Source organism: Salvelinus namaycush, chromosome 41, assembly GCF_016432855.1.
Source record: "Salvelinus namaycush isolate Seneca chromosome 41, SaNama_1.0, whole genome shotgun sequence".
NCBI lineage: Eukaryota > Metazoa > Chordata > Actinopteri > Salmoniformes > Salmonidae > Salvelinus > Salvelinus namaycush.
The window spans coordinates 16,910,925-16,978,860 of NC_052347.1; the positions used below are offsets into that span (position 1 = coordinate 16,910,925).

At 41.9% G+C, this 67,936-nt stretch overlaps 2 protein-coding genes across 3 annotated transcripts; one reads left to right on the top strand and one right to left on the bottom strand.

The window, feature by feature from the left end:
• Nucleotides 1-15,278: 15,278 nt before the first annotated feature.
• On the top strand, nucleotides 15,279-22,303 carry LOC120034539 (transcription factor 20-like). Of its 2 annotated transcripts, none has more exons than XM_038981136.1 (6): nucleotides 15,279-15,650; nucleotides 16,278-18,320; nucleotides 18,662-18,755; nucleotides 18,848-18,897; nucleotides 19,177-19,248; nucleotides 20,977-22,303. In XM_038981136.1, exons 2-5 carry the CDS (start codon nucleotides 16,281-16,283, stop codon nucleotides 19,216-19,218), a joined length of 2,226 nt encoding a protein of 741 aa, XP_038837064.1. In that variant the 5' UTR covers nucleotides 15,279-15,650; nucleotides 16,278-16,280; the 3' UTR covers nucleotides 19,219-19,248; nucleotides 20,977-22,303. The 2 variants fall into 2 exon arrangements, with proteins under 2 accessions (XP_038837064.1, XP_038837063.1); XM_038981135.1 differs by having other exon boundaries at nucleotides 15,279-15,372.
• An 8,736-nt stretch (nucleotides 22,304-31,039) lies between these two features.
• Nucleotides 31,040-42,146, bottom strand: LOC120034338 (serine/threonine-protein kinase SBK1-like). Its single transcript, XM_038980858.1, has 4 exons — nucleotides 41,943-42,146; nucleotides 36,586-36,824; nucleotides 32,530-32,732; nucleotides 31,040-32,105 (listed from the first exon to the last, which is right to left on the bottom strand). The coding sequence occupies exons 2-4, from the start codon at nucleotides 36,770-36,772 to the stop codon at nucleotides 31,320-31,322; spliced, it is 1,176 nt and encodes a 391-aa protein (XP_038836786.1). The 5' UTR covers nucleotides 36,773-36,824; nucleotides 41,943-42,146; the 3' UTR covers nucleotides 31,040-31,319.
• Nucleotides 42,147-67,936: the final 25,790 nt, after the last annotated feature.

Genomic DNA, 67,936 nt, shown 5'->3' on the forward strand with positions numbered 1-67,936 from the left:
TGGCTAATTGTTTTTAATCCTTATACTGAAGGCAACTAATGGTTTCATCCTTATATTGGAGGCAACTAATGGTTTTCATCCTTATATTGGAGCCAACTAATGGTTTTAATCCTTATACTGGAGGCAACTAATGGTTTTAATCCTTATACTGGAGGCAACTAATGGTTTTCATCCTTATACTGAAGGCAACTAATGGTTTTCATCCTTATATTGGAGGCAACTAATGGTTTTAATCCTTATACTGGAGGCAACTAATGGTTTTAATCCTTATACTGGAGGCTACTAATGGTTTTCATCCTTATACTGGAGGCAACTAATGGTTTTCATCCTTATACTGAAGGAAACTAATGGTTTTAATCCTTATACTGGAGGCAACTAATGGTTTTAATCCTTATACTGGAGGCAACTAATGGTTTTAATCCTTATACTGGAGGCAACTAATGGTTTTCATCCTTATACTGGAGGCAACTAATGGTTTTAATCCTTATACTGGAGGCAACTAATGGTTTTCATCCTTATATTGGAGGCAACTAATGGTTTTCATCCTTATATTGGAGGCAACTAATGGTTTTAATCCTTATACTGGAGGCAACTAATGGTTTTAATCCTTATACTGGAGGCAACTAATGGTTTTAATCCTTATACTGGAGGCAACTAATGGTTTTCATCCTTATACTGAAGGCAACTAATGGTTTTAATCCTTATATTGGAGCCAACTAATGGTTTTAATCCTTATTTTGGAGCCAACTAATGGTTTTAATCCTTATATTGGAGCCAACTAATGGTTTTAATCCTTATATTGGAGCCAACTAATGGTTTTAATCCTTATACTGGAGGCAACTAGTGGTTTTCATCCTTATATTGGAGGCAACTAATGGTTTTAATCCTTATACTGGAGGCAACTAGTTGGTTTTAATCCTTATACTGGAGGCAACTAGTTGGTTTTAATCCTTATACTGGAGGCAACTAATGGTTTTCATCCTAATATTGGAGGCAACTAATGGTTTTAATCCTTATACTGGAGGCAACTAGTTGGTTTTAATCCTTATACTGGAGGCAACTAGTTGGTTTTAATCCTTATACTGGAGGCACCTAATGGTTTTCATCCTTATACTGGAGGCAACTAATGGCTTTCATCCTTATACTGGAGGCAACTAATGGTTTTAATCCTTATACTGGAGGCAACTAGTGGTTTTCATCCTTATACTGGAGGCAACTAATGGTTTTAATCCTTATACTGGAGGCAACTAATGGTTTTAATCCTTATACTGAAGGCAACTAATGGTTTTCATCCTTATATTGGAGGCAACTAATGGTTTTCATCCTTATACTGGAGGCAACTAATGGTTTTCATCCTTATACTGGAGGCAACTCATGGTTTTAATCCTTATACTGAAGGCAACTAATGGTTTTCATCCTTATACTGAAGGCAACGAATGGTTTTAATCCTTATATTGGAGGCAACTAATGGTTTTAATCCTTATATTGTAGGCAACTAATGGTTTTAATCCTTATACTGGAGGCAACTAATGGTTTTAATCCTTATACTGAAGGCAACTAATGGTTTTCATCCTTATACTGGAGGCAACTAATGGTTTTAATCCTTATATTGGAGGCAACTAATGGTTTTCATCCTTATATTGGAGCCAACTAAAGGTTTTAATCCTTATACTGGAGGCAACTAATGGTTTTAATCCTTATACTGGAGGCAACTAATGGTTTTCATCCTTATACTGAAGGCAACTAATGGTTTTCATCCTTATATTGGAGGCAACTAATGGTTTTCATCCTTATACTGGAGACAACTAATGGTTTTAATCCTTATACTGGAGGCAACTAATGGTTTTCATCCTTATACTGAAGGCAACTAATGGTTTTCATCCTTATATTGGAGGCAACTAATGGTTTTAATCCTTATACTGGAGGCAACGAATGGTTTTAATCCTTATACTGGAGGCAACTAATGGTTTTAATCCTTATACTGCAGGCAACTAATGGTTTTCATCCTAATACTGAAGGCAACTAATGGTTTTAATCCTTATACTGGAGGCAACTAATGGTTTTAATCCTTATACTGGAGGCAACTAATGGTTTTAATCCTTATACTGGAGGCTACTAATGGTTTTCATCCTTATACTGGAGGCAACTAATGGTTTTAATCCTTATACTGGAGGCAACTAATGGTTTTCATCCTTATATTGGAGGCAACTAATGGTTTTAATCCTTATACTGGAGGCAACTAATGGTTTTAATCCTTATACTGGAGGCAACTAATGGTTTTAATCCTTATACTGGAGGCAACTAATGGTTTTCCTCCTTATACTGAAGGCAACTAATGGTTTTAATCCTTATATTGGAGCCAACTAATGGTTTTAATCCTTATATTGGAGCCAACTAATGGTTTTAATCCTTATATTGGAGCCAACTAATGGTTTTAATCCTTATATTGGAGCCAACTAATGGTTTTAATCCTTATACTGAAGGCAACTAATGGTTTTCATCCTTATACTGGAGGCAACTAATGGTTTTCATCCTTATACTGGAGGCAACTAATGGTTTTCATCCTTATATTGGAGGCAACTAATGGTTTTAATCCTTATACTGGAGGCAACTAGTTGGTTTTAATCCTTATACTGGAGGCAACTAGTTGGTTTTAATCCTTATACTGGAGGCAACTAATGGTTTTCATCCTTATACTGGAGGCAACTAATGGTTTTCATCCTTATACTGGAGGCAACTAATGGTTTTAATCCTTATACTGGAGGCAACTAGTGGTTTTCATCCTTATATTGGAGGCAACTAATGGTTTTCATCCTTATATTGGAGCCAACTAATGGTTTTAATCCTTATACTGGAGCCAACTAATGGTTTTCATCCTTATACTGGAGGCAACTAATGGTTTTCATCCTTATACTGGAGGGACCTAATGGTTTTAATCCTTATACTGAAGGCAACTAATGGTTTTCATCCTTATACTGAAGGCAACTAATGGTTTTAATCCTTATATTGGAGGCAACTAATGGTTTTAATCCTTATATTGGAGGCAACTAATGGTTTTAATCCTTATACTGGAGGCAACTAATGGTTTTAATCCTTATACTGAAGGCAACTAATGGTTTTCATCCTTATACTGGAGGCAACTAATGGTTTTAATCCTTATATTGGAGGCAACTAATGGTTTTCATCCTTATATTGGAGCCAACTAATGGTTTTAATCCTTATACTGGAGGCAACTAATGGTTTTAATCCTTATACTGGAGGCAACTAATGGTTTTCATCCTTATACTGAAGGCAACTAATGGTTTTCATCCTTATATTGGAGGCAACTAATGGTTTTCATCCTTATATTGGAGCCAACTAATGGTTTTAATCCTTATACTGGAGGCAACTAATGGTTTTAATCCTTATACTGGAGGCAACTAATGGTTTTCATCCTTATACTGAAGGCAACTAATGGTTTTCATCCTTATATTGGAGGCAACTAATGGTTTTCATCCTTATATTGGAGCCAACTAATGGTTTTAATCCTTATACTGGAGGCAACTAATGGTTTTCATCCTTATACTGGAGGCAACTAATGGTTTTAATCCTTATACTGGAGGCAACTAATGGTTTTAATCCTTATACCGGAGGCAACTAATGGTTTTAATCCTTATACTGGAGGCTACTAATGGTTTTCATCCTTATACTGGAGGCAACTAATGGTTTTCATCCTTATACTGAAGGAAACTAATGGTTTTAATCCTTATACTGGAGGCAACTAATGGTTTTAATCCTTATACTGGAGGCAACTAATGGTTTTAATCCTTATACTGGAGGCAACTAATGGTTTTCATCCTTATACTGGAGGCAACTAATGGTTTTAATCCTTATACTGGAGGCAACTAATGGTTTTCATCCTTATATTGGAGGCAACTAATGGTTTTAATCCTTATACTGGAGGCAACTAATGGTTTTAATCCTTATACTGGAGGCAACTAATGGTTTTAATCCTTATACTGGAGGCAACTAATGGTTTTCATCCTTATACTGAAGGCAACTAATGGTTTTAATCCTTATATTGGAGCCAACTAATGGTTTTAATCCTTATTTTGGAGCCAACTAATGGTTTTAATCCTTATATTGGAGCCAACTAATGGTTTTAATCCTTATATTGGAGCCAACTAATGGTTTTAATCCTTATACTGAAGGCAACTAATGGTTTTCATCCTTATACTGGAGGCAACTAATGGTTTTCATCCTTATACTGGAGGCAACTAATGGTTTTCATCCTTATATTGGAGGCAACTAATGGTTTTAATCCTTATACTGGAGGCAACTAGTGGTTTTCATCCTTATATTGGAGGCAACTAATGGTTTTAATCCTTATACTGGAGGCAACTAGTTGGTTTTAATCCTTATACTGGAGGCAACTAGTTGGTTTTAATCCTTATACTGGAGGCAACTAATGGTTTTCATCCTAATATTGGAGGCAACTAATGGTTTTAATCCTTATACTGGAGGCAACTAGTTGGTTTTAATCCTTATACTGGAGGCAACTAGTTGGTTTTAATCCTTATACTGGAGGCACCTAATGGTTTTCATCCTTATACTGGAGGCAACTAATGGCTTTCATCCTTATACTGGAGGCAACTAATGGTTTTAATCCTTATACTGGAGGCAACTAGTGGTTTTCATCCTTATATTGGAGGCAACTAATGGTTTTCATCCTTATATTGGAGCCAACTAATGGTTTTAATCCTTATACTGGAGGCAACTAATGGTTTTAATCCTTATACTGGAGGCAACTAATGGTTTTAATCCTTATACTGAAGGCAACTAATGGTTTTCATCCTTATATTGGAGGCAACTAATGGTTTTCATCCTTATACTGGAGGCAACTAATGGTTTTCATCCTTATACTGGAGGCAACTCATGGTTTTAATCCTTATACTGAAGGCAACTAATGGTTTTCATCCTTATACTGAAGGCAACGAATGGTTTTAATCCTTATATTGGAGGCAACTAATGGTTTTAATCCTTATATTGTAGGCAACTAATGGTTTTAATCCTTATACTGGAGGCAACTAATGGTTTTAATCCTTATACTGAAGGCAACTAATGGTTTTCATCCTTATACTGGAGGCAACTAATGGTTTTAATCCTTATATTGGAGGCAACTAATGGTTTTCATCCTTATATTGGAGCCAACTAAAGGTTTTAATCCTTATACTGGAGGCAACTAATGGTTTTAATCCTTATACTGGAGGCAACTAATGGTTTTCATCCTTATACTGAAGGCAACTAATGGTTTTCATCCTTATATTGGAGGCAACTAATGGTTTTCATCCTTATACTGGAGGCAACTAATGGTTTTAATCCTTATACTGGAGGCAACTAATGGTTTTCATCCTTATACTGAAGGCAACTAATGGTTTTCATCCTTATATTGGAGGCAACTAATGGTTTTAATCCTTATACTGGAGGCAACTAATGGTTTTAATCCTTATACTGGAGGCAACTAATGGTTTTAATCCTTATACTGGAGGCAACTAATGGTTTTCATCCTAATACTGAAGGCAACTAATGGTTTTAATCCTTATACTGGAGGCAACTAATGGTTTTAATCCTTATACTGGAGGCAACTAATGGTTTTAATCCTTATACTGGAGGCTACTAATGGTTTTCATCCTTATACTGGAGGCAACTAATGGTTTTAATCCTTATACTGGAGGCAACTAATGGTTTTCATCCTTATATTGGAGGCAACTAATGGTTTTAATCCTTATACTGGAGGCAACTAATGGTTTTAATCCTTATACTGGAGGCAACTAATGGTTTTAATCCTTATACTGGAGGCAACTAATGGTTTTCCTCCTTATACTGAAGGCAACTAATGGTTTTAATCCTTATATTGGAGCCAACTAATGGTTTTAATCCTTATATTGGAGCCAACTAATGGTTTTAATCCTTATATTGGAGCCAACTAATGGTTTTAATCCTTATATTGGAGCCAACTAATGGTTTTAATCCTTATACTGAAGGCAACTAATGGTTTTCATCCTTATACTGGAGGCAACTAATGGTTTTCATCCTTATACTGGAGGCAACTAATGGTTTTCATCCTTATATTGGAGGCAACTAATGGTTTTAATCCTTATACTGGAGGCAACTAGTTGGTTTTAATCCTTATACTGGAGGCAACTAGTTGGTTTTAATCCTTATACTGGAGGCAACTAATGGTTTTCATCCTTATACTGGAGGCAACTAATGGTTTTCATCCTTATACTGGAGGCAACTAATGGTTTTAATCCTTATACTGGAGGCAACTAGTGGTTTTCATCCTTATATTGGAGGCAACTAATGGTTTTCATCCTTATATTGGAGCCAACTAATGGTTTTAATCCTTATACTGGAGCCAACTAATGGTTTTCATCCTTATACTGGAGGCAACTAATGGTTTTCATCCTTATACTGGAGGGACCTAATGGTTTTAATCCTTATACTGAAGGCAACTAATGGTTTTCATCCTTATACTGAAGGCAACTAATGGTTTTAATCCTTATATTGGAGGCAACTAATGGTTTTAATCCTTATATTGGAGGCAACTAATGGTTTTAATCCTTATACTGGAGGCAACTAATGGTTTTAATCCTTATACTGAAGGCAACTAATGGTTTTCATCCTTATACTGGAGGCAACTAATGGTTTTAATCCTTATATTGGAGGCAACTAATGGTTTTCATCCTTATATTGGAGCCAACTAATGGTTTTAATCCTTATACTGGAGGCAACTAATGGTTTTAATCCTTATACTGGAGGCAACTAATGGTTTTCATCCTTATACTGAAGGCAACTAATGGTTTTCATCCTTATATTGGAGGCAACTAATGGTTTTCATCCTTATATTGGAGCCAACTAATGGTTTTAATCCTTATACTGGAGGCAACTAATGGTTTTCATCCTTATACTGGAGGCAACTAATGGTTTTAATCCTTATACTGGAGGCAACTAATGGTTTTAATCCTTATACTGAAGGCAACTAATGGTTTTCATCCTTATACTGAAGGCAACGAATGGTTTTAATCCTTATATTGGAGGCAACTAATGGTTTTAATCCTTATATTGTAGGCAACTAATGGTTTTAATCCTTATACTGGAGGCAACTAATGGTTTTAATCCTTATACTGAAGGCAACTAATGGTTTTCATCCTTATACTGGAGGCAACTAATGGTTTTAATCCTTATATTGGAGGCAACTAATGGTTTTCATCCTTATATTGGAGCCAACTAATGGTTTTAATCCTTATACTGGAGGCAACTAATGGTTTTAATCCTTATACTGGAGGCAACTAATGGTTTTCATCCTTATACTGAAGGCAACTAATGGTTTTCATCCTTATATTGGAGGCAACTAATGGTTTTCATCCTTATATTGGAGCCAACTAATGGTTTTCATCCTTATATTGGAGCCAACTAATGGTTTTAATCCTTATACTGGAGGCAACTAATGGTTTTAATCCTTATACTGGAGGCAACTAATGGTTTTCATCCTTATACTGAAGGCAACTAATGGTTTTAATCCTTATATTGGAGGCAACTAATGGTTTTCATCCTTATATTGGAGCCAACTAATGGTTTTCATCCTTATATTGGAGGCAACTAATGGTTTTAATCCTTATACTGGAGGCAACTAATGGTTTTAATCCTTATACTGGAGGCAACTAATGGTTTTAATCCTTATACTGGAGGCAACTAATGGTTTTCATCCTTATACTGAAGGCAACTAATGGTTTTAATCCTTATACTGGAGGCAACTAATGGTTTTAATCCTTATACTGGAGGCAACTAATGGTTTTAATCCTTATACTGGAGGCTACTAATGGTTTTCATCCTTATACTGGAGGCAACTAATGGTTTTAATCCTTATACTGGAGGCAACTAATGGTTTTCATCCTTATATTGGAGGCAACTAATGGTTTTAATCCTTATACTGGAGGCAACTAATGGTTTTAATCCTTATACTGGAGGCAACTAATGGTTTTAATCCTTATACTGGAGGCAACTAATGGTTTTCATCCTTATACTGAAGGCAACTAATGGTTTTAATCCTTATATTGGAGCCAACTAATGGTTTTAATCCTTATATTGGAGCCAACTAATGGTTTTAATCCTTATATTGGAGCCAACTAATGGTTTTAATCCTTATATTGGAGCCAACTAATGGTTTTAATCCTTATACTGAAGGCAACTAATGGTTTTCATCCTTATACTGGAGGCAACTAATGGTTTTCATCCTTATACTGGAGGCAACTAATGGTTTTCATCCTTATATTGGAGGCAACTAATGGTTTTAATCCTTATACTGGAGGCAACTAGTTGGTTTTAATCCTTATACTGGAGGCAACTAGTTGGTTTTAATCCTTATACTGGAGGCAACTAATGGTTTTCATCCTTATACTGGAGGCAACTAATGGTTTTCATCCTTATACTGGAGGCAACTAATGGTTTTAATCCTTATACTGGAGGCAACTAGTGGTTTTCATCCTTATATTGGAGGCAACTAATGGTTTTCATCCTTATATTGGAGCCAACTAATGGTTTTAATCCTTATACTGGAGGCAACTAATGGTTTTAATCCTTATACTGGAGGCTACTAATGGTTTTCATCCTTATACTGGAGGCAACTAATGGTTTTAATCCTTATACTGGAGGCAACTAATGGTTTTCATCCTTATATTGGAGGCAACTAATGGTTTTAATCCTTATACTGGAGGCAACTAATGGTTTTAATCCTTATACTGGAGGCAACTAATGGTTTTAATCCTTATACTGGAGGCAACTAATGGTTTTCATCCTTATACTGAAGGCAACTAATGGTTTTAATCCTTATATTGGAGCCAACTAATGGTTTTAATCCTTATATTGGAGCCAACTAATGGTTTTAATCCTTATATTGGAGCCAACTAATGGTTTTAATCCTTATATTGGAGCCAACTAATGGTTTTAATCCTTATACTGAAGGCAACTAATGGTTTTCATCCTTATACTGGAGGCAACTAATGGTTTTCATCCTTATACTGGAGGCAACTAATGGTTTTCATCCTTATATTGGAGGCAACTAATGGTTTTAATCCTTATACTGGAGGCAACTAGTTGGTTTTAATCCTTATACTGGAGGCAACTAGTTGGTTTTAATCCTTATACTGGAGGCAACTAATGGTTTTCATCCTTATACTGGAGGCAACTAATGGTTTTCATCCTTATACTGGAGGCAACTAATGGTTTTAATCCTTATACTGGAGGCAACTAGTGGTTTTCATCCTTATATTGGAGGCAACTAATGGTTTTCATCCTTATATTGGAGCCAACTAATGGTTTTAATCCTTATACTGGAGGCAACTAATGGTTTTAATCCTTATACTGGAGGCAACTAATGGTTTTAATCCTTATACTGAAGGCAACTAATGGTTTTCATCCTTATATTGGAGGCAACTAATGGTTTTCATCCTTATATTGGAGCCAACTAATGGTTTTAATCCTTATACTGGAGCCAACTAATGGTTTTCATCCTTATACTGGAGGCAACTAATGGTTTTAATCCTTATACTGGAGGCAACTAATGGTTTTCATCCTTATACTGGAGGCAACTAATGGTTTTAATCCTTATACTGAAGGCAACTAATGGTTTTCATCCTTATACTGAAGGCAACTAATGGTTTTCGTCCTTATATTGGAGGCAACTAATGGTTTTCATCCTTATATTGGAGCCAACTAATGGTTTTAATCCTTATACTGGAGGCAACTAATGGTTTTCATCCTTATACTGGAGGCAACTAATGGTTTTAATCCTTATACTGGAGGCAACTAATGGTTTTCATCCTTATACTGGAGGCAACTAATGGTTTTAATCCTTATACTGAAGGCAACTAATGGTTTTCATCCTTATATTGGAGGCAACTAATGGTTTTCATCCTTATATTGGAGCCAACTAATGGTTTTAATCCTTATACTGGAGGCAACTAATGGTTTTAATCCTTATACTGGAGGCAACTAATGGTTTTCATCCTTATACTGAAGGCAACTAATGGTTTTAATCCTTATATTGGAGGCAACTAATGGTTTTCATCCTTATATTGGAGCCAACTAATGGTTTTCATCCTTATATTGGAGGCAACTAATGGTTTTCATCCTTATACTGGAGGCAACTAATGGTTTTAATCCTTATACTGGAGGCAACTAATGGTTTTCATCCTTATACTGAAGGCAACTAATGGTTTTCATCCTTATATTGGAGGCAACTAATGGTTTTAATCCTTATATTGGAGGCAACTAATGGTTTTAATCCTTATATTGGAGGCAACTAATGGTTTTAATCCTTATACTGGAGGCAACTAATGGTTTTAATCCTTATACTGAAGGCAACTAATGGTTTTCATCCTTATACTGGAGGCAACTAATGGTTTTAATCCTTATATTGGAGGCAACTAATGGTTTTCATCCTTATATTGGAGCCAACTAATGGTTTTAATCCTTATACTGGATGCAACTAATGGTTTTAATCCTTATACTGGAGGCAACTAATGGTTTTCATCCTTATACTGAAGGCAACTAATGGTTTTCATCCTTATATTGGAGGCAACTAATGGTTTTCATCCTTATATTGGAGCCAACTAATGGTTTTAATCCTTATACTGGAGGCAACTAATGGTTTTCATCCTTATACTGGAGGCAACTAATGGTTTTAATCCTTATACTGGAGGCAACTAATGGTTTTCATCCTTATACTGGAGGCAACTAATGGTTTTAATCCTTATACTGAAGGCAACTAATGGTTTTCATCCTTATATTGGAGGCAACTAATGGTTTTAATCCTTATATTGGAGCCAACTAATGGTTTTAATCCTTATACTGGAGGCAACTAATGGTTTTAATCCTTATACTGGAGGCAACTAATGGTTTTCATCCTTATACTGAAGGCAACTAATGGTTTTAATCCTTATATTGGAGGCAACTAATGGTTTTCATCCTTATATTGGAGCCAACTAATGGTTTTCATCCTTATATTGGAGGCAACTAATGGTTTTCATCCTTATACTGGAGGCAACTAATGGTTTTAATCCTTATACTGGACGCAACTAATGGTTTTCATCCTTATACTGAAGGCAACTAATGGTTTTCATCCTTATATTGGAGGCAACTAATGGTTTTAATCCTTATACTGGAGGCAACTAATGGTTTTAATCCTTATACTGGAGGCAACTAATGGTTTTAATCCTTATACTGGAGGCAACTATTGTTTTCATCCTTATACTGAAGGCAACTAATGGTTTTAATCCTTATACTGGAGGCAACTAATGGTTTTAATCCTTATACTGGAGGCAACTAATGGTTTTAATCCTTATACTGGAGGCAACTAATGGTTTTAATCCTTATACTGGAGGCAACTAATGGTTTTCATCCTTATACTGGAGGCAACTAATGGTTTTCATCCTTATACTGAAGGCAACTAATGGTTTTCATCCTTATATTGGAGCCAACTAATGGTTTTAATCCTTATATTGGAGCCAACTAATGGTTTTAATCCTTATATTGGAGCCAACTAATGGTTTTAATCCTTATATTGGAGCCAACTAATGGTTTTAATCCTTATACTGAAGGCAACTAATGGTTTTCATCCTTATACTGGAGGCAACTAATGGTTTTCATCCTTATACTGGAGGCAACTAATGGTTTTCATCCTTATATTGGAGGCAACTAATGGTTTTAATCCTTATACTGGAGGCAACTAGTTGGTTTTAAGCCTTATACTGGAGGCAACTAGTTGGTTTTAATCCTTATACTGGAGGCAACTAATGGTTTTCATCCTTATATTGGAGGCAACTAATGGTTTTAATCCTTATACTGGAGGCAACTAGTTGGTTTTAATCCTTATACTGGAGGCAACTAGTTGGTTTTAATCCTTATACTGGAGGCAACTAATGGTTTTCATCCTTATACTGGAGGCACCTAATGGTTTTCATCCTTATACTGGAGGCAACTAATGGTTTTCATCCTTATACTGGAGGCAACTAATGGTTTTAATCCTTATACTGGAGGCAACTAGTGGTTTTCATCCTTATACTGGAGGCAACTAATGGTTTTAATCCTTATACTGGAGGCAACTAGTGGTTTTCATCCTTATACTGGAGGCAACTAATGGTTTTAATCCTTATACTGGAGGCAACTAATGGTTTTCATCCTTATACTGGAGGCAACTAATGGTTTTCATCCTTATACTGGAGGCACCTAATGGTTTTCATCCTTATACTGGAGGCAACTAATGGTTTTCATCCTTATACTGGAGGCAACTAATGGTTTTAATCCTTATATTGGAGCCAACTAGTTGGTTTTAATCCTTATACTGGAGGCAACTAATGGTTTTCATCCTTATACTGGAGGCAACTAATGGTTTTAATCCTTATACTGGAGGCAACTAATGGTTTTAATCCTTATACTGGAGGCAACTAATGGTTTTAATCCTTATACTGGAGGCAACTAATGGTTTTAATCCTTATACTGGAGGCAACTATTGTTTTCATCCTTATACTGAAGGCAACTAATGGTTTTAATCCTTATACTGGAGGCAACTAATGGTTTTAATCCTTATACTGGAGGCAACTAATGGTTTTAATCCTTATACTGGAGGCAACTAATGGTTTTCATCCTTATACTGGAGGCAACTAATGGTTTTCATCCTTATACTGAAGGCAACTAATGGTTTTCATCCTTATATTGGAGCCAACTAATGGTTTTAATCCTTATATTGGAGCCAACTAATGGTTTTAATCCTTATATTGGAGCCAACTAATGGTTTTAATCCTTATATTGGAGCCAACTAATGGTTTTAATCCTTATACTGAAGGCAACTAATGGTTTTCATCCTTATACTGGAGGCAACTAATGGTTTTCATCCTTATACTGGAGGCAACTAATGGTTTTCATCCTTATATTGGAGGCAACTAATGGTTTTAATCCTTATACTGGAGGCAACTAGTGGTTTTCATCCTTATATTGGAGGCAACTAATGGTTTTAATCCTTATACTGGAGGCAACTAGGTGGTTTTAAGCCTTATACTGGAGGCAACTAGTTGGTTTTAATCCTTATACTGGAGGCAACTAATGGTTTTCATCCTTATATTGGAGGCAACTAATGGTTTTAATCCTTATACTGGAGGCAACTAGTTGGTTTTAATCCTTATACTGGAGGCAACTAGTTGGTTTTAATCCTTATACTGGAGGCAACTAATGGTTTTCATCCTTATACTGGAGGCACCTAATGGTTTTCATCCTTATACTGGAGGCAACTAATGGTTTTCATCCTTATACTGGAGGCAACTAATGGTTTTAATCCTTATACTGGAGGCAACTAGTGGTTTTCATCCTTATACTGGAGGCAACTAATGGTTTTAATCCTTATACTGGAGGCAACTAATGGTTTTCATCCTTATACTGGAGGCACCTAATGGTTTTCATCCTTATACTGGAGGCAACTAATGGTTTTCATCCTTATACTGGAGGCAACTAATGGTTTTCATCCTTATACTGGAGGCAACTAATGGTTTTCATCCTTATACTGGAGCCAACTAATGGTTTTCATCCTTATACTGGAGGCAACTAATGGTTTTCATCCTTATACTGGAGGCAACTAATGGTTTTAATCCTTATATTGGAGGCAACTAATGGTTTTCATCCTTATACTGAAGGCAACTAATGGTTTTCATCCTTATACTGGAGGCAACTAATGGTTTTCATCCTTATACTGGAGGCAACTAATGGTTTTAATCCTTATATTGGAGCCAACTAGTTGGTTTTAATCCTTATACTGGAGGCAACTAATGGTTTTCATCCTTATACTGGAGGCAACTAATGGTTTTAATCCTTATACTGGAGGCAACTAATGGTTTTAATCCTTATACTGGAGGCAACTAATGGTTTTAATCCTTATACTGGAGGCAACTAGTTGGTTTTAATCCTTATACTGGAGGCAACTAATGGTTTTAATCCTTATACTGGAGCCAACTAATGGTTTTCATCCTTATACTGGAGCCAACTAATGGTTTTAATCCTTATACTGGAGGCAACTAGTTGGTTTTAATCCTTATACTGGAGGCAACTAATGGTTTTCATCCTTCTTTCATCCATCATATACTCCCTAGTTCTGTTAGACTGAATAATAGAACAGACTGTCCTGGTAATGTAGCCAACATTTTGGGCATGCCTGCACCTTGTGAATAATCTTCTACAAATTCAGTGAATGGTGTAATGTTCTTATATTTTCTGCATGTCTGCGAAATGTAGGAATGTCAGCGAAAAAAATACTATGCCATGCCAGTATTAGAAAAGCTGTTGGTGATTCTTTATGTGGCCTGACAGTAATCACTTTTGAAACAATAGTCATGATGCTGGATCTGATATCTGTTTCTTTCTCCGTAGAGTGTCAAGGAAGATAACTGCAGCTGAACAAAGAGACACAACGCACAACATGGATTGTTCATCGTGCTATCCATGTTTACACCATTTAGCACTTAGAGATCCAAAGTTATATTGTCAAACATTTTATGTCCTATCTACCGTTACTGTACTACAGAATTTTAAAAGCGCATTATTTGAGGATTCTGTATTTTACATCATTGTATCTAAACGCACACTACTATTTAGCCTGTCTACGTTTGTAGATACGCTAGACATTTTGTAGACGTTTTCCTGACGATTAACATTTATCTCAAGACGTTTGTAAAATGTGTAGAATTATTACACTGCTATGTCCAATCCAGTTATTGAACGGGGATATTTCTAAAAACAATTCAGATTAAGTTTGCTTTTCTTACCTGTGAAATACATGAAAAAGTATGTATGTACCGTCTGAGTCTATAATGCAAAAGTATTATTTGTTTGTGAGTGGGTGGTTTTATTTGGAGGCGTTTATCTTGGTCCTGCTAGTACACATGTTGATGTTCTTTATTCATGTCAAGTAATCTAATGATAAGTTAAATGGATTTATTTTAAATAATTGTGTGATCTTTTATCAGCCTGCTACTGAATAATCATCACATAATCAAATCATCAGAGGACAGGGAAATATACAAAATATTCTATGAATGTATAATATTTTATTTTACAACGAAAAAAATAACATCTTTATCATGAATGGAAATTCATACATTTATCATTATTAATAAAATATTTGTTCAGGTCCACATCAAATGAAACTGACAAAACTCTCATCTCCCATAATGCATTGCCCGTTTACCACCAGCTGCCAGCTGAGTTCTTTACCAATGCAAGTAAACTACGAGATACTCTTTTTGGAAAGGGAGCACCCCTTCAGCTTACTTTATTAATTTCTATAAGGTAGGTAAAATAGTTAGTTTATTTACAACTATTTTCCAATATAATGGGTCCTCGGCAACATGTTTGTTATAACGCATGTTATTATGGATGAATAGCGAGCTAACTCCAGCTAGCTAGCTAAAGTCGGGTTGTCAACACAGTCGCTGGCTAACGTTAGCTGTGGTTATATTGCGGCTTTGTTTACACACTGTTTACAAAGGCCTGGATGCAAGTAGCTAGCTAGCCACTAGCCAGCTACCGTCAGCAGTGCACTCACCTGCAGCAAGGAACGACGAAGGGTAGGTAACCGGTACTACGTTGAACGGGCAGCTCCCATTTTTCTCTAGTAACGACGTTAGAAAGAGATAATATTTCAGAAATTGATTCTATCTCGAAATGGTATCACGCAATGCGACCTTACATTTTGTAGACTGCATTTGCTGTCACGAGTTGCAAATTAATAATCATCAATAATAATATTAATGCTTGGTTTAACGATAAATTGTTGTTATAGTGATGCATTAATAGTACAGATGTAGGATCTTAACTTGATCACTCTTTTGTTGCTGAGAATTTTCCTGCACGGCAGGAAATACAAACTTAATAGTCTATTCAATGTTTTAAAAGGCTTCTAAAGTTTGTAATTTAGCTTTAAAATGTCTGACATGATTTGCCCTAATCAAAAATGTATCAATCCCTACAAAACATGTTCATTAATTATAATCCACATAGCTAATAATTCACATTTCCTGTTGCTTCATGATTATGTTCCTGCTGTAGCAAACTGCCTCAAATTAAAATCCTACGTCTGTAGCTATTATGTAGAAAAGCTGCTTTTGAAATTCTGCCTATATAGGCTAGGTTTGAAGTTTGCCTACTGAATAACCTATGGGCTTAACCGTCTTTGTGACTGTATTTGTCTTAAGGCTATGGAGCTGTCGTCTCAAGACCCTCATCCTATGGCTTTGGATCTCTCAAAGAGATGTGGGAATAGTCATCTGAATCCCAGGACCACAGAGGTTCTGGACCTGATGAAGAAGCCCAGCTGGCACAGCATCACTGACGACCATGTGTCCATGCCCTGCATGCAGCTCCTCTCTGAGAAAACACTAACAGACACAGGTGTCAGACTTTCCTACGGGACTAGGACTTGTGTTCGCTCCCCCCTTTTACATAATGGTATGGACAGAAGCTTACGGGACTCAGGGTTGTACGAGCAACACCCTACAGAGAGCCTAAATGCAGAGAGCCCCATTTCTGAAAGTATTGAGGGAGACGAGAGTCAGAGTGACTCTGATGTCATTTTGCTTGTTTCCAGTTCTAAGGAAGCACCCTCACCTCAGGACTATTTAGACAGGGGATCTGTTAGTCCCTTAGTGGATTCTCCGTCCCCTGGCGCTGTCTCTTTGGGTGAAGCTAAAAGTTGTTTTCTACTGCCCCAGACACTGAGTTCCCCCAGTCCTGACAATACATATTCAGAGGATTCATCTGAAAGCACAGAGGAGATGTCGGTGAATGCAAAACCTGTTCTTAACCTGTCGGAATTAGCTGCTGTGTATGGGAAATATGTCAGGTCTCCTGTGGATGTCTCAAGTGATGATAGTGATGTCATTGAAGTTCCCATCACCAATGAAAAGAAAAAGATTCACAGTTTACCTGTTGATGTTCAAAATGAGAAAAGGCTGACAGGTGAAGCTAGTAATGTTGTAAAAAAAAGCCTTTCTCCACATCCTAGAACAATACAGCCTGGGGTCAGCGCTCAGAAACTCACCAACAATGTCACTCGCCATCATTCAAAAATACATACCAAAAACTCAAGTAGAATATTACCCAAGGAACATTCTGGCGACACAATGGACTCAAAAGAGAAGTCATCTAGTTCAGAGGATGAGTCTTGGTTACAGCCAACTGTCTACCTGTACAGGTGTGTAGTAGAATCTGATGACTCTGATGTGGAACGTCGGACAGTTCGACAGGACCCCTCTGAGAGCCTACGTTCCTCTAGAAGGCCACAGAGAGGATCATCACCTGCTACAGAGTCATGGACCAAGGCCACACACGTGGAAGACATCCAACAGGAGCCCTCCTCACCCAGGAGCAAAAGGTCAGGAACCAAGCAGAAAATCCACCAGAGAAGCCCAGCAAAGCAGGCCTCAAGTAGTAGAAAAGCAGCAGCAAGTAAAACAAAACGGAGGAGGGAGAAACACAAACAAGCCGGCTCATCCTCCATGTTCTCCCATGAAGAGGCAGAAATCAAGCTGAAATATGCAAACTACAAACAGGACAAAAGGGCCAGTAAATCAGAGGACTTTTGCCCTTTTGTGCACATGGAGCAGAGGGAGTACTCTGCTTGTACAGTGATCAACGATCAGCAGGAGGAGAAGGATGTGAGGCGGAACAAAGGACAGCAACAACAACCAACTGGGTCTGTGTCTTTGTCTGGTGTCGTTCCTAAGACGTCTTGTTATCGTCTGGGTCGCCTCAGCTCAAAGAGTAAGTCTCAGCCCCTAATGGTGTGCTGCCTGTGTGGTGGGTCTGCTAATGCTGTGGGCCTAGGGGACCTACACGGACCTTACTATCCAACTGGACCTGCTTTGGAGGAACAAGGCAAACAGCAGGCCCAGAGGGAAGAATACAAGGACAGTGAACTGTCTGTAGATTGTAAGATAGGCCTATGTGGTCAGGTAGGGGAGAATGGGTTACATGAACTGAGCAATGTGCCTAGAGTAGAGGCTGTAGTTGATGACTGCTGCATCACAGTCAGTGATTGTGAAAGCTCCACATTGCCTTCAGCCAAAAAGCTCCGAACAAATGGCTGCGTGATGGACGGCCACAGTCTGCCTGTGGTGCCCCACAACACCAATGAATGCTGGATCCACGAGGACTGTGGCATATGGTCCACAGGTGTTTTCTTGGTTAAAGGAAAGCTCTACGGCTTGGAGGAGGCTGTTAGGTTCGCCCAAGAAACAGTGAGTCAAATTCAACGATACCTCTTTGTTTGAGATAATGTGCATTTGTGCTTGCGTATCTCGAGTGCAACATAGATGAGAACATAACGGAAAATAGGATCATATTGCTGTGTATGCTAAATCAAATTGCATTGGTGTCTTCCTAACATTCCTGAAATGTAGGTTCGGTCTGCCTCACTTTATCAAAATATGTAAACAAGGTCAAACTGAAGCAGCTCAGATAGACAGAGGACCATTATGCTTGTGACTAGGTAACACAATGCCTTACTCCTTCACTGTCCTTGGCCTCTCAAATACAGCTTTATGCAAACATGCTTTTTTACATTTCCTTTCTTTTCCAGGTGTGTTCAACATGCCACGCAGCAGGTGCAACCATGGGCTGCTTCCAGAAAGGGTGCCCCAATAAGTACCACTACAGCTGTGCAGCTCAGTCAGGTGGGAAGCTGTCCTGCTCTGCCTATGTACAATTATGTCAATGAAGAAACATTGTGTTGACTAAATGTTTTATTTTCTATCTATCTTTGCAGGCTGTGTGCTTAACGAGGAAAACTTCTCCATGAGATGTCCAAAGCACAAGGTAGATGTAACAATTGTCATTCCAGCAGTACCTGGTAAAATAACAAAACACAGGATGTTTAAGGAAATATATGTACATTTGTGTATAGCTATCTTACTAACATTTACAAATGTAGGTGTAATGATTAATAAATGGTGAGCAAACAGTTTGTAAATGCCTTATAAATGGTTTATTATGGACCCTTAAAATATAGGGTTGCCTAAAGATCATTACTTTTTGATCTGAGATCTAGGCTATTAGCGCAGTGTTTCTGAAATATTGCACTTTTGTCCTTTCCAGAATAAATCATTCAGAGGTGTGAACATGCCAGACAACAGATGACAGGAGAGAAGGAATTGGACACCATGGAAGGTATGTTATTTTCTATGCCCTTGACATGTTACATTCATCATGTGAGACTAGACGGTTTAAAATGTACTAACTATAGATGTGTGTCCTTTGGAAGGGCTCCGGGTTTATTTGTAAATAGGACGGTATTTAGTCATTGATGCTCATCAGTCAGACTGTGAGAGATCTGTGATTGTGCATCGTGTTAGAGCTTGTTTTAGTGTTTGGTACAGCTAGGCCCTAAGACTGTGCTGATTTGATTGTTTTCTCCACAAATAAGTTGAGCATCTTTACCCACAGTATGTTTAAAACAGGACTTAGGGTAAGATTTCACTATTGTTCAAAGTGACATCAAACTCAAACAAGTTTGTGCTAATGATCCTCTGGAGCACGTTGTTCCCAAACTGGGTCGGGACCCACTTGTGGGTTGTGGCAGGGGTCCAGGTGGGTCGTGGGATTACATTTTTTGTCCGTTGCATTTTTACCAAAAACATACTTTTTTTGATGATACATTTTTGGGATAGAAAAATGCTTTGTGTGAATTTAAATTATTAAAACCAAATAGAAAATATTTAGAAAATATAATTGACCTATACATTTGTAAATAAGAGCCTTTAATCTTTGAGCTAGATAAGCAGGCCCCATTGATTTTGTTATAATGTTTGAGCATTGCAATAGAGCACTAATCTGTCAAAAAGTGTAGAATTGCAGGAAATGTGCTTAAGATCTGCCACATTTTCTCCCAGCTCCATTGCAACATGTATACAATTGCAGAAGAACATTTTCTTTATAAAGCAACATTTTATTTAAACTTCACGGCAAAATGTGTAGAATTGCTGGAAATTAGCTTCAAAACGTAAAATGTTTCTCTCCACTGCCAGATTATATTTTTTACTTATTATTTTTATACTGTATTTTTTACTTGTTCTGTCTGTGTATGTTTTTTCACAGCTCAAACATTTAAGGTGGATCACAAAGCTAAAAAGTTTGGGAACATTAACATTTACATTTTAGTCATTTAGCAGACGTTCTTATCCAGAGTGACTAACAGGAGCAATTAGGGTTAAGTGCCTTGCTCAAGGGGAAAACATCGAAAGATTTTTCACCTAGTTGGCTCGGGGATTCAAACCTGCCACCCCTGCTCTAGAGGATTCCAAATTCAATTTGGATTATTAGTTGATTAAGGAACACACACACAATCTACAGTGTCAGTTTGACAGGGATTGTACACAGAAATGGCAGAAAAGCCATGATAATTACTTTGAAGTTTAAAGAGGTTTGAATTCCATTTAAGAATCCTAACAGGAAGGTTTAGAGGTACAGCCAGTCACTGCTGTTGATGAGTGTAGGTAGACCTTCCCTCAGTGAGATGAGCTGTGTGGAACATGAGAACCTACCTAGTGATTGGGACCCTGGCAGAACAAGGTGTGAAAAAGCAATGACACTGATTTGCCAACTGTGCTAAAAGAATATCCTCAATCTGCTGCAAGGGCTTCTGGGTTAACATGCATAGCCTACCATGTTGAAACTGATTTGATTTGCTCTGCAGTTGTAAAAAATATTTATTTTTTTATCTCGGGCTTCGCAAGAGATAAATGCGTGAATGTGGTGCAGAAAGTATGTACTTTCACACCCATGTCTATTTCAGTGTGTGACCCTAGCTACTCTATAGCTGTACTGTAAACTTGAGTAACTGATTATTTTTGTCCAATTCTATAACAGTGTCACTGTTCCCTTGTGTTTCCCTGACAGCTAAACCTCATTGGCAGCAGCCACCAGATAGATAGTCTCCTTCACCCCAGAGAAGAGGCTGTGGAAGAACTGCAACATTCTATTCATGTTTTCTTTTATCTCTTGAATGTTTACATTGAGTCCATGTTACTTCAGTATTATTAATGATTCTGAATTGATTGTACCAATGAAGCCAAATGCTCTTATTGTGTGTCTGCCTGCAGATGGCCGTAGTCTTTTTGGCCCGTCTCCACTGTGGAAGCTTGAGAGTTATGTTGCCAGGTTTGTTGTGCTGTTTGCTTTGTTGAAAGACCAAAATATCACTGTTTGGTCCTCTGTTTTATTTTGTTTAAGTTTTATATCTATGTTTGGTCTTTTTACCTTTTAATACTGAAATGACGATTGACATGTTTTTGTGTTCACAATGTGTGACAGAATTGCTATTGTTTCCTTATTTGATAGGAACCTTTATTTAATAGGAACCTTGAGAGGACAATAGTTGAGTTCAGTATTCATCCTAATTAACAGTGATTGAAAGGCCAACCAGTCACTCCCCTGATAATATGACTTGTTTTGCAAGATTGCTACTTTGAAATTCAGATTTCTGTATGTTACTATAAGGATTTTTGCATCTCAGATTATCCTGGTGGAATGCTTTGGTAATCATTCGGAACTAAATGGCAACAGAGGAAGTGATGGATCTCCAGAAAGGCTTCTATGGCTGCGCTTACACAGGCAGCCCAATTCGGATATTTTTTCCACTAATTGGTCTTTTGACCAATCACTTCAGATCTTTTCGCATCAGATCTATTTCAGATCTGATTGGTCAAAAGACCGTTTTAGTTTTTTTTTAAATATCAGAATTGGGCTGCCTATCTAAATTCAGTCATAAAGGCATATTTATTTTCTATTTATGATTTAATCATGTTGTGCATATTTATTTATGTAATGTTCAGCTGACATGGTGGTAGTGCTGCTCAATGAGGAAAAGGTACAATCTGTTTTGCACAAAGTTTGCAAAGGTTGGTACATTCAACCCACTGGGCACACACTGGTTGAATCAACGTTGTTTCCACGTCATTTCAATAAAGTTACTTAGAACCACTGTGGAATAGACGTTGCATTGACGTCTGTGCCCAGTGTGAAGTGATTTTGAATTTGACCTGATATCATTGGCTCCAGAGATTATGATTTTATACTGGGTTCTGTTAATGCAGTCATTAAGGAAATGTATGGGTGTTCCAGTCTTACATATGTGTGAGGAAGAGATGGCTAACACATGGAATTAATTGTCTGTAACAGCTTGCAACTGTTGCCTTTTTGTCATCTGTTTGAATAAAAGCTGACATTCCTGTGTACGTCACCTGTTTTAAGATGTGATCATTTTTATCATAATTCATCTCTCTTATTAGATGTATCCATGATTCAGTAGCCGTGATTCAGTGGGACAGGTTAGGTTAAGATATTCTGTATAAAAATGCTCGAACATATGCTGAACTTGTGTTGCATACAACAAAGGGAAGTCTGGATGTATCCGTGCTGTTTATGTTCTCTTTATGTAAGTACAGTAATTGTAGATAACTGCCCTATTCTAGACTGCTACGGTCATGTTGAACCATTCACCCTCTCCTTGTATGAATAATTATTCTGCAAACTGTTCAGATGCCTTCTGTGACCTATTCTTCTATTCCTCTACCTCTGTTATCAGGAATAATCTGCTCTCAATGTTTTACTGCGCGTGTCTGCCTCACTTTTAACTGGGTGTCATCCTGACCTGGTGGGTGGTGCTCACGGAGCACATCTCACCTTGTTGAACTCAGAATATAACCGTGTTCCCCCCTGCTAAAATAGACTGGCATCCCATTCTTGTGTGAGAGAGCTGTGGCTTTGTCTCCAGGAAGAGGGTTTAACTGAGCAAATCTCTGCATTTTAAGCAGCCAATTTCACAGAGAATATTCAAACAGCTGTTGTGTTTCCTCCCCATGGAAGATGAGACTATATTTAGCTGCCTTTCATTACAAGGGTTTACACATGGACAGCCATTTGGAATGGCAGCTCCATATGCTAACAGTTTGATCTCTTAGCATACAGATGTAGGATCTTAATTTTAGCACTTTTGTTGCTGAGAATGCTCCTGCACTGCAGGAAGTACCGATGAACTTTGTGATTGACATAAATTCACTGAAAACCCACACTAACACACAGTGCCTTCAGAAAGTATTCAGACCTCTTGACTTTTTACACATTTTGTTACAGCCTTATTCTAAATGGATTTGAAAAAAATCCTCAGAGATCTACACACAATACCCCATAGTGACAAAGCAAAAACTGTTTTTTAGAAATGTTTGCAAATGTATTAAAAAAAAAAAAAACTGAAATACCTTATTTACATAAGTATTCAGACCCTTTGCTATAAGACTCAAAATTTGTCTCAGGTGCATCCTGTTTCCATTGATCATCAATGAGATGTTTCTACAACTTGATTGGAGTCCACCTGTGGTAAATTCAATTGATTGGACATGATTTGGAAAGGTACACACCTGCATATATAAGGTCCCACAGTTGACAGTGCATGTCAGAGCAAAAACCAAGCCATGAGGTTGAAGGAATTGTCCATAGAGGTCCTAGACAGGATTGTGTCGAGGCACAGATCTGGGGAATGGTACCAAAACATTTCTGCAGCATTGAAGGTCCCCAAGAACACAGTGGCCTCCATCATTCTTAAATGGAAGAAGTTTGGAACCACCAAGACTCGTCCTAGAGCTGCCGCCCGGCCAAACTGAACAATCGGGGGAGAAGGGCCTTGGTCAGGGTTGTGACCAAGAACCCGATGATCACTCTGACAGAGCTCTAGAGTTCCTCTGTGGAGATGGGAGAACCTTCCAGAAGGACAACCATTTCTGTAGCACTCCACCAATGGAAGCCACGCCTCAGTAAAAGGCACATGACAGCCTGCTTGGAGTTTGCCAAAAGTTACCTAAAGGACTCTGACCATGAGAAACAAGATTCTCTGGTCTGATGAAACCAAGATTGAACTCTTTGGCCTGAATGCCAAGTGTCACGTCTGGAGGAAACCTGGCACCATCCCTATAGTGAAGCATGGTGGTGGCAGCATAGCGGTGTGGGGATGTTTTTCAGCGGCAGGGACTGGGAGACTAGTCAGGATTGAAGGAAAGATGAACGGAGCAAAGTATAGAGAGATCCTTGATGAAAACCTGCTCCAGAGCGCTCAGGACCTCAGACTAGGGCGAAGGTTCCCCTTCGGGGACAATTCTCTGAATGTACTTCTAAGCCTCCCGGGTGGCGCAGTGGTCTAGGGCACTGCATCGCAGTGCTAGCTGCGCCACCAGAGTCTCTGGGTTCGCGCCCAGGCTGGGCTGGGTTCGCGCCCAGGCTCTGTCGCAGCCGGCCGCAACCGGGAGGTCCGTGGGGCGACGCACAATTGGCATAGCGTCGTCCGGGTTAGGGAGGGTTTGGCCGGTAGGGATATCCTTGTCTCAGTATGTAAAATGTAATGAAATGTAATGTAATGAAATGTAAAAATAAAAAAATAAAAAAAATGTAATAAAATGTATGCACTCTACTGTAAGTCGCTCTGGATAAGAGCGTCTGCTAAATGACTAAAATGTAAAATGTAAAAAATGTCCTTGAGTGGCCCAGCCAGAGCCCGGACTTGAACCCAATCGAACATCTCTGTAGAGACCTGAAAATAGCTGTGCAGTAAAGCTCCCCATCCAACCTGACAGAGCTTGAGATAATCTGCAGAGAAAAAAGGGAGAAACTCCCCAAATATGGGTGTGCCAAGCTTGTAGCATCATACCCAAGAAGACTCAATGCTGTAATCGCTGGCAAATGTTCTTCAACAAAGTACTGAGTAAAGGGTCTGAATAATTATGTACATTTGATATTTCAGTATTTTTACTTTTAATACGTTTGCAAAAATGTCAATACAATTTTTTTCGCTATTGTGTGTAGACTATTTTATACATTTTAGAATAAAGCTGTAACGCAACAAAATGTGAAAAAAGTCAAGAGGTTTGAATACTTTTCCGAAGGTATTAACATATAATAACAGCAGCACTTTTCATGTAGCATACTTTTGGCTAGATTATTTTCTTGTGACAATATAGATCAAATTAAGATCCTACACCTGTAGGTGACTGATGATGCTGGATATCTGTCTGAGGATGACAGATGCTGAAGAGTTTGGTGGAAAATACCAAACATGTATTATGCCTCATTGGACAATTTTGAAACACTTGCATCATCCAACATAATGTGGGTTGTATTTCAGTCATTATGACAGTGGAAATAATGCTTCTTGCATAAATACCATGACATTTCAAATTTTTCCTACAGTACCCTACTGTAAGTATTCCCCCAACCCCTGTCCTCTATCACCAATGTGTGGAATCCAACAAGTTGACACATCAGTTAATGCTGTGACCGGGTATAAGAGATATTAATATAACGCAGGCGTAGGTTGTAAACACAGTACAACTCATCAGATAGTGCTGTAACTAGGGCAGTTCCACTATAAAAGCCTTTTCAAATGTTAACTGGGTATAAGAAAAATGTATTTAACGTAGGTGTAAATTGTAAACACAGCAAAATGCCAGCCTCATAATTGCTAACCTTGTTTGACTTTGGGCCATTTCAGTGAACGGAGTGACCTATGAGAGCTATCATTTAACTCTGTAGCAAGCGTTTTGTTAGGACGAGCGTTTTAGCTGTATCTAAGATAAATAATCGCTTGTTTATTTTAGAGATTAAGTTAAGAGAGACAGGGAGAGCTCTGTCACGCTAAATTGTCTCATTATAATGTTTATGCCTAAGGCCCACACTTCTCTCACTCTTTCACTCTCTTTCTCCATCTCTCTCCCTCTCTTTCTCTCTCCTCTCTCTCCCGCTCTCTCCATCTCGTTCTCACTCACTCTTTCTCTCTCTCTCAGTGCATGCAGCAGCCTTAGCTCTGGGCGCAGTGTTATCTCAGCTCCCAGGACTCTGACAGGCTCATTCGATCACAATCCCTCCCACTATCTCAGCAGCTCAGCACAGCAGCACAATGCCATTGCTGGTCACTCATAATCTCATCATATGCGCGACCCGATACCGTTGATTGGTCATTGGTCAACAATCAAGACGAGCAACTATTTGATTCTGAAGCATAGATGAGAATTTAAGGATGGGCAATGGATTCATAACAACAAAGACAACGAAAATAATTCTTGGGGATTATGTGTCTATTGATATTGGCAGATATTGCTGCACTGTTGGAACTAGAATCATAAGTATTTTGCTGCATCTGCAATAACTTCTGCAAAACTGTGATTTGATTTTAGATTTGATTTGATTTGAGATGTCTACATGTAGAGGACTTTCTCCCAACAATATAGTCTTGTGGATGTGAAAAGCCTCCTGCATGTTTACCCCTCAAGGTTTTCCAACCTCCAGGACTTGGAGATTAAATGTACAGTTCCACTAGACCTGTAAGCCATTCCTCTCTCTACTTGGCAATGAGTTCACACACTCTTACACACTTGCTCAAGGCTCTTATAAAGGCTCTTCCACACAGGCTTAACAGGCACACTGTGGCCAGTTTAATATCCCTCAGAGTTGGATACAGTATCATACTCTTTTTATTCACACCTAAAGATGTCAAATCTTCATTTGAGCCAGTTTGCTACAGCAGGAAAACAATCCTGCAGTAACAGGAAATGGGAATTATTATGTGGATTATAACTAATGGACATTTTTGTCGGTGTTGATACACAAAATCAAGTCTGAAATTTCAAAATGGAAATTACAAACTTCAGAAGCCTTTTTAAACCTTGAATACACTACAAGTTTTCCTGCAACAGTGTAATTCAATTAAAATCCTACATCTGTACAGGTCATCTCTGTGGTCTTACACTCTGTGTGCATGATTAGCTAAGGAGACTGAACATCATTGTATTCTTTTCATTAGAAGTAACATTCAGATAGTATTTAAGGATGTATCAAACCGTTATCCTCCCAGCCGCTCTCCCCCTGCTAGCCACAGCTACAGTAGAGACAGTAAACATGACAGTGGAGTGGAGAGGCAGTGAGGTGTGCAGTGCAGTGCTCTATAGTAATTGCTATGCTGAACATGCAGTCCTGATGATTTCCACTCCAGCAGCAGCAGCACTGCCTTGGCCAGGGTGAGCTGTTGGTTTCCCTGCTGTGCTGCATCCAAGCAGATCCACAGGCCTGCCCTGGTACTGGTTGTCTCAAGCACTGATGCTCACCCTATTCACTCACCCCTTCTCATTATCTCCACACGCTTCATCATTGTGATACACAGTGTAGGCCCCAGAAAGAATATAAAATATTTTTCAGGCCTCCCGAGTGGCGCAGCGGTCTAAAGCACTGCATCACAGTGCAAGAGGCGTCACAACAGACCCAGGTTTGATCCCGGGCTGTATCACAACCGGCCGTGATCGGGAGTCCCATAGGGCGGTGCACAATTGGGTTAGGGGAGGGTTTGGCTGGGGGGGCTTTACTTGGCACATCACGCTCTAGCGACTCCTTGTGGTGGGCCAGGCGCCTGCAGGCTGACCTCGGTTGTCAGGTGAACAGTGTTTCCTCAGGCACCATTGGTGCAGCTGACTTCCGGGTTAAGCGGGCAGGTGTTAAGAAGCACAGTTTGGTGGGTCATGTTTCGGAGGACGCATGACTCGACCTTCGCCTCCCGAGCCCGTTGGGGAGTTGCAACGATGAGACAAGATAGAAATTGGGTAGAAGAAAATCAAATATATATATATTTTTCAAATGAGCTAGCAACATTTTGTGGCCAGTAGTCTCCGAACTACACTCTACATTATTAGACTACATAAACCTTTGGCAAGTAGTTATTGGTTAGTAGTGAGGGTTTAACGTGGTTTAACTAGAAATCCTGGGTCACATTTGCCAAAAACCCATCTGGGATTGTATAATACAGACCAGCCCTGTTTTGGATAGAATCACTTTACTGTACATCACAACTGAGCAGAAACAATGCATCAGTGGTTTCAGAATTGAGTGGGGCGTCATTGAGTGGGCTCTCTAAAATACCTTTTAAATAAACACCAGAACCATGATTCATCCAGATTAATTATACTTTCAACAAAATACAGAGTGGTCATTTCCCCCGTGATCTAGTCTAGTAGCACATCTCCTTTCTGTTGCCACCAGCCAGCCATGCTGCAGCCTCACAGGCACCACACACTTCAAAGCCACACAACAGATTCAAGCTTCATTTCAGATTGCTTTATTTCATTTTGAATGAAAGGAGAGGAAAGTTTAGGGAAGACAGCGTTCTATTGGATGGACAGAATAAGAGACGAGTTCTAGCAGCGCATGTTCTACAGACAAACTCCACAACACGGCAGCGTGGTAAAATTACACGGCACAGAAAGACAAGGAAATCCCATAACATTACTAATAACAAAACACATAAATAACAGATTTATGAAATATCTACTCATGAGAATATATCAGCAGCTGAGAGGCAACAGAACTGGACTGCTGCTTTCAAAATGCATTGATGTTTATTTAAAGACAAAAAAGTGCTGAATTTCTTTCAGTCTAGTGTGTTTCTGAGGGGGTGGTGGGTGTGGCAGAGGGGGAAATAGGGCCCAGTGTGTTTGCCTCTGTTTACATACAATAAGTATTTTTCCAGTGGCAGAAAAATAAATACTTCAACTTTTCACTCTATAGATTTATTTCAACAGCGTTCCTCCAGAGCAATATTGATTCATGCAAACATTTCTGAAAAACACAACACACAGAGAGAGTAGAGTCTATTCTAAAATGAACCGTTGTGCATTTCTCCCAAATGCCTCATGTATTTCAGATGTTCCATGGTGGACATTATATCCAGTATCCCATCCTGTTTTCCAGCTTTTGAAATGTTTCCCTTTTAAAGGTAAGTCACACAAAATAAAACAAATAATTCAAGTCACATCCCAAATGTACTTGAGGACATGTAGGTAGTATCCCCATAGTCCCACTACATCGTCTGTGATCTTGTGACGGAAGCCTATACAAATATAGCACGTCAAATACAATGGAACAATTCTTTTTTGCTATTTCAGCCCTAGATTTTTTATTTTGAGAACAATATCAAATTATGCAAATTTGTGCCACAGCAAAATTTCACTATACAACAATTTTTTTGCACATATTTTTCACTTGCACAATTACTGTACGATCTGATTTCACACATGTTTTCTTTATTAACCATGCAATTAAAAAAATGCTCATCCATTCATCCTTTGATGCTTTCATCTGACATCTGCATGTACAAATTTGCCAAACTAATGTATAAAATAAAAGACCAGTCAAGGAAATTCATTTTTAGGATTCTGCCCTTTCACCTACAGTTAAAAGCTAAAAGATAACTAATTTGTTATGGCACGACATGCCCACAGAACATTTAGGCTCAGCTGGAGCTTTTAAATTAATCCCAAAAGAGGATGTATATGGTGTGTATTGGCCATATACTATCATAGTCTTATAACAGGTTTTTTTACCCATATGGTATAATACATTATAAAGAGGATACCTGAGAAAACTCAAAATGAAACCACTTTATGCTTTACATTAAACATGGACATTTCGTCCTCATGTCACCATGACACAACAGTCAATAAACTAAAGTAAAACCATAGTAGCGTTAAGCTTCTAATGGTTATGTATACTGCAGGCTATCACGTAAAGTCGGTGTTCTTATCCATTACTGCATTACTGTCATGGTGTACCAGGCCTAGCAGGCATAGCACGCAGACAAGAGAAGGTGAACTAAACACTCTGACTGACATAATAATGCACTATAGCTACTGCTAAAGAGGTAATGGCCAACATCAACATAATCCATTCACAGGAGATGAAAAGCAGTTCCATGGGATTATATGACATTGCTATGGGGGAAGGTCAAATGCAGTTTCCCTTTTCAAAATGGCTGCTTAAATTGGCAAATGTAAAACATTGGCAAATGTAAAGTATCAAAAAAGTCAAATCTCTAATGCTACTTTATAAAATAAATAGCAAAAATATATGTTCAGAAATCAAGGACTCAAATAAATAATATTAACAAAAACGACATTACATAAAGCTATTATACCCACAGAACATACGGGTATACAATACAGACACACCATAGTACCATTGGTTCACATTGCACTATGGTAAAAGTCACAATGACAGCCAACTTTTACACTCTCCAATTATCTTTTACTGATGCAATTACAGCAGATTCAAAATTGTTTAATTTCTTCCATTATTCCATGAGCCATTTATCAGAGAAGTCATTTTTGCAGAGAAGTTGCTTGAACATATTGCTTTACGATAGGATCTGGTGAGCTCCAATACAACTTACTAGGACATTATGTTGCTATTCTGTAAACTCTTGTTTTGTCCTTCACATGTTTGTTGTCTCTGTCCGATCTTGTTGTACATTTTAGTCTGAATATGGCTACAGTACAATACATCAATAAATGCCTGCAGACGCCCACACATCTGTTCAGTAATCAGTACTGGTTGTGATTGTCTTTTGTCATTCCCTCAGAGTTAATCGTCAATAGGAATGTTTGTCAGAATCTATAGTGAAACAACCACCTCCTTCAAGCACCAACCATCATTTTTCCTCATCTTCCTTTCTCCCCAACCTGGTCTCAGAGCATTTCGTATTACTCTGTACATAAATCCGTGACACTCCATTTAGCGTGATATGCTACGTTTCGTTTTGTATGGTATGTATAATTTGTGGATGTCCATCACCCATTTCATATGCTATATAACGAATGACATTTCGTATTATATATGACAAATTTTCTAAACGTACAATATGTTACGAATTTGCAAAACGTACTATATGTTACAAATTCTATCTAGGTGGCTAACTTTAGCTACCTGGCTAACGTTAGGTAGGCTGGGGGTTAGGGCTAGGGGTCAGGGGAAGGGTTAGCTAAAAGAGTTAAGGTTAGGGTTAGGGGAAGGGGAAGGGTTAGCTAACATGGTAAGTAGCTAAAAACTAGTAAGTAGTTGAAAAGTTGCTAGAGTGGTCCGTGATGAGATTTAAATTTGCAACCTTTGGGTTGCTAGACATTCGAGTTATATCCCCGACCAACCACCCTACTTTCGTTTTTGCCTTAAGTAACCATCTGTCTTATATAACCATACAAAAAGTAACATATCATAATAATTTCAGTGTCGAGGATTTACATTTACTATGTTACTTCTAGTCTCTGAGACCAGGCTGTTCTCCCACCTCTTACTTTGACCAGGAAGATCGTACTCTGTTATTTGACCTTCATATGTTAGTGTTTATACAGTGTGTGTATGTGTGTGCACATAGCCAATCTCTACACACATATTTCAATGGGCGTGGCCACCAAGATGCGTCCGGCCCCTCCATTGTCACGGGAGACACGTTCGTAGCTGCTGGTGGAGGAGGGGGAGCCGGTGGAGGAGTAGTGTCCGCCCATGGGCTCTATCAGGCTCTGCTGCTTTAGCCTGTCCACCAGTACATCCTCTTCAGATGACGACGAGCTGAGCTCCACCTGGGGCCCACTGCCCACTGACCCTCCTCCTGCAACGCTGCTGCTACCCGGCTCATTGTCCAGCATCCAGTGGTGGTTGAAGTAGCTGAAAACCTCCTTAACGGAGCAGCGGCGCTCCTGCTCAATGGACAGGAGCCTGCGGAACATGCGCAGCCCCTCGTCTGTGAAGCGCCGCCACTGAGAGGGCAAAGTGCCCGTCCGGCGCCGCTGCCAGCGCACAAACTCCTGGTAGAAGGCGTCGGACGGCAGGGCCTTCTCCCAGGGGAAGTTGCCGGTGAGCATGCAGAAGAGGAGGACACCGAAGGCCCACACGTCAGTGCTGTAGTCCACGCAGAAGCCCTCGTGCTGCGAGGCGTCGCACAACTCCGGTGCTGTGTACGGGATGGTTCCGCTGACACGCTTCACTGGGGAGCCGGCACGCCGCGTCATACCGAAGTCTGACAGCTTGACCTTACGGCACTCTTTGTCAAAGATAAGGATGTTCTCAGGCTTGATGTCACGGTGGACTAGCTTCTTACAGTGCAGGTAGTCCAGGGCGATGGCCACCTGGTGGACACAACGCTTAGCCACCGTCTCTGGAAGACCCACCTAAACAGAGACGAGTACACACTGAGGTCAAACAATCCACCAGCAAGTAAAAGATTTAAGCCGTCCATGAGAATGTGTGTTTGGCCATAAGCCAAGGATTTTATGTAACTCTCCACTGTGCATGTTGACTAGGGGTTATCAGGTATTGCATTAGTTATAGAAAATAACTTTCTATAAATAGTCTTCAATGGATGACGGGTGGTTAGATAATGACTTGGATTATGTTGCTATCTGAGCTTTTTCTAAAAATAGATATACAGCAACAATATCTCACATTCATTTTAGACATGAACATTTCTCATGTAAAATCTGTACATGATCCTTCACCTGGAAATAAAATAGCTTTTATGTTATTCATATTTCAGATATTATGTTGAGAGCCTTCTATTGTAACAGCAGATGAATACATCTCTGTTCATCTCACCTGAGGGGGAATGACGTCGAAGAGGTCTCCTGCCAGGGCATACTCCTGAGCGAAGACGTAGTAGTCGTCTGTCTCAAAGGCAATGCCGAACATGTTGATGATAAAGGGGCAGGGAGACAGGTAGAGAGAGATGCTGTACTCCCTTAAGAAGCTCTTCAGTTTGGTTGTTTTCTTCCTCAAGAACTTCAGAGCCATCTTAGTGCCTAGAACATAACGTACAGTACTGGATGAGAAATGTTCTGTGAGTCCTACAAGACAGTTAGCTGCACCGAATTTAGGCTTGTAAATAAATTAAACTGATATTAATTACAAAACCTGTCTGGGATTAATTCAATTTAGTGAGGTTACAGGATTTCATCCAAGACCACTTTTTTTCTCTGAGGGGGATTTATAAATATTCCAAAGCCTCTGTCAGAATAGTTTAGTCACGACACCATCCTCTTTACCTACAGAGAGGGGATGGGGCTGCCCGGGCACTTCAGCTTTGAGGCAGCGGATTTGGCAGTAAATTGAAAGTGATTACATACAAAAGTGTTGCAGTAAACACGTACTGAAATAGAGCCAGTAAGTGCAACACTAATAAAATTAGAGCCAATGATTGGGAGGGGGGAGCTGCTTTTCCTTTGCCTGTCTGTAAATCCTTGTGATTCATATACACTCAGTATAAAAAACATTAAGAACACCTTTCCATGACAGACTGACCAGGTGAATCCAGGTGAAAGCTATGATCCCTTATTGATGTCACTTGTTAAATCCACTTCAATCAGTGTAGATGAAGGGGAGGAGACAGGTTAAAGAAGGATTTTTAAGTCTTGAGACAATTGAAGACATGGATTGTGTATGTGTGCCATTCAGAGGGTGAATGGGCAAGACAAAAGATTTAAGTGCCTTTGAATGGGGTATGGTAGTAGGTGCCAGGCGCACCGGTTTGTGTCAAGAACTGCAACGCGGCTGGGTTTTTCCACCCTCAACAGTTTCCCGGCTGTATCAAGAATGGTCCACCACCCAAAGGACATTCAGCCAACTTGACACAACTGTGGGAAGTATTAGAGTCAACATGGGCCAGCATCTCTGTGGAACGCTTTCGACACCTTGTAGAGTCCATGCCCCAATGAAATGAGGCTGTTCTGAGGGTAAAAGGGGGGGGGCAGCTCAATATTAGGAAGGTGTTCAGTGCATAACATAAAGACACAGGAAGCATGACATGGATTCTGTCGTCTGGGAGGAATAGTGCAGAACAATCTGGAAGGAAATGTCTCAGAACCTTCTACCGACCACAGCCTATTTCCCCGAATGACAGGAAAACAGAAATTAGCAGAGGAAATATGGGAAGGGGACAAGGTCAAGACTAGGAGATGGAAAATTGCCAGATTGAAATGCATCAATGTCTGTCTCTCCCTGGTGCCACAGTGGCTCTGTGAGCTCAGGGGAAAAGAGAAGCTTCTCCAATAGCACCACCTCAGCTCTGGTAAGAGCATAAAGTAGTGAGCATGCAGACGTGACGCTTGGCATTCAGGTCAAAGGGTTCAATCTTGGTTTCATCAGACCAGAGAATCTTGTTTCTCATGGTCTGAGAGTCCTTTAGGTGCCTTTTGGCAAACTCCAAGCAGGCTGACATGTGCCTTTTACTGAGGAGTGGCTTCCATCTAGTGGCTTCCATTGGTGGAGTGCTGCAGAAAATGGTTGTCCTTCTAGAAGGTTCTCCCATCTCCACAGAGGAACTGGAGCTCTGTCAGAGTGACCATTGGGTTCTTGGTCACCTTCCTGACCAAGGCCCTTATCTCCCGATTGCTCGGTTTGGCCGGGTGGCCAGCTATAGGAAGTGTCTTGGTCTTTTTAAACTTCTTCCATTTAAGAATGGAGGCCCCTGTGTTCTTGGGGACCTTCAATGATGCAGACATTTTTTGGTACCCTTTCTCAGATCTGTGCCTTGACACAATCCTGTCTCGGAGCCCTACAGACAATTCCTTCAACCTCATGGCTTGGTTTTTGCTCTGACATGTACTATCAACTGTGGGACCTTATATAGACAGTTGTGTGCCTTTCCAAATCATTTCCAATCAATTTACTTTACCGTAGGTGGACTCCAATCAAGTTGTAGAAACATCTCAAGGATGATCAATGGTAACAGGATGCACCTGAGATCAATTTCAAGTCTCATTGCAAAGAGTCTTGAATACTTATGGAAATAAGGTATTTCTGTTTTGATTTTTAATACATTTGCACACATTTTTTTTTTACTGTTTTCTCATTTTCATTATGGGGTATTGTGTGTAGATTGATGAGGATTTGTATTTATTTAATCCATTTTAGAATAAGGCTGTAACATAACAACATGTATACTTTCCGAATGCACTGTATATTTTTGGTTTTCATAAAAGTCCTCTTGGGTTTCTAACCTCACCTGCACACATCTTTACTGTACCTTGTTTTTTAATGTCACTTGTCTTTTTTGTGTGAATAAATTAAACTACAACTACACCAAATGATATGATCGTTGATATGGTAAAAACGCAATGTTGGTAAATACGTAATGTTGAACTACTAAAATCAATAGAGAAAATTGTATTGGGAAAATACTTGCACTGCAAATACAAGATAACTAATATTTTCTCTCTATAGTCGTATACAAAAGGGAACACTAAATATTCATTGAACATACTGTACATTTTGAAGAGGTTTAGATGGATATTTACTCACAGACAAATTGTGAATATTAATTCTAACTAAATCAGATATGAAAGTGAAGAACTGTTTTGATAGCTTGCTTCAAAATGATTTGATCTCCTAATATACATTTTTGCTGAATTGTGGTAATCCCACATGATGACTGATATGCAATGAATTATTCCATAACTACAGCTCTACATTCAAGCTAATATCCACCTGTATGATGGATTGAGTGAGCATTATCAAAGCTATCATCAAACTGTAAAATAAAGATTGGTCTCCCCTATGAATCATGCTAATCTGAGATTATACTCATACCCAAATTTACAACCACCCTAATTCCCAGAGCTTTGATAGGGTAGCAAATTGGCCTGCCTCACTAAAACCCAATTACACAGCAGCATGATTTAGAAGTCATCATATAAATACTATTCAACACATCTCTGACGGCAAGAAATCTTTTCATTATTTATGTCCTGAGCTGATAGCGTCAAATGTTTGAATTGGGGAATGTAATATGATGGCAGCGTGGGATCCGAGAGCTGGGTAAATACTTTATTTAACCTTTATTTAACTAGGCAAGTCAGGTAAGAACAAATTCTTATTTACAATGACGGCCTACACCGGCCACACCCTGACGACACTGGGCCAATTGTGCGCCGCCCTATGGGACTCCCAATCACGGCCCGGTTGTGATACAGCCTGGATGTAAGTGTTTTGTACATGATTTAGGTCTAATGACAACCCAGTGATAGTGGTTTTGGATAGTTCCAGATTGTGTGTCCTTTCACTGCTTTATAAAAGAGCTGAGGACAAACTGTGCACTTTGGTGGCTTGTGTATGTCATTATTCCCCTAGATGTAGGAGGGTCATTTGCTCCCCCCCACACACTTTTGAGTTGGTTAAACAAGACTGTAAAGTGGACTGAGCAGATCGTTGACATTTTGTCTTGCATTTTATGTCACACAGGTTGAAAAGATTTGCTAAAATAGGTAATTTTGATAAGCAATCTGGATGGGGTTTGTGCTTCACTGCTATTCCGAAACTAGGGAGGCCGCATTCACTATAATTATGGTCCACAAATGAATTCTTTAAAGAGTGGAGCGATCTAAATACTTCAAAGATGTGTAAGATTACTGTGACCGTGGAAAACAAGTTTAAAAAATACATTTTAGATGGAATCTGGAGTGAATCTAAATGTTCTGATTGTTAACACTGATATAAAACCCCTGAAAAAATATGATTAGGTTGTTTTCACATCAGCAAGCAATGTTTCTGTTTTGTTGCGCTCTGTTGATGGTCTGTCTGGAATAGACCAACTGACATGAATATAACACATTGGTTATTCTTAACGGCACAGGTAGCTTCCATCAGAGACAAACTCACCTCTGATTTTGTGGATGACCAGGTCCACTTTCCCATAGGTACCCTTACCCAGCTCTCTGATGACCTCATAGTACTTGCTGATGTCTAGCTTCTCCAGGTTCTGGGCAGCAATGAGCTGCAGCTCCTCCAGGATGTCGATGGAGGCGCGGGACCCAGACCCGTGGGACCCATGGGGAGAGGAGCTCATTCTGCCTGGGAGAGATGCCTGGAGCACAGGGATCTGGTGACTGCTGTTGTTCCTAAAGAAGTTAACAAGAGGAGCAGGAAGGAATGCAAGTTTTTATTTTTTATTTACATTTTATTTTACCCCCTTTTCTCCCCAATTTCGTGGTATCCAATTGTTAGTAATTACTATCTTGTCTCATCGCTACAACTCCCGTACGGGCTCGGGAGAGACGAAGGTCGAAAGCCATGCGTCCTCCGAAACGCAACCCAACCAAGCCGCACTGCTTCTTAACACAGCGCGCCTCCAACCCAATGTGTCGGAGGAAACACCGTGCATCTGGCCACCTTGGTGCACCCGGCCCGCCACAGGAGTCGCTGGTGCGCGATGAGACAAGGATATCCCTACCGGCCAAACCCTCCCTAACCCGGACGACGCTAGGCAATTGTGCGTCGCCCCACGGACCTCCCGGTCGCGGCCGGCTGCGACAGAGCCTGGGCGCGAACCCAGAGTCTCTGGTGGCGCAGCTAGCGCTGCGATGCAGTGCCCTAGACCACTGCGCCACCCGGGAGGCCGGGAGGAGTGCAAGGTTAAAGAGAGATCGGCACGTAGCCTATACAATGAAAATGGTGGATACACCAATGGCTTTTGTGTCTCACCTCTCTCTACACACAGAGAGACACACACCTCGCTTATCGACAACATCAAAGACACTGAGTGTTTTGTATCCGAGACAAATAAGCTCTTATGTAACCATTGCATCCTGCGTTAAACACAGATCTACTTTCCGCTGTGTGAAGCCCCTTTCAAGTGACCGAGATCACAGGCCTCTGTTTCCACCCAGAGAACAGTGCTGGGGAACACACAACCACTGCAGAGGAAAGAACAGACAGCTAATTCCCTTTCCACTTCACTAATCAGTCACTCGCACTCTGGATTCAGATAATTTGGCTATGCTTCTTCTGTTACTCTTCTGTGCCCTCCAAAACTTTGTTTCAAAATGTCTCCTGTTAGAGTTCTGTGAGATCCATAAAACCTGTAGTCTAGGTCTGAGCCTCAAATTACTCCGAGCATCAACTCAACATTCACTTGCATGTCAAAGGAGAGACACAGCAACAACAGTGGTTCATTCTTGACAGGCACTTTCATTATCTTGCCTGCCGGTGAAAGTTTGTCAGCTCAGCTCATTGCAGATCTGTTTCAGTCGGCCGTCTGATCTAAGACCATGTAACGACAAGCCAAGAAACACTCATTTGCAATGTCCTTTCTTTCATCACCCAGGGCAGACAAATCTCTGAATGACTGAATGAACTTCACGGCCCTGATGGTACAGCAGAATTGTGCCATCTCTCATTAATGAAGATAAGAATGTGTTGAATGAGACAGGATGCGAGAGACATCCTGTGGATAGTCCATCTGTGTATGCCTCAGGGACGGCTCCGTGTGTGTGTGTGTGTGTGTGTGTGTGTGTGTGTGTGTGTGTGTGTGTGTGTGTGTGTGTGTGTGTGTGTGTGTGTGTGTGTGTGTGTGTGTGTGTGTGTGTGTGTGTGTGTGTGTGTCTGTGTGTGCAGAGCAGTACTATGACTACTAGCAGCAGTCCAGTCAGCATCCCACTAACAAGGTTATTAAAACACACAACAGCCTAGGCAGCCCAGTCCCGTTTCTCTTCTACATATGAAGATGAACCAGTGCCTCAAACACACAGACACTCTCACACACACACACACACACACACACACACACACACACACACACACACACACACACACACACACACACACACACACACACACACACACACACACTTTTGCATGGTGTGTGTCATATCAAAGAGCCTGGAGATGAAAGGAGAGTCAAACAGTGGTAATTAAGCTCTGCTCCTCTGCTGCAGCCCTGACTCAGCCCCACAGCAGCCACCAGGCCCGCTCCCTCGCTGCTCCCCGTCCCCGCTTCCTGCCCCCAGTCCCCGTCCCCGGAATATTCATGCCACCGCTATTCCCAGGAGGACCTCTGGGAGCACCAAGCTCTGTTTGTCACACAGATAGAGCACTGTGACCACCGTGCCACGTCTCTCCTCAATGGGATTCAGCTCATCTGTATTCAAAGCACAGACGGAGCACAGTTTGACTGGTGTACCTTGAGTCACAGCCCTCATCCCCACCCCTCCCTTCTGTATCCCCATGTGACGCTGGTCTTTGCATAACACACTGGGGAAAAGGTGGTCGATGAGGATTGGTGACTGGAGGGCCCAAGGGGCAGTACTGCAGGTCGGGGAGGGGCTGGCTAGTACTGCAGATGGGGGAGGGGCTGGGCAGTGCAGTGAGAGGCCTGGACACTGAGGACCTTTTTGTCGCCTTGCTGCAGCTCACAGCTCATAGAGGGCAGACAGGCAGGCAGGAAGGCAGGCTGTAGTTAATTGCTGGCGATGCCAGGAATATTGACTTACAGTCTGGGTGCTATGTGACTATAGGTAGGAAACGTGACAACCCGCACAAAGTGCTGAGCAATGGTCATCTGCCTCCTGCTCTCCACACTCACACACGTGCACGCAGACACATTTACAATCACACACGTGCACGCAGACATATTTACACTCACACAAACACACAACCACACACAACAGAAAGAGCAGCACAGCAAGAGCTGCCTTGGCCAGCTGATCAACGCTGCCTGCCAAGGTCCATTCTTGAGTATTTACACCTAATAATAATGTCTAATGTCTAATCAATAGATCTGGGAGTAAAGAGGTAATCCACCTACAAAATGTTACCATCACTGTAATATGAGCCGGAGTGATTCATTTGTAGATATGCAATGTAAATTGTGAATCTCAACCTTTGTTAGCAAGATTTGATGTGATTAAGTACGATTTTCTAGAGGGAAAACAACAATGTAAATGATTGATTAACATGTCAAAATCTACACAAATCAAGAGACTGAGCTGTGAACTGAAATGGGATCAGTTTTTGATTTATTCTTCATGGCACTGCCTGTCTCCCACAGTTACGATGTGGATGATTGCCGCCCAGTCCGTGATTAAATGAGGAGTCTAGCACTCTTATAAACGTGTCCCATGTCCTCTGTAACACACTTTCACTGCCTTGTCTTACTTAGCCATTTAGATTCAAATGGAAATTGTGACATGGTCTTTGATGTTGTCAAATGTATTCTTCCATGGATGCAACACAGCATCCATCTGTAGTTGATTGTGTGTGCATAGCATGTTCTCTGTGTTGTTGTTCAGTGCAGTAGGTATTCCAACAAAGGTATAACAGTTACTTAGAGAAGTCCTACTACAGCTTTACTGGACTGAAGGCCGTTGATGCAGTGAGATTGCAATTTGAGTTCTGCTGGTCTGGTAGATTGTTCAATTACCTGGGCCATTGACCATGTTGGCTGTTGGAGTATGTCCTAAACCCAAACAGAACATCCAGCCAATGTACTGTTTTCTTTGTTTAACTGAGGAGTGGGGGCCATTCGCCTCTATTTGATGTAAATGTTTGAACGAATCTAACACTGCCCATTTTACCATCCTCAAAAAAGTACATTGTCCTACATTTCCAAACAGCTAGGGGATGTGAATATAGTTTTGTGTGTTTGTATGGTACCAGAACTAATGTGCAGAATAGGTCAGCCTGTGTGGAGGGTGCTTTAGTTGTCATGACTCATAACACTTATGAATAATAAGGGTCAACATGGTTTATTTGGTGTTGTAACAGTGAGCAATTTAGACCAAAAGATAGAACAGTGCAGAACGGTGCAGAAGTCCTTCTCCTGGGGTCTGTCCACTAGTAAAACAGGCTATATCCCAAGGACTAGGTGAACTGGGTGCCACTGTTGTTTCCTCTCACAGTCAAGGAGAAATGCCAGACAGGCTGGCACCTTAATGCCCTTAGCGTATTATTGTCAAATACAAACAGGTGAGTGCCAGTAAGACAACACCCACAATGCCCCCAAACCAGCAGCTCTCAAATCACAAAGCTCACAATGAATGATATAACGGTACATCTAGAATGAAGATTGTGTCGTAAGAGAGGGATGGTTTTCTGTTGTCTCTCACAAACCATTCAAAATCACCAGAGGGGTTTCTCCAACCTCCACCGAACAGCAAAGTCAACTGTTTTCACTCACATTGCTTACATAACACTGTCACTGTCTGTCTGAGAGGAAAGCCATCCAACCTGCTGCTCTGGGTAATGCTGAGTATCTGAATATGATCCCCATTACATCTACAGTATGGTCAGTGAGGGACACTTCACAAAGAATATAGTTTGCATATGCTCTGAATGCTATAGCTGTTTCTCCATCTCACACTGCTGTGTGGTCAGTGTGAGATGAAGCTGACAAAGGCAAAGGGTAGAATATATATCCTCTGAATGCTCTGGCTAAGTGACCACAAAACACACAAGTCTTTGGATCACATGTCCCAGCACAGACAAAGCCAAGACGCTATTATCGACAGCGTCTGACGAGAACAATGACATGTTGTGTCTACGAGTAGCATGGAGGATTCATATGGAACTTTACAGTAGATGTTAAAAAAATAGACAAATAATTTGTGTAAAAGGTAAATGTGTGTGTGTGTGTGTGTGTGTGTGTGTGTGTGTGTGTGTGTGTGTGTGTGTGTGTGTGTGTGTGTGTGTGTGTGTGTGTGTGTGTGTGTACAGACAACAGTCTACAATGACAGATGTAGCACCTGAGCACATCATGTATATTTCAAATGTTCTTCTACACAGGTATTTATTACTATACATAAATATCACTGCAATTCATTAGAAGGCTATTTCACTATGATGCTACCAAGCCAAATTGCTTCAGCCATAGGCTATCCTACCCATTGTCCTTCTCCTACTGTTTACTATACTGGTCTCAGGCTACATGTTACGATGCCGTAGATGTAATAAAATAATAGGTTACTGTAAGACAATAATGCACAACAAATAACCCTTTGAGAGATGTAAGCACACAATTTAAACCACCTAGCTAATTCTAAACCATATTTTAAAGCACATCGACTTGCTTGTAAACATGCCATTACGGGATGAAAACAGACCAGCAGGAATAATGAATGTGTGAAACATTATGCAAAATCAATAAGCAGGTCTATACAATCCAAATAAAAGCACTGATAAATTGATTGAAATTGTTATGATCCAACCAACAATGATGATTCATTGTTATCAATGTCTCTTACCTTTCAGATTGCGCTGCATGCAATAGCTGGTGCTGTCATTCCGTTCAGCAGAAACTTTAATTGCATAGCAGGATAAACCGTCACAGGACTGGTCTGATTTCCTGTGCAAAATCGTATCTCTGAATAGTGCAGATTCAACGCTTTGTTGCCAATATGCACAGCGGCGCACAATAATATCACCTTGCTGGTGCTTCTGTCTGCTTCGTCAGTACCTCTGTCAGCCTGACTTGCCCTATTGTCTCTGTCGGCCTACGGCTGCTAGATGCAACTACCGCCAGGCAGCGAGGCTGCATTAACGCCAGCCCTCCGCAGCGGCGGTCCAATCGGAGAGCAGAGCGAAGCAGCAGCGGCGCGACATAAGGGAGGGAGGGGGTCTTGTGTCTCCATGCAGATACCCAACATTCTCTCTCTTTGCGCAAGGGGAATAAACAACAAGTAAAAAACGAGTGGAGCAGATATATTGTAATGTATTTGAGTAATATTTGACCCAGGACGTTTAAATAGCCTACAAATGTGTGTGGAACAGGTGTTGGCATCAGCAGGTGTCAAAAGAATACAACTGGTGTAGACTTTACCATTATTTGTTTGCTTATGAGCCCTTCCCAACGATGCAGAGTTAAAAAATAATATAGAAAATAGAAACACAAGAGGAATCAACTAAAATACATGAGAATGGAGCTACAATGGAGCTGGTACGTACCAGTACCAGATCAATGTACAGAGAGTGGGTACATATGTACATGAAGGCAGGGTAAAATGACTCGGCATCAGGATATGGGCAGGTGGACAAGTGATTGACAGGTCAGGAGTTTGGACATAGGCTTTTGAAGTGATACCAATTATGGATGCTTTAGTGCAGCAGTCAAAATGGCACTGAAAGCCTTCCTATTACATTCTAGACCACCATGTCCCATGGGACAAAGAGTAGCCACAGCATGGCATTTGAATTGTCAATGGCAAGTTCTGAATCAGAATGTCACGCCCTGACCTTAGAGAGACGTTTTATTTCTCTATTTGGTTAGGTCAGGGTGTGATTTGGGGTGGGCATTCTATGTTGTCTAATTCTTTGTTTTTGACCCGAGTATGGTTCCCAATCAGAGGCAACTGTCTATCGTTGTCTCTGATTGGGAATCATACTTGGGCAGCCCTTTTTCCCACTTTCTGTTATGGGATCTTGTTTTTGTTAGTTGCTGGTTTAGCGCTACTATACGTTACGTGTCGTTTATCTTTCTTGTTTTTTTGGTGTTCATTTAATAAATTCAAAATGTACGCCTACCACGCTGCACCTTGGTCTCATTTCGACGACAGCCGCAACACAGAACAAGGAATGCATTTAGATTGTCAAACTTACTCAAGGAATGAATAAGTGATTCAAGGATATTATTTACATAACAAATGTAATTTAAATTCACAGACAGGCAGGTCAAGCAAGGTTGACCCATAGCAGGTCCATGTCAGAGGCAACCGTGCAAGACAAGTGATCATGAGTGTGGAGTGGGAGTAGCCTATAGTCGTGGTCTCAGAGAAGATGTCTCTGAGAGAGTTTGATTCAGGGTGACAGCAGAATTCTACCATGGCAAGGCAGTAAAGTATTCTCACATAAAGATTACAGTGTACTGCTGACCGTGATCTGCCCTGTCAGCTCTTTCCATCCTCAGTGGTTCTTCGTTACATTGAACCAGTGTAAAGCTGTGACTATGTGGAGTGAGCCAGAGACTAGAGTCTGAGAGTAGGCCACTTCATTGCTGAATAGGCTAGTTCAGAATTTCTGAATTTGCATTGAATCACGTTCTCACAATCAACATTTACCATTATTATTATATTGCAAATTGCTGGCATGTGAGGGTGGAGAATTGGTGTGCTGTTCATTTGTAGATAGTAATGCATGCATATTTCAAACTATTGTGACAGGTAGGCAATTGCATCCACTCACATTTTTTTCTTCAAATGCACTAAATCAGGCTGTGAATGTGACCAGAGTACTGGAGAACATGTGCCAGAGGCAACGGCAGTAATTTGTTATATTTCTATGAGTATCCGTTTATAAATGGACACAGAGGACAGGCTACTCACTACGTGGCTTATTAGAATCCCTTTCTGCTGCACTTCTAACCGGATTGCCTCCAGAACATTTTGGTTTGGTCTGATTCATCCTCATCTGAGCGGGTCCAGACGCAAGACCTGATCACAGCAGTGGATTGGTATTCTGCTGGTAACAGGGTTTGCCTCAAGTGAAAGACGGGATGATTTCTCCAACTGGCAGTCTGGCATAGCGGGACAGTTGTTAACAGGCCCATTAGACATGCACACGTCAGCAACAGAAAACATACATTGATTTATTTGGAGGCATGGGCTTGAATTATTATTTGTGTCATAACATAGAGAGAGAGAACGAGAGAGAGAGAGAGAGAGAGAGAGAGTGTGTGTGTGTGTGTGTGTGTGTGTGTGTGTGTGTGTGTGTGTGTGTGTGTGTGTGTGTGTGTGTGTGTGTGTGTGTGTGTGTGTGTGTGTGTGTGTGTGTGTGTGTGTGTGTGTGTGTGTGTGTGTGTGTGTGTGTCGGGTGGGGGGGGGGGGTTGAAGGGGGAATTACTTTCCATTGTGGCACACTGGTCTCTGAACATCAGAGAGCACTCATGACATAAACATGCAAATTAAATGTGATGAATGGAAATAAATTATATGACACAATAGTAACAGATTGTGTTGACAGTCTGAATGTTCTCTCCATCGATTAGTATAAAGGACTCATTTTCTCCTCAGGTCCTCATCATGACAGTTTACTAAAACCCTCTCGGTGTCCCTCTGTGCAACACAAACAACTAACTTATTGAGCTGTAAAACATACAAATGTGCCTTGGATTCAAAATTCTGTGTGAAAATGTTCCAATGTTGTGGCAGACGGCTGCTGAAATATACATGTTTTCCTGAGCACCGTTAATTAGATGGCTGTTGGCTGATTATCATGGCTCCCTGTTTAAATGCATTGTTTGATCAATTTCCCTGGAGCTGGAATATTGAGGTCCCAGGGTTCTGCTGTAGAAAGCAGAGCACACAGACAGACAGACAGACAGACAGACAGACAGACAGACAGACAGACAGACAGACAGACAGACAGACAGACAGACAGACAGACAGACAGACAGACAGACAGACAGACAGACAGACAGACAGACAGACAGACAGACAGACAGACAGACAGACAGACAGACAGACAGATAAAGAGAGAGATAAAGAGAGAGATAAAGAGAGAGAGAGAGAGAGAGAGAGATATTATAGCCATAATACAACATTTTAAATGTCTCTATTCCTTTGGAACTTTTGTGAGTGTAATGTTTACTGTTCATTTTATATTGTTTATTTCACTTTTGTTTATTATCTATTTCACTTGCTTTTGCAATGTAAACACGTTCCCATGCCAACAAAGCCTTTCTGTAACGCTCATCGGAAGGATGAGACCAAGGTGCAGCGTGGTACGTGTTCATGCTTCATTATTAAAACCGAATACCAAACAGATCAAAAGAAGAACAACGAACGTCACGTCTTGAAGGCTACACAGAGCTAACAAAAAACAACATCCCACGACCTAAAGTGGCAAAACAGGCTGCCTAAGTATGATTAAGAGACAACGATAGACGGCTGTCCCTGATTGAGAACCATACCCGGCCAAAACATAGCAACACAAATCATAGAAATAAAGAACATAGAATGCCCACCCAAATCACACCCTGACCAAACCAAATAGAGACATAAAAAGGCTCTCTAAGGTCAGGGCGTGACACTTTCGAATTGAATTGAATGGCGAGAGAGAGAGAAACAGAGAGAGAGAGAGAAACAGAGAGAGAGAGAAACAGAGAGAGAGAGAGAGAGAGAGAGAGAGAGAGAGAGAGAGAGAGAGAGAGAGAGAGAGAGAAAGGAACACCTGCGGCAGTGGCACAACCTTGGCACCAGCACCAGCCTTCTATAAGTCTCACACACAAACACATAATGGCACACTAGCACACACCTGCTCACACTAGCTCACACTAGCTCACACGATCTCACACAATCTCACTCCAGCTCACACGATCTCACACTAGCTCACATTAGCTCACGCGATCTCACACTAGCTCACACGATCTCACACAATCTCATACTAGCTCAGACTAGCTCATACTCATCCACACATGCGATCTCAAATGCTGTCTTCACAGACAAAAACATAGCCATTCTCATAGGATATGAGACTTGGACCAGGGAGAAAATGTAACCTAGATATAGAGATGCATTCCGTATCCTCTCATCCATTCCATTTCATTTGGACTGATTTGCATGCCAGACAGACGCTGGCTGCTGTTATTCAGTGTGACTGACTGACATTGACTAGGTTTATTAGAGAGCCAGGCCGTCAAACAGCTGGGGCCCCTTCTTTGAAGGTTACTGTGGCAATCTCCCAGAGTGCTCCACACCCGACATGACATCCCCCTGGGCTGCAGCCCAGTGTCCTAATCTCTACCTCCCTCACTCCCTCGATCATTGCCTCCTAAACAACAACACCACTCAGACCTAGTGTACACTGCCCTTCCTCCTACATCTCTGCTCTGTACAGCCATTTCCTCTGAGATAGCCAGGCCTCATTTCTCTGAGCTGATGTTAATCTGTTGTTGTGTTTTCTGAACACTGTGTTACTCTTTCAGGGCTTTGGAAATGAGCAGAGGAAGATTGATGGGGTTATGTAATTAGGCCCTCTCAAATGGAGAGTTTGCATGGCAAGGGGAATTAGTCAGGGCCAGTGTGGTGGCAGTGTTTTCAAAATGCCTAACAGCGACTATGTCAAATCAAATCACATTTTATTTGTCACATGCTTTGTAGACAACAGGTGTAGAATAACAGGAAAATGTTTACTTTTGTAACGCCGGGAGAGTGATGGGTGTGGAGTCAGACGCAGAGAGCAGAAGGTAGACGGGAAAAAACGCTTTAATGTCCTCAAGCACAGTAACAGGTACAAACATGGGTGAAGCCCAAAACAGGCGCAACAAACCCAAAACCACTGTTACTAAAATACCGGACAGCGAAAACCCAAAAGTCAGCAAACACCACAAACGTCAAAATAACCACAAGCCCGCACAAACACCAGCGGGCTAAAGGAACTTAAATAACACCCGTCCCAAAACCCCAACAAGGAACAGGTCAAAACAATTAGACAGAAACAAACGAAAAGGAAAAAGGGATCGGTGGCAGCTAGTAGACCGGCGACGACGACCGCCGAGCGCCACCCGAACAGGAAGGGGAGCCACCTTCGGTGGTATTCGTGACAACTTTGATAACAATGCAGAGTTAAAGATAAGATACAACATTTTATACAAAATTGAAATAGGGACACAAGGAATAAATACACAGTTAAAAAAGAATACAAATAATGAGTAAAAACACATGGCTATATACAGGGAGTAGAAAATAACATGGCTATATACAGAGAGTAGAACATAACGTGGCTATATGCAGGGAGTAGAACATAATGTGGCTATATACAGGGAGTAAAACATAACGTGGCTATATACAGGGAGTAGAACATAACATGGCTATATACAGGGAGTAGAACATTACACGGCTATATACAGGGAGTAGAACATAATGTGGCTATATACAGGGAGTAGAACATAACGTGGCTATATACAGGGAGTAGAACATTACACGGCTATATACAGGGAGTAGAACATAATGTGGCTATATACAGGGAGTAGAACATAACGTGGCTATATACAGGGAGTAGAACATAACACGGCTATATACAGGGAGTAGAACATAATGTGGCTATATACAGGGAGTAGAACATAATGTGGCTATATACAGGGAGTAGAACATAACACGGCTATATACAGGGAGTAGAACATAATGTGGCTATATACAGGGAGTAGAACATAACACGGCTATATACAGGGAGTAGAACATAATGTGGCTATATACAGGGAGTAGAACATAACGTGGCTATATACAGGGAGTAGAACATTACACGGCTATATACAGGGAGTAGAACATAACGTGGCTATATACAGGGAGTAGAACATAACACGGCTATATACAGGGAGTAGAACATAACGTGGCTATATGCAGGGAGTAGAACATAACATGGCTATATACAGGGAGTAGAACATAACACGGCTATATACAGGGAGTAGAACATAACACGGCTATATACAGGGAGTAGAACATAATGTGGCTATATACAGGGAGTAGAACATAACACGGCTATATACAGGGAGTAGAACATAACGTGGCTATATGCAGGGAGTAGAACATAACACGGCTATATACAGGGAGTAGAACATAATGTGGCTATATACAGGGAGTAGAACATAACACGGCTATATACAGGGAGTAGAACATAACACGGCTATATACAGAGAGTAGAACATAACACGGCTATATACAGGGAGTAGAACATAACACGGCTATATACAGGGAGTAGAACATAACACGGCTATATACAGGGAGTAGAACATAACGTGGCTATATACAGGGAGTAGAACATAACACGGCTATATACAGGGAGTAGAACATAACACGGCTAAATACAGGGAGTAGAACATAACACGGCTATATACAGGGAGTAGAACATAACACGGCTATATACAGGGAGTAGAACATAACACGGCTATATACAGGGAGTAGAACATAACACGGCTATATACAGGGAGTAGAACATAACACGGCTATATACAGGGAGTAGAACATAACACGGCTATATACAGGGAGTAGAACATAACACGGCTATATACAGGGAGTAGAACATAACACGGCTATATACAGGGAGTAGAACATAACACGGCTATATACAGGGAGTAGAACATAATGTGGCTATATACAGGGAGTAGAACATAACACGGCTATATACAGGGAGTAGAACATAACGTGGCTATATACAGGGAGTAGAACATAACACGGCTATATACAGGGAGTAGAACATAACACGGCTATATACAGGGAGTAGAACATAACACGGCTATATACAGGGAGTAGAACATAACACGGCTATATACAGGGAGTAGAACATAACACGGCTATATACAGGGAGTAGAACATAACACGGCTATATACAGGGAGTAGAACATAACACGGCTATATACAGGGAGTAGAACATAACACGGCTATATACAGGGAGTAGAACATAACACGGCTATATACAGGGAGTAGAACATAACACGGCTATATACAGGGAGTAGAACATAATGTGGCTATATACAGGGAGTAGAACATAACACGGCTATATACAGGGAGTAGAACATAACGTGGCTATATACAGGGAGTAGAACATAACATGGCTATATACAGGGAGTAGAACATAACACGGCTATATACAGGGAGTAGAACATAACACGGCTATATACATGGAGTAGAACATAACACGGCTATATACAGGGAGTAGAACATAACACGGCTATATACATGGAGTAGAACATAACACGGCTATATACATGGAGTAGAACATAACACGGCTATATACAGGGAGTAGAACATAACACGGCTATATACAGGGAGTAGAAAATAACACGGCTATATACAGAGAGTAGAACATAACACGGCTATATACAGAGAGTAGAACATAACACGGCTATATACAGGGAGTAGAACATAACGTGGCTATATACAGGGAGTAGAACATAACATGGCTATATACAGGGAGTAGAACATAACACGGCTATATACAGAGAGTAGAACATAACACGGCTATATACAGGGAGTAGAACATAACGTGGCTATATACAGGGAGTAGAACATAACATGGCTATATACAGGGAGTAGAACATAACACGGCTATATACAGGGAGTAGAAAATAACACGGCTATATACAGGGAGTAGAACATAACACGGCTATATACAGGGAGTAGAACATAATGTGTGTCACGTTCCTGACCTTATTTCTTTTGTTTTGTCTTTATTTAGTTGGTCAGGACGTGAGCTGGGTGGGTATAGTCTATGTTCTATGTTTCTAGGTTAGGTTTGTCTTATTGGCCTGATATGGTTCTCAATCAGAGGCAGGTGTTTTACGTTGTCTCTGATTGGGAACCATATTTAGGTTGCCTGTTTTCACTATTGGTTTGTGGGTGATTGTTCCTGTTCGTGCGTTCATGTGTTCTATGTTCACTAGTTCAGGACTGTAGCTTCGTTGGTTTTCGTCTGTTTATTGTTTTTGTTCGTATTGAAAAAGTATTCCAATAAATATGGAAACGTACCACGCTGCGCTTTGGTCCTCCTCTCTTTCCACCGACGGAAGTCATTACAGAATCACTCACCACAAAAGGACCAAGCAGCGTGGTAACGGGCAGCAACAGCAGCAGCAGCAGCGGCCGAAATCTCAGGACTCCTGGACATGGGAGGAGATTTTAAACGGAGAAGGACCCTGGGCACAGGCTGGGGAATATCGCCGCCCCAAAGCTGAGCTGGAGGGAGCGAAAGCTGAGCGGCGGCGATATGAGGAGGCAGCACGGCAGCGCGACAGGTACGAGAGGCAGCCCCAGATTTTTTGGGGGCGGGGGGCACATGGGGAGTGTGGCTAAGCCAGGTAGCAGACCTGAGCTCACTCCTGGTGCTTATCATAAGCAACGCGTTACTGGTCAGGCACCGTGTTATGCGGTTAAGCGCACGGTGTCGCCAGTATGTGCCCATAGCCCGGTGCGCTATAGGGCAGCCCCCCGAAAGTGTCATGTGAGTGTGGGCATCCAGCCAGGGCGTATTGTGCCTGCTCAGCGTGTCTGGTCTCCGGTACGCCGTTTCGGTCCAGATTACCTGCACTGGCTCTGCGTGCTGTGTCTCCGGGGCGGTGGGAGGGTGCAGTGCGTCCTATGCCTGCGCTCCGCTCGTGCCGGGCAAATGTGGGAGTGGAGACTAAGGGAGAGGTGCGTGTAGTAGGCACTAGATCTCCAGTGCTCACCCACAGCCCGGTTCAACCTGTGCCTGCACTCTGGAGGGTCCGGGCTAGAGTGGTATTCCAGCCTGGGGGAGTGGTGCCAAGGCTGCGCACCAGAGCTCCAGTGCTCCCCCACAGCCCGGTCCTTCAGGTGCCTCCTCCTAACACCAAGCCTCCTGTAGGTCTCCCCAGCCTGGTGGGTCCTGTGGCAGCCCCACGCACCAGGCTGTCTCTCTGTCTCCTCCCTACAGGTGTGCCCGTCTGCCCAGCGCCGCCTGCGCCGCCCGTCTGCCCAGCGCCGCCTGAGCCGCCCGTCTGTCCTGAGCCGTCAGAGCCGCCCGTCTGTCCTGAGCCGTCAGAGCCGCCCGTCTGTCCTGACCCGTCAGAGCCGCCCGTCTGTCCTGAGCCGTCAGAGCCGCCCGTCTGTCCTGAGCCGTCAGAGCCGCCCGTCTGTCCTGAGCCGCCAGAGCCGCCCGCCAGTCAGGAGCCGCCAGAGCCGCCCGCCAGTCAGGAGCCGCCAGAGCCGCCCGCCAGTCAGGAGCCGCCAGAGCCGCCCGCCAGTCAGGAGCCACCAGAGCCGCCCGCCAGTCAGGACCTGCCAGAGCCGTCAGTCAGCCAGGACCTGCCAGAGCCGTCAGTCAGCCAGGACCTGCCAGAGCCGTCAGTCAGCCAGGACCTGCCAGAGCCGTCAGTCAGCCAGGACCTGCCAGAGCCGCCAGCCAGCCAGGACCTGCCAGAGCCGCCAGCCCGCCAGGACCTGCCAGAGCCGCCAGCCAGCCAGGACCTTCCAGAGCCGCCAGCCAGCCAGGACCCGCCAGAGCCGCCAGCCAGCCAGGACCCGCCAGAGCCGCCAGCCAGCCAGGACCCGCCAGCCAGCCAGGACCCGCCAGAGCCGCCAGCCAGCCAGGGCCTGCCAGAGCCGCCAGCCAGCCAGGAGCTGCCTGAGCCGTCAGTCAGTCCGGAGCTGCCCCTCAGTCCGGAGCTGCCCATCAGTCCAGTGGGGTTAATTTGGAGGGTCGCCGTTAAGAGGAGGCCACGGAAGCGGGGATTGACTATGAGGGAGTGGGGGCCACGTCCAGCGCCAGAGCCGCCACCGTGGACAGATGCCCAACCAGACCCTCCCCTATAGGTTCAGGTTTTGCGGCCAGAGTCCGCACTTTGGGGGGGGGGGGGGGGGGGTGGGTACTGTCACGTTCCTGACCTTATTTCCTTTGTTTTGTCTTTATTTAGTTGGTCAGGACGTGAGCTGGGTGGGTATAGTCTATGTTCTATGTTTCTAGGTTAGGTTTGTCTTATTGGCCTGATATGGTTCTCAATCAGAGGCAGGTGCTTTACGTTGTCTCTGATTGGGAACCATATTTAGGTTGCCTGTTTTCACTATTGGTTTGTGGGTGATTGTTCCTGTTCGTGCGTTCATGTGTTCTATGTTCACTAGTTCAGGACTGTAGCTTCGTTGGTTTTCGTCTGTTTATTGTTTTTGTTCGTATTGAAAAAGTATTCCAATAAATATGGAAACGTACCACGCTGCGCTCTGGTCCTCCTCTCTTTCCACCGACGAAAGTCATTACAATGTGGCTATATACAGGGAGTAGAACATAACATGGCTATATACAGGGAGTAGAACATAATGTGCCTATATACAGGGAGTAGAACATAACACGGCTATATACAGGGAGTAGAACATAATGTGGCTATATACAGGGAGTAGAACATAACACGGCTATATACAGGGAGTAGAACATAACATAGCCATATACAGAGAGTAGAACATAACATGGCTATATACAGGGAGTAGAACATAACATGGCTATATACAGGGAGTAGAAAATAACATGGCTATATACAGGGAGTAGAACATAACATGGCTATATACAGGGAGTAGAAAATAACATGGCTATATACAGGGAGTAGAACATAACATGGCTATATACAGGGAGTAGAACATAATGTGGCCATATACAGGGAGTAGAACATAACACGGCTATATACAGGGAGTAGAACATAACACGGCTATATACAGGGAGTAGAACATAACACGGCTATATACAGGGAGTAGAAAATAACATGGCTATATACAGGGAGTAGAACATAACACGGCTATATACAGGGAGTAGAACATAACACGGCTATATACAGGGAGTACCAGTACAGAGTCGAGGTGCAGGGGTACAAAGGTTATTGAGGTAGCTTTGTAATGTACATACAGGTAGGCGTAAAGTGACTAGGCAACAGGATAGATAATAGACAGTAGCATCAGCATATGTGGTGAGTGTGAAAGTGTATGTGTGTGTGTGTGTGTGTGTGGTGTCAGTATGCATGTATGTGCATGTTATGTGTGTGTGGGCGTATGTAGTGTGTGTGTGTGTGTGTGTGTCTGTGTGTGTGTGTAATATTATTAGAGTATTGAGAGGTTAACTGGCAACCTGCCATCATAGAGTTCAACATCAGAACACTCTTTTTCCACTGAACCATAGAACCGCAGGGATCACCCCAAATCTGATGGGGTCACAAATTACCAGTAACAATCCCCAACCTCTGGAGGCGCCCATTTCCGCTCTTTTCCACCAAACAGTGACTGTAGTGGGGCCTAAAACAACAATGTTCTGGGCTGTGGTATGTTTGATTAAAGCACCCCACCCAGTACAGTATGTTATGGGAACACAGGAAATCCACTGGATTATGTAACTGGCCTGTTATAATGGTTTCTGTCAGCCTCTCAGGCAGAATCAAATCTATTGATCATACCTGGGCTCTATTGTCCAAACCTCTAATGTGTGTAGAATAAAAGCACAGTTGTGAAAAAGCTTTCTGCTTTTTGGAGCACTCCTGTTGTTGAACAGCTGTCGTGTGGCATATGCATTCGAAACAGTGGAGTTAGCAGCCAGCTAGCTGCCCACTGAGGCCGAGGAGAGCTTCACGTGTAGCCGACACTACACTACACTGACGTGTGCAAGTGCACACCAGGAGAGAAAGATGTAGACCTGGACACTCTGGCCGCTGCTGTCTCTTCTTTGTGAACAGAACTGTGACGACAGCAGCAGCTGATCATGACGTGCAAACATGCCTTTAATTAGTTAAGGTTATTGTAGTATTCTGGGATCATGGGAGCCAATCACAACAGCTTCATGACTCAACAACAAGGGTATATTATGAATGAAAATATGACTCAGTTTGTTTGTACATTATTGCATTTGTTTTAAAAACACCTTGGATTTATTTTATCCAACGCCATGTCTTTGTGCTGTGTATATGTGCATGTATCTTTGCAAGTGCATGTGTGTGTTACGTGTGTGTGACGTGTGCCCGTGTGTGTGTTAAGAAATACAGCATGTCTCCGACAAACCGACACAGCTGCGCTCATGGGTATTCCCACGACGTGCCGTTCCAATCCTCTGACCGGCGCTCTGATGCATAGCTCACCACACAGAATATTAACATTGTCTTATTATCAAGGAACTGCAGCACCAGCCACCGCCCCTCCCTGTGAAAAGGGGGATTATGGATGCTCGAGCCAGCCAGGGGTAGGAACTAAAGAGGGAGAGAGACTGTATCACCACTGCAGTCCAGCTATTCCCAGTTCATTCCACTCAATAGAGGCTGATGTGTATCTGCCACAGGCTGACCTCCTGTGGCTGCAGAGCCAGGGAGAGGAGAAAGACAATAGGTTTTTAATTATCTCAGTGGAAACCAGCCTTGAACGTTGGGTTTTCACTCTTGCTGTTTGGAGAAATGTGACAGTGATTTAACGACCAGAACCATTCAGAATGTATTCTGAATGGTTCTCTTTCAGCCGACACGTACATCGATGATGCACATCAAAGACACAAGGCAAATGACACTGGCTGTCTTGATAGAAGTTTGGCAGTAACATTTTCTCAGCTAAAGTACTCTCTAAATAATCAGTTGCAAATGTTCAGCAAGTGTGAAATTCAAGTCTGTCTGCAGGCTGCTGCTGCCAGAGTACAAAAGATCATGAAATCCTGCATCTCCAAATGTAACCAATAAGATTTCAAATGAACATGACACATAAAGAGCTCTCAGCTCATCTCCAGCAGAGCAACTGAACAAGTCAGTGAGTCAGAAAGTCACCTCAATGAACCAATGAACCAATCAGAATATATAATAGACAGGTTCACCTAAGGATTGCACTGACTATGACGCATCTGCAACCAAATATAAACCAGAATTTTAATGCTTTTTGACATGATGACGCACATAGTGGGGCAAAAAAGTATTTAGTCAGCCACCAATTGTGCAAGTTCTCCCACTTAAAAAGATGAGAGAGGCCTGTAATTTTCATCATAGGTACACTTCAACTATGACAGACAAAATGAGAAAAGAAAATCCAGAAAATCACATTGTAGGATTTTTAATGAATTTATTTGCAAATTATGGTGGAAAATAAGTATTTGGTCAATAACAAAAGTTTATCTCAATACTTTGTTATATACCCTTTGTTGGCAATGACAGAGGTCAAACGTTTTCTGTAAGTCTTCACAAGGTTTTCACACACTGTTGCTGGTATTTTGGCCCATTCCTCCATGCAGATCTCCTCTAGAGCAGTGATGTTTTGGGGCTGTTGCTGGGCAACACGGACTTTCAACTCCCTCCAAAGATTTTCTATGGGGTTGAGATCTGGAGACTGGCTAGGCCACTCCAGGACCTTGAAATGCTTCTTACGAAGCCACTCCTTCGTTGCCCGGGCGGTGTGTTTGGGATCATTGTCATGCTGAAAGACCCAGCCACGTTTCATCTTCAATGCCCTTGCTGATGGAAGGAGGTTTTCACTCAAAATCTCACGATAGATGGCCCCATTCATTCTGTCCTTTACACGGATCAGTCGTCCTGGTCCCTTTGCAGAAAAACAGCCCCAAAGCATGATGTTTCCACCCCCATGCTTCACAGTAGGTATGGTGTTCTTTGGATGCAACTCAGCATTCTTTGTCCTCCAAACACGACGAGTTGAGTTTTTACCAAAAAGTTATATTTTGGTTTCATCTGACCATATGACATTCTCCCAATCTTCTTCTGGATCATCCAAATGCTCTCTAGCAAACTTCAGACGGGCCTGGACATGTACTGGCTTAAGCAGGGGGACACGTCTGGCACTGCAGGATTTGAGTCCCTGGCGGCGTAGTGTGTTACTGATGGTAGGCTTTGTTACTTTGGTCCCAGCTCTCTGCAGGTCATTCACTAGGTCCCCCCGTGTGGTTCTGGGATTTTTGCTCACCGTTCTTTTGATCATTTTGACCCCACGGGGTGAGATCTTGCGTGGAGCCCCAGATCGAGGGAGATTATCAGTGGTCTTGTATGTCTTCCATTTCCTAATAATTGCTCCCACAGTTGATTTCTTCAAACCAAGCTGCTTACCTATTGCAGATTCAGTCTTCCCAGCCTGGTACAGGTCTACAATTTTGTTTCTGGTGTCCTTTGACAGCTCTTTGGTCTTGGCCATAGTGGAGTTTGGAGTGTGACTGTTTGAGGTTGTGGACAGGTGTCTTTTATACTGATAACAAGTTCAAACAGGTGCCATTAATACAGGTAACGAGTGGAGGACAGAGGAGCCTCTTAAAGAAGAAGTTACAGGTCTGTGAGAGCCAGAAATCTTGCTTGTTTGTAGGTGACCAAATACTTATTTTCCACCATCATTTGCAAATAAATTCATTAAAAATCCTACAATGTGATTTTCTGGATTTTTTTTCTCATTTTGTCTGTCATAGTTGAAGTGTACCTATGATGAAAATTACAGGCCTCTCTCATCTTTTTAAGTGGGAGAACTTGCACAATTGGTGGCTGACTAAATAATTTTTTGCCCCACTGTACATGGATAGTGTGGTATCCAAAACATGGCCTCAATTTAAACAAAGTAGAGGTTTGTGTATTTGAAGTGATGTACTGCATTGTGCACAGTGTCCTTCATACAGTATGTTCTAACCACACCACACACTGCATTGGTGAAGCAGTCTGCAAGTAGCTCCCTATACAGACAATACTACTCCTAATGCAGGAGACCAGATGGGATGAGCCACTCTCTAGTCACAGTAAAAGTCAAAGTGGTTCAGTCTCATCCCTTTAGCAGTGAGGCTCTCCAACCCTCTGACCGTCCTCACCCTCGGGGCAGCTGGCTGAGGTCTTCGTGTTCCCTAGCTTTCAGCCATGCTCTCTGTCCTCACCTCCACTTGCAGGCCAGCACGCCATGCCACCCTGCTTCCACTCTCTGCTGCCTGCCGAATCAAAGCGACAGGATTAAAAGCTGCTCCTCCTTTTTCTTCAAGCTCTTATTTATTTATATCCACAGAGGGAATGCAGCAAATTAAATGTCACTTTGAACTGACTTCAGAGGGCGGTTTTCAAAGTGATCTTCGTTTTGCCATAGCCCCATGATTAGATCCAATATCAATCTGAGAGAGTCCATTAGACTGAGCTGTTCTCTGTGACTATTCACTGCTGAAGGGTTAACTACAGTGCATCTCCTCATTTGAGGAAATTGATAAAAGGTTGTGATTTAATGCAGTTATAGTTTTGAAATCTCATTAAATGATCAGATGATGTCATCCATATGAAACATCTATGTACATGGTCCATATTTGTATTGTGTAATCATAATGGGACTGGTATTTGCAAATGTGGCATTTTTCTTTGTCTATAAATAACTGAAAATACACAGTGCCAAGTTGTTCTCAGTGATCAGACAGCATATTTGCTGTTGGGTAGTACCACAGGAGTCATCTGAGGATTGGAAAAGGAACAAATAGGCCCTACAGGGATTAAAGCTGACTGTTATTTTTATTTTATTTATTTAACCCCACAGTAGATCCTCACTTTTTAATTCAGTGGGATATAGCCCATGGTGGCCTCGGATGTGAAAGTGCTACCCACTTGCATTGTGTATCTTCATGCCAGCCTGTGTGTTACTGAACTGAAGAGGACATGAGCAGCACACCACCTGTCCATCACACTCTTCCCAATCCTCCTCTCTCTCTCCTCTCTCTGATCTTCTTTTTTGCTCTGCCAGGTCCCACTGTGAAGCTGCAGTAGTTGAAGTACACAAAACATTAAGAACACCTGCTCTTTTCATGATATAGACTGACCAGGTGAATCCAGGTGAAAGCTATGATCCCTTATTGATGTCATTTGTTGAATCCACTTCAATCGGTGTAGATGACGGGGTGGAGACAGGTTAAAAAATGATTTTTAAGCCTTGACACAATTGAGACATGGATTGTGTATGTGTGCCATTCAGAGGGTGAATGGGAAAGACCAAAGGTTTCAGTCCCTTTTAACTGGGTATGGTAGTAGGTGCCAGGCACGCCGGTTTGTGTCAAGAACTGCAACGCTGCTGGATTTTTCACCCTAAACAGTTTCCTGTGTGTATCAAGAACGGTCCACCAACCAAACGGCATCTAGCCAACTTGACACAACTGTGGGGAGCAATGGCGTCAACATGGGCCAGCATCCCTCCTGGTAGAGTCTATGCCCTTATGAACTGAGGCTGTTCTGAGGGCAAAAGTGGGTATATAAGGAAGGTGTATTTAATGTTTCATATACTCAGTGTAGAACAACAAACCAGTCACCAGCCACCACCAGGACACAGCCAGTCACCAGCCATCATCAGGACACAGCCAGTCACCAGCCACCACCAGGATACAGCCAGTCACCAGCCACCACCAGGACACAGCCAGTCACCAGCCACCACCAGGACACAGCCAGTCACCAGCCATCACCAGGACACAGCCAGTCATCAGCCACCACCAGGACACAGTCAGTCACCAGCCATCACCTGGACACAGCCAGTCACCAGCCATCACCAGGACACAGCCAGCGCAACTTTACTAAGAAGAGACTGACTGAACTCAGAAACACAGCACAGCGTCATAATGCATCACAGGACAAGATATACAGCAATTAGTCTCACTGTCAAAAGAAGCACTTCCCTTTTGTCTGGAGTTTGTTGTGTACTGCACTGCAGGCTAAAATTGACATACAAAAACAATGCCCTTGAACAATATCACAGACACTCATTGCACATTTATACTGCATGAGGATCATATTTGCATTAATTACATACAATACATAATGGACCAAGGATAGTCTAGCAGGGGCATTAGTCTAGATAGTCTTTAGTCAGGTGCATTTTGGAATGAAAGATTAGTCATAATCCTGGATAGCAATGGCTTGTGGGAGGTTGCTTGTGCTTATTCTCCTGTCTCAAGGACACTCTGCGTAATGTTCTCTTTCTAAAGCTGTGTTACATCAACTTCAATGATGCCTCCCTGAAAATAGGCATTGGATATATCCCTTTGTTTTCTACTGCTGTTGGCCCCACAGTTGGTGATGAATTGATTTATGGTTTGTGGCATAGTCAGGGCTCCTGGACATGCTGTGTTCAAGAGAGTTTTGGCTGACTTTATTTTTGACTGATGTTCAAAAGCAATGACCTGCTGAGGTTCACTGTTCTCAGCGAGGCACTGGGTGTTATTGGCAAGTGAATTGGCACTGCCCTGCTGCTCACAAATCAAAATGGCTTTGTGTCAAAATCAAAATGACAGCTATGGTTCAGTGGTTATTACAGACAATAAATGTCATTATAAATTAACCAAAACAACCAAAACAGAACTAAAAGTTAGACTAAGATGATGATCTGGAAACAAGTGAGGAGAAACCCAGACAGAGATGAGCGGATGCTCCATCATCTGAGTCCGGTGATAAGGTGCCCACCGCCAGCTGGGATGAGGAGGTGGAGGAATGAGAAGTTGCCTGCCAACCAGCTGGGAAGAGGAGGTGGAGGAATGAGAAGTTGCCCGCCAACCTGCTCTTCAGTCCAGCCACGCAGCGGTAGGCAGTGCTAGGGCATCACAGGGCAGCGCAGTGTACAGGAACACCCACTGAGCTCATGCTGGCCTGGAAGTAACGCTACACTGAGGAGTCCAACAGAACACAGCAGCAGAACAGAACACAGAGACAGTGTAGGGGTGGAATACCAACTAGTTCCACAGTGGTGGCGAGTATTGAACTTCACTTAACAAAACAAACACTGTCTAGTACTTTGGTCTGTTCTGTTTCCACAGTGTCTCTCCTCTGCCAAATAGATTATTCCCAAATAACCTTTTAGAGGTTGAAGAGTTTTAGGCTGAAGTCAGGTGGATAAGAGAGCTCAACATAGATTGGTGGCACCTTAATTTGGGACGACGAACTTGTGGTAATGGCTGGTGCGGAATTAGTGGAATGGTATCAAATATATCAAACACATGGTTTCCATGTGTTTGATGCCATTCCATTTGCTCCGTTCCAGCCATTATTATGAGTCGTCCTCCCTCAGCAACTTCCTGTGGAGCTCAATGTATGTATGGTATCACATCTGTTGGCCCCTATTGGATGTTTCTCTCACTTCAGTCTAGTTGGCAGACTCAGCCCATCCTTAGATTGCTTTTTCTTCAGTCCCACTGCCACAGTGTCTCAGATGCAGCCTGCCTTCAGTGTCTACAATGTCCTGCAGCCTGCATACAAAAGAATACAGCCGTGCCATGAATAGAGAAGCTTGTTTCTTAAATCCCTTCACATGGAACCAGAGGCAGAGCTGCTGCTATGCTTGAGCCCTCCACCGCTACAGCTGACAGTACCTTAGCTCAGAATGGGCGTTGACGCCAGGGAGTAATCTGACCATGTGTCTCGTCTCATGTTCCTGAACATGCAGGGATCTGTGGACTTCTCCTGTCACAAGAATGACAAAATCCCTAAGATCCTATTTATGTCAGCTGTAGCCTTAGCAGGAGCCAGTCATTATGTGATTACATAAAACAGAGAATGCATGGTCTCTTAAAACAGCCCTGTGGATAAAGAACAGGGTATCACAGTTTAGGATCCTTATAGTGTCACTAGCAGTTGATGAAAATGCTGGCATCTAGTGGTAAAGAGATGAATAAACGATATGAACAAGATTGAATGTTCATTATTATTTGACTATTGACTATTATATAATATTTGACTATTATTATTATATTATTATTATTATTTGACTATTATATAATAACACTGGCTTCAAATAAAATATGTTTCACTAACGTTCATAACAAGTCTACAAATTATAGCACAAGTATACTATAGGCAGCCATGAAAAATGTATGAACTATATACTCGTGAATCTACTATCACCTACTATCACTTACAGACTCCGACTCCTTTTTGGCTTTGTGCAGATAACCTTTTAATGGTCATGCTTGTCACCTCCCTTGGCAACGTGTCAACATGGTGCCTAGCAAGATTTCCAGCAAACAAAAAGTAGGATAAGGCTAGAAGAAATTATGCCGAAAAAACATGAGGCCTCCAAACGTAAAAATAAGTAAGTAGCTTGTGACTTTTGTTATAAGAACAACTTCGAAAACAATCTGTTATATTTCTCGGGCAACGGCACAACCGCCAGCCTAAAATAATTAATGGAGCTGCATTGAAAATATGGTGGAATATTCGAAGTTCATCACTTCAGAAAAAATATGTTTTTATGCATTGTCAACAATGCTAAACCAATGGACATATTTAATTTCACATGACAACATTGTAACAACACACCTCGACAGTAAAATCACAGTAGGCCTACTTTACTTCCAACAGGGGGCGTTGTAACACAATATGTTGCTATACACTGAGTATTCAAAACAGAACAGCTGATCTTTCCATGACATAGACTGACCAGGTGAAAGCTATGATCCCTTATTGATGTCACTTGTTAAATTCACTTCAATCAGTGTAGATGAAGGGGAGGAGACAGGTTAAAGAATAATTTTTAAGCCTTGACACAATTGAGACATGGATTGTGTATGTGTGCCATTCAGAGTGTGAATAGGCAAGACAGAAGATTTAAGTGTCTTTGAATGGGTATGGTAATAGGTGCCAGGTGCATCAGTTTGTGTCAAGAACTGCAACGCTGCTGTTTTTTTTGCACTTAACAGTTTCCTGTGTGTATCAAGAATGGTCCACCACCCAAAGGACATCCAGCCAACTTGACACAACTGTGTGAAGCATTGGAGTCAACATGGGCCAGCATCCCTGTGGAATGCTTTCGACACCTTGTAGAGTCCATGCCCCGACAAATTGAGGCTGTTCTTAGGGCAAAAGGGGTATTCGAGGGGCCGCTCTAATAATGGAAATGCATGTCCTCAACGATGGTAGGCAGGCGAGATCAGGTGGGAACATTCTCACCAATGAGAGGGCAGATACGCGTGTGTAGAATTTTCCTATGAGCGTGTGCTTGAGTTTCTATAGATTTTTTCCATCTTAAATTTAAACCAGATACACTTGAGGGTATACTGGTATACCAGTCTGGATATTAAAAGAAGATGTGTTATGTAATTCACTACTGATGCTGTGTGTTTGTGCCCTGACATTTTTCCTTTATACCAGAATGACTGAGACAAGGCTTTTTCATGGTTGCCTAAGTGGTTTCATTTGTAGATTCTCTTGTGTTGATGTTTCTCTTTTATCAGTAATCAGATCAGGTCATGTTTTTCTTCCTCTAAACCAGATTAAGTAAATGTAGGGGGGGGGATAGTCATCAATCCAGAGAAACTCCAGGGAGCGGTAATCCTTTGGCTCCCCTGTGAAATGAACACAAAGAATATGTGTTTGTGAAAGGGGAAACATGTAAACAATTGGATACTTTGATGATCTCAGACTATCTTTTTATCATTACATAATATTAGACAGTATGCATTATATATTATAAATTGTCATACATTGGGGTAAAAAGTTTCATAGGGTATAGGTTATGAGGCAAGGTTTTAATGGAAGACTGGTAAAAATGTTAGGGCCTAGTATAATATGCAATCTTTTAGTCTATGAACATCTGTATTGCTGTTGGCATCTGCTGGTGCTTTACTCTTTATCAGTTTCCAGACTGGACACTGCATTGCAGGGCTGACTCATATAGTTCAAAGTTATTAATCTTCAACCTTCTGTTGCTCACCACCACCACCCCCACCCCATGCACCCCTCATACCCCCCTCACAGCCACAGTCTGTGGGACTCATAGGTGCCCTCTGCCCCCCGGCCTGGTCTGGATATCTGCTGGGAGGGTTAGGTCTACAGTGAGCTGCACTCCAGACCCAGAGCTGACGTGTCCCCCTGAGGAGCTCTACACCGGGCTCCCCAGTCTCCAGATGGAATTTCCTGTGTCTGGGGGGGCTGCCTTCTCCAACCCCAGCAGAGCTCTCTCTCTCAGGGAAGGGACTGAAAGGAAACCTGGGAGAGCAGTAACCAGCACACTCTGGCGCTTGGTGTTTAACTAGTCACCACTATGTTGTTTCCTGCCCTCATTGTTATAGATAGGGAGGAAGGATGAGACATCGCAAACCATGGTTTGCCCTTTGTCAGTCTTCATTTCCCATTACGTCAGTCTTCATTTCCCATTCTATTTTGGTCAATGTCGAGTCTGTATCTAAATGAAAAGGTTTGTTGAATCACGACTCAAACATTGTACTATTAAAAGGAAAGAAACATATTTTGGAACCACTGTAACTCATTTCTCTTTGTCTTCAGAGCCCAGAGTGAGACACTGTAGACCAGCACTGAGGCCACCACAGATTCAAACACAGACCCCAGTACTGCGTCGTACCCTGGAACACCTATCAACCAGGACATAGTGAAGGAGAAGAAAAAGAAGACGGCTATTATACTGACCAAAGATGAGAAGAACATGGTATGGTGCAACACATAATACTCAAATATACACTACCGGTCAAAAGTTTTAGAACACCTACTCATTCAAGGGTTTTTCTTTATTTTTACTATTTTATACATTGTAGAATAACAGTGAAGACATCAAAACTATGAAATAACACTAATGGATACATGTAGTAACCAAGTGTTAAACAAATCTAATTATATCTTATATTTGAGATTCTTCAAATAGCCACCCTTTGCCTTGATGACAGCTTTGCACACTCTTGGCATTCTCTCAACCAGCTTCACCTGAGATGCTTTTCCAACAGTCTTGAAGAAGTTCCCACATATGCTGAGCACATATGCTGCTTTTCCTTTACTCTGCGGTCCGACTCATCCCAAACCATCTCAATTTGGTTGAGGTCGGGGGAATGTGGAGGCCAGGTCATCTGATGCAGCACTCCATCACCCTCCTTCTTGGTCAAATAGCCCTTACACAGCCTGGAGGTGTGTTGGGTCATTGTCCTGTTGAAAAACAAATGATAGTCCAACTAAGCCCAAACCAAATGGAATGGCTTATCGCTGCAGAATGCTGTGGTAGCCATGCTGGTTAAGTGTGCCTTGAATTCTAAATAAATCACTGACAATGTCACCAACAAAGCACCGCCACACCGCCACACCTCCTCCTCCATGCTTCACAGTGGGAACCACACATGCAGAGATCATCCGTTCACCCACACCGCGTCTCACAAAGACACGGCGGCTGGAACCAAAAATCTCACATTTGGACCTGTAGCGGTCCTCATGAGAGCCAGTTTCATCATAGCGCTTGATGGTTTTTGCGACTGCACATAAAGAAACTTTCAAAGTTCTTGAAATGTTCCATATTGACTGATCTTCATGTCTTAAAGTAATGATGGACTGTCGTTTCTCATTGCTTATTTGAGCTGTTCTTGCCATAATATGGACTTGGTCTTTTACCAAATAGGGCTAACTTCTGTATACCACCCCTACCTTGTCACAACACAACTGATTGGCTCAAACACATTAAGAAGGAAAGAAATTCCACAAGTTAACTTTTAAGAAGGCACACCTGTTAATTGAAATGCATTCCAGGTGAATAACTGACTAGGTATCCCCCTTTCCCTTTTACCTCATGAAGATGGTTGAGAGAATGCCAAGAGTGTGCAAAGCTGTCATCAAGGCAAAGGGTGGATACTTTGAAGAATATCAAATATCAAATATATTTTGATTTGTTTAACACTTTTTTGGTTACTACGTGATTCCATATGTGTTATTTCATAGTTTTGATGTCTTCACTGTTATTCTACAATGTAAAAATAAAGAAAAACCCTTGAATGAGTTGGTGTTCTAAAACTTTTGACCAGAAGTGTACATCAGGAGCCTTATACGTAGTACATAGTAGCAATGTGAGGACTCTCAAATGCACCTTGTGAGAACCTAGCCTGAAAGTGTTATGCAACATAGCACTGTGATAATGGTTTTGTGTTTCATACCGTAAGGCCGCCTTAGAGAAAACCTGCCAGGCCTTTAGGTCCGACCAGACGGAGTATGAGCGGTTTCTGGATCACATGACTCTCTGGCTCCAGGAGCACCAGGAACAGGCAGTGGAGCTGTTCAGCCTGTGTGATACAGACAGCACTGGTACCATCGGCCCCGAGGACTTTGAGCTGGGTAATCCATCCCTCTTCTGGTCTGTTACACCCTCATTCCCAGCCAAATGACCCAATATCTGCTGGAAAATCTATCTCAAAGCTCTCATCTGGGGCTCATGGCTGCAATTAAGGTATGTCAAAGGATTACCTCATAATGAGTCCAAATAATATTTTCAATGCTAGTAGTTCACTCTAGCATGTTTCAGTGAGTTCCATTTGGAAATGTTGCGATGATTCTTTCCACTGTAGACCCCTTGAAAAGTAAGGTCAAATGTAACTGGCTGTTCTCAGCTCCTTTAAATGTAACATAAAGAAAACCACTGTGGCAAGCGATTACAAACCGTTTTATGAGACTCCTGAGTCAGTCCTATCTGAATGCCACTGACTGTGTGGGCTTTTATTGAAGATATATAAGTGCTTATGGTCAGTGTTCTGATTCAGACTGCTTAGAATGCAACCACTTGTTCATTTCCTGGAGAGCTTGTAAGTGGCCCTCTCACCCCCCACAGATAACAGCTCGTCCTGGGAAACAAAAACAGAACAATGTTCCTTTTGTCCTTCAGGCCCCAGACATTGAGTTTACTGTAAGTTTCTTCAGAAGAAAACATTAATCCTTCAGAAAGTTGGAGCCAAGGAGAACCAAGGAGCACAGTCAGCCTTAAATCCAACATTCAGGCCTCTTTTATTTATTTATTAAAATTTTATTTAACCTTTATTTAACTCTTGGCTAATGCCTCTGTGGATAGAGCCATTCAATGGCTGATTCAGAGAGATAGCATCATCATTGGTATAAGAATCACTATCTAGGGGATTAGCACTTTATAATGGACATATAATAGCCACAATTTCTGTAGATTGTCTCTGGTATAAAAAGCAATAAGTTCAAATTGAAAATCCCTTACATCCTTAGGTATGACAGATTTGGGGATTCCATGTCTGCAATTTCAGCTGGATCTGCTGTCTCAGCTACTGAGGAGAGGCAACGATGGGGAGATTGATTACAGGGACATGAGCAACCAACTACAGAGAGTAAGGTAAAGCAAAATCAGCATTCTATTCAAATCAATCAAATTGTATTTGTCACATGCGCCGAATACAACAGGTGTAGTCATTACAGTGAAATGCTTACTTACAAGCCCTAACCAACAATGCAGTTAAATAAAAGTAACAAATAATTAAAGAGCAGCAGTAAAATAACAGTAGCGAGGCTATATACAGGGGTGCCGGTACAGAGTCAATGTATGGGGGCACCGGTTAGTCGGGGTAATTGAGGTAATATGTACATGTAGGTAGAGTTATTAAAGTGACTATACATAGATACCTAATAACAGAGAGTAGCAGCAGTGTGAAAGGGGGGAGGGCAATGCAAATAGTCTGGGTAGCCATTTGATTAGATGTTCAGGAGTCTTATGGCTTGGAGGTAGAAGCTGTTTAGAAGCCTCTTGGACCTAGACTTGGCAGTTCAGTACAGCTTGCCATGCGGTAGCAGAGAGAACAGTCTATGACTAGGATGGCTGGAGTCTTTGACAATTTTTAGGGCCTTCCTCTGATATCGCCTGGTATAGAGGTCCTGGATGGCAGGAAGCTTGACCCCAGTGATGTACAGGGCCGTACGCACTATCCTCTGTAGTGCCTTGCGGTCGGAGTCCGAGCAGTTGCCATACCAGGCAGTGATGCAACCCGTCAGGATGCTCTCGACGGTGCATCTCTAAAACCTTTTGAGGATCTGAGGACCCATGCCAAATCTTTTCAGTCTCCTGAGAAGGAATAGGTTTTGTCGTGCCCTCTTCACGACTGTCTTGGTGTGCTTGGACCATGTTCGTTTGTTGGTGATGTGGAGACCAAGGAACTTGAAGCTCTCAACCTGCTCCACTACAGCATCGTTGATGAGAATGGTTGCGTGCCCGGTCCTCCTGTTCCTGTAGTCCACAATCATCTCCTTTGTTTTGATCACGTTGAGGGAGAGGTTGTTGTCCTGGCACCACATGGCCAGGTCTCTGACCTCCTCCCTATAGGCTGTCTCGTCATTGTCGGTGATCAGGCCTACTGTTGTGCTGTTGTGTCATATGCAAACTTAATGATGGTGTTGGAGTCGTGCCTGGCCTTGCAGTCATGAGTGAACAGGGAGTACAGGAGGGGACTGAGCACGCACACCTGAGGGGTCCCCATGTTGAGGATCAGAGTGGTGGATGTGTTGTTACCTACCCTTAGCACCTGGGAGCGACCCGTCAGGAAGTACAGGATCCAGTTGCAGAAGGAGATGTACAGTCCCAGGGTCCTTAGCTTAGTGATGAGCTTTGAGAGCACTGTGGTGTTAAACTCTGAGCTGTAGTCAATGAATAGCATTCTCACATAGGTGTTCCTTTTGTCCAGGTGGGAAAGGGCAGTGTGGAATGCAATAGAGATTGCATCGTCTGTGGATCTGTTAGGGGGGTATGCAAATTGGAGTGGGTCTAAAGTTTCTGGGATAATGGTGTTGATGTGAGCCATGACCAGCCTTTCAAAGCAGTTCATGGCTACAGACGTGAGTGCTACTGGTCGGTAGTTATTTAGGCAGGTTACCTTATTGTTCTTTGGCACAAGGACTATGGTGGTCTGCTTAAAACATGTTGGTATTACAGACTCAGACAGGGAGAGGTTGAAAATGTCAGTGAAGACACTTGCCAGTTGGTCAGCGCATGCTCGGAGTAAACGTCCTGGTAATACGTCTGGCCCTGCGGCCTTGTGAATGTTGACCTGCTTAAAGATCTTACTCACATCGGCTGCGGAGAGCGTGATC

What these genes read in the sequence shown, in the direction of transcription:
- LOC120034539 (XM_038981136.1), top strand. Translation starts at nt 16,281, where the DNA reads ATGGAGCTGTCGTCTCAAGACCCTCATCCTATGGCTTTGGATCTCTCA. An exon ending in TTAGGTTCGCCCAAGAAACA is followed by an intron (nt 18,321 to 18,661) that starts GTGAGTCAAATT and finishes TTTCTTTTCCAG; the next exon opens with GTGTGTTCAACATGCCACGC. An exon ending in TGAGATGTCCAAAGCACAAG is followed by an intron (nt 18,898 to 19,176) that starts GTAGATGTAACA and finishes TGTCCTTTCCAG; the next exon opens with AATAAATCATTCAGAGGTGT.
- LOC120034338 (XM_038980858.1), bottom strand. Translation starts at nt 36,772, where the DNA reads ATGAGCTCCTCTCCCCATGGGTCCCACGGGTCTGGGTCCCGCGCCTCC. An exon ending in GGTCATCCACAAAATCAGAG is followed by an intron (nt 32,733 to 36,585) that starts GTGAGTTTGTCT and finishes GTTATGTTCTAG; the next exon opens with GCACTAAGATGGCTCTGAAG. An exon ending in TCGACGTCATTCCCCCTCAG is followed by an intron (nt 32,106 to 32,529) that starts GTGAGATGAACA and finishes GTCTCTGTTTAG; the next exon opens with GTGGGTCTTCCAGAGACGGT.